Raw genomic sequence first — 57,160 nt, 5'->3', positions numbered from 1 at the left:
GCATGTCATTCAAATAACAAATTTCCAGAGTTTGACAGAACAAAATAAAAGCACGTCATGATGAATGTGTGAATGACTCAATAACCTTTAGCTATCAGTCACTTGGTATGTTTTTTTTTTTTGTTTGAGTAAATTACAAAGTAAGTAATGAAAATGCATCAGAAAGAAGAAGCAGTTTCTACAAAGCCAGTATCAATGGACTATATCCTGCTGGCAGCTTATTTATATTCTGAAAGGATGATGACCCAATTATGTAAAAATAATAATAACATTAAAATTCCATTTTACTGCATTCAGTTTTGAAAGTGACTATGGTGCCTTCTTCCCCATAATATGTTTTTTTGTATTATTTTCTGGTTTCAGTAAGATGATATAACATTTGGGTATGAAGATGCAAATTAGCAATCCAAAACTGGAAGCAAGTATAGCAAATATTTCTACAGCAACACTGAACTTCCCAGGAGAGCTAACATATGCTGGGATAAATGTAATCCACACTGCACAGAATATCAGCATGCTGAAAGTGATAAACTTGGCCTCATTGAAATTATCGGGTAGTTTTCGAGCTAAAAATGCAAAAATAAAACATAAAATAGCCAGAAGTCCTATATAACCAAGAACAGCCCAAAAGCCTACAGCTGAGCCGAGGGCACACTCTAAAGTGATTTTATCTTTGATTTCCTTAAAATTCTTAAACGGAAAAGGAGGAGAAGTTGTTAACCAGATGATACAAATATTAACTTGTATAAGAGTGAATGCTGTAACACAGAGTCTCTGCTGTGTCTGCCCAAACCATTTTTTAACATTACTACCTGGACGTGTAGCTCTGAAGGCCATTAAAACAACTATTGTTTTTCCCAGAAGACAAGAGATACAGAGGACAAAGGTGATGCCAAATGCTACATGTCGGAGCATACAGGACCAATCAGAGGGCTGACCAATGAAGGTCAGAGAACACAGGAAGCACAGAATTAAGGAGAAGAGCAGCAGGAAGCTCAGTTCAGAGTTGTTTGCCCTGACAATAGGAGTTTTCCTATACTTGAAGAAAATGAGTATCACAATAATTGTCATGCATGCCCCAAATAAAGATGCTGCAGTGAGCAGTGCTCCCATAATTTCTTCATATGACAGAAACACTGCTTCCTTCTTTATACAGGCATCTCTTCTTTCATTTGACCAAAACTCAGGTAGACATCTCACACAGGTGATAGAATCTGGAAATTAATATTGAAGCAGATGTTACACTTAATGAATACAATTTTTTATGCCTCTGCTATGATATATTCTACTGGTGTTGAATTAGAAGTGCATAAACAACATTATTATTGAATGGCTGCCACACTGTTTTGTGATCAAATGACGATTTAAAGATATAACTTCTAGAGCATTCATCAGAGTTTATGAATGTGGTATACTTGTCCTTTGCATTTTAGAAGCAATGTGCAAATAATTCTAAATATTTAGTAGCAAGCACAAAGGCAGAAAGATACACAATTTTACATAATACATCCTGTTACAACAGTGGTTCCCAAAGTTTTTTTTGCTAGGCACCCCCCTTTGTTTTACAAGAAAATTCTTTTTTTTAAAAATTCATACCGCAATGACACTGCGGTATTTCTTAGGCATGTCCCCCACTTAGGGAACCTCTGTGTTACAAGATCAAACATGTATCTCTCTTTCTAATAATACATAGTTTTCTATGGCAGCACTTTTTATTACAGCTCGGCATTTGTAAGTAATACCACTCAATTACTGGTGGTAGTTTCTGTGTAATAAGCAGAAACAGAAATACAAAATGCAAAACTGCCTTTCTGTTTAATAACATATTAGAAAGTCTTTAGAATCTTTTTCTTCAATTGATCTTTCTTAGTTAACTTCAGTAATTAATTCCTCCAAACCATCAACATGTCTTCCTGACTGCATTCATACAAGACTGCACAAAGAAGTCCTGCTATTAATTAATGTGTCAATCTTAAATATGATCAACCTATCTCTAATAATTTGCTATGTAGGCCTTCAAGCTTATGGAACGCCAGGACTGCCATAATGAATTAATTAAATACACCATTAAATAATTAATTAAATGTGTCAATAATTAATTAAAATTGGAATTAATTAATTAATTAAATAGTTATGACACATGTAATTAATTAATTATTGACACATTTAATTAATTATTTATGTATTTCACATTTTAATTAATTATTGACACATTTAATTAATTAATTATTGACACATTTAATTAATTATTTATGTATTTCGCATTTTAATTAATTATTGACACATTTAATTAATTATTTAATGATATATTTATTTATTTCATTTTGGCAGTCCTGGTGCCTGGCTCTCATCATGAAATAATTTTATCTGTCAGCCTCACCCATCAAACTCAGGGGGCGGGGTTAACGCTGCCCATGCAGCTTCTCTAACATTTGATTGGTTGCCGTGCAAAGTAAGTCAAAACAGGTCGATCCTAGATAATCGATTGCTTGTGTAGACTTGGGGCAGCCAGGTATCCCAGAATGCAGATCAAATCACAGGCAGCAATGGTGGTGGAGTAGTTTTAAAATACCCCGTTTTTCTGTCACCAGCTACACTTTTAACAGTGTTTTAGCCGCGAATGTCGCGCCATACGTCTGGTCAGGTTGTCAACATAGAACATGTTTGCAAAAGTGCTCAGATGTTTTCAGAGATTTTACTAGCTCTGCTAACAATTTGCATGCAGAGTGCACCCAGGGGGTTACGTTAACCGGTTTGTTTACATATTCCACTCTCCGTGTTCCACATGTTGCATTCGCAGATTCTCATTTTCACCGAACGATTGTCTCTTTCCGCCTGGTCTTGTGTCTCTGTGCTTCTGTAACATAAAGAACGAGCTGACATTTTTCTCACGAAACCAGCGATCAGCTCAACAGACCCTCAGTTTACCTGCATGCATCCCCCTCCTCACCTGTCAGCTGTTTAACACCTGCTGCTAAGGAAGAGTACCCAGCCACTGGTACAGATACGTGGACGACACCTGGGTCAAAATCAAGACACAAGAAGTGGAATCCTTCACTGCGCACATTAACGTTGTGGATAAAAACATCAAGTTCACCAGGGAAGACACAAAGGGCAATTGTTTGCCTTTCCTGGACTGTGCTGTGCACATTGAAGAGAACCGCAAACTCAACATCGAAGTTTACCGGAAGCCCACACACACGGACCAGTACCTCCTCTTTGACTCCCATCACCCTTTGGAACACAAACTTGGAGTAATTAGGACCCTACACCACCGGGCAGAACATGTTCCCTCTAAGCCTGAAGGAAAAAAGAAGGAACACACACATGTAAAGGAAGCACTCCAAACGTGCGGCTATCCTAAATGGGCGTTCTTAAAGTCAGCAAAGAGGCACAGAAAAGAAGACCAGACACCAGCGAGGGAGGATAAGAAGGACAGACGCAACAACATTGTCATCCCCTATGTAGCCGGTGTATCAGAGAAACTCAGGAGAGTTTTCTCCAAGCATGACATCCCAGTATATTTCAGACCCAGCAACACGCTCAGACAAAAACTGGTTCACCCGAAAGACAAAACGCCAAAACACAAACTTAACAATGTGGTGTATGCTGTACAGTGCAGCGAGGAATGCTCAGACCTCTACATTGGAGAGACCAAACAGCCACTTCACAAGTGCATGGCACAACACAGAAGAGCCACCTCCACAGGACAAGACTCAGCAGTCCATCTGCATCTTAAGGATAAAGGACACTCTTTCGAGGATGCCAATGTTCACATTTTGGACAGGGAGGACAGATGGTTTGAAAGAGGAGTGAAAGAAGCCATCTATGTCCACTGTGAGCGACCATCTTTGAACAGAGGCGGGGGTTTACGACACCAACTCTCTGCCATCTATAATCCAGTTTTGAGATCCCTTCCCAGACGCCTTAACGCCCACTCACATCCTGGGCCATCTGCCCTCAGGAATTCGCATGATAAGGTGGGGCCAGGTTTCACAATGAACACACCCGAAACTCTGGCTGATTGGGACCCACACCCAGTTACACACCTTGGCTCAGGCGATTAGAGGATCATCAGGGGGTCCTTTTGTCCCTCTGTGGGGGGTTTCTCCCACTAGGTTTATATCTGGGACTCTCCACCATTTGACCCTTAGAACTGAAGAAGCTTCTCGGATGAGAGGTGAAACGTCTTCAAGCAACTTAAAGAAGTCCAGACGCTTTTCTTTGCAAGCTCCTTTGACTACGATGACCTGGATGACTGAGAACCTTCACAGACATTTTTCCTTACAGAGCACTTTATAGGCGAGCCAGCTTTATCAGCGGCTGATGTCCAATCACACAGCTTTGAAACCTCAGCTGAGTTTTAGCTCTCAGTGGTTAAACGCTGGACTTCATTCACTCAGGTTCTGTCTGTCGGGTCACGTTTACTTCGCTGTTTTATTTACAACTGAGCAAATCGGTTTGGCTGGGGTTAGAGTTATGTTTCATAACTGCATAGTTTCACAGACGTTTAATGGTTCACTGGCACATGTGTTAGACTGAACTATCATCTAAATATCATCTGATTTTTAATAGTTATTCAACTGTATTCTAAGCACCAGCTGTCTGTTAGAATGTGATTTTTTTTCTCTCTCTGTTGGCAGAGATATAAAAATGCGCAGGAAAATCTGACATGCATGGCGAACTTCACCGACGATATTTAGGGAGTAATAAAAACACATCAAACATAAATAAACCATTTGCCTGTCCCCATTATTGAGAGCATTTTCTCTTCTTATGTCAACACTCTCTCTCTTTTTTTTTTTTTTTTTGGCTTTTTCGGTCATGTTATGTTTACCTGTCAAAGGCTTGTTACAAACTATGAAACACATCGTGCAGACTTCTGGATGTTAGAAGAAAACTAATACTGCTCATGAAGGAGACTAAAGGCAGGAAGGTGTCCTTTAAAACTAAACATGTTAATAGGACCTCCCTATTTATATCATAGTTTATGATATAGCACGTGTATTTCAGTAATAGCCTGCTGATTTCAGTGTAGTGGTGAACAGTCACACAGCTGACATAGGCGTTATCTGTGATACTCCTTAACTATAATTTATCCAAGTTAACTTCAGTTAACCATTCAGACAGTTCTTTTGCAATGAAAAACATAAACACCCATGCTGCCGGTAGGTTTTCTCAGTGCCAGCTGTTAACATTATAGCTGCTTATGCAGTAACCATGGTAACCACGGACTCTGAGCGGCTGGATCGACGGAGGTCAGACAACAATTTTACATGTATGATCTTAAAACAGGACACAGCCACTATACGTGCTTGCCTCACATTTGTTTATATCTAATCTTCCTTTTCAAACATTTAAACAGCAGCGAGTCTGCAGCTGAGGGAATACAAACTCAAATTGTCGGAACAGGTTTGCTCGTTTCTTGGATTCATTTGGTGATTTATTAAATCTATAACTGTTATTCTAATCTGCTGCTGAGTCTCTTGCACTTTTCTTTATGCTGTATATTTTCACGTCTCTGGAATAGTTGGCAGTTAGATAGTCAGCTGGGAAACTTTGTGTTAACTCATGGAGCTGAGGATATCGTGGATATGCTGACCTCGCTCCGTGGTGTACAGGGCCGTTTACCCTCATGATTAATATTCACAATAAAAATATTAGCCGAACATCATGAAGTCTGTATGTGTTTCATAGCGTCGAACAACCTTTGTACAGTTAAAGCCAGCAGTTACTACATGACAGAAACACCAACGTTATCTCTTTTATGCGTTTATACACAGGTCACGCTGATTACTGAACAAAAACCCAAAGATCAGATGTTAAACAGATTTATTTGCTCTCTCTCCTCCTTAAACATTTTTTTAATGTTAGTTATAATTCAGAATTGGCGACTGAAACACGTAGGACACATAAGAACTTCAGGAAATAAAACACCGATAAATATAACCTCAGTAAAAGAAGTCAGCGGGGGTTACTACAGCTGTGTACTGGGGCCTGCGCTTTGTCGGTGGGATTGCTTGCGAGGCGAGCGGGTCTATCCCACGCTTTGCCGTGAGACTGGGCAGACATCTCCGACATCATCGAAGCACTTTTGCAAAGAGGCTGTATCTTGACAAACCGACCAAACACATGAAGATTAAACCACTACATTCTCGGCTAAAAAAATATTAAAACGGTATTTGGTGACACACAAACAGGGTTTTTCAAAGTTCAGTTCTGTTAGCTTCCACGTGCCGGTTGTTGTGTGCTAGAAACAATGGCCACCAGGCCAAAGCAATGGTTTTGACTCGATCAGCGTTAACCCCGCCCCCTGAGTTTGATGGGTGAGGCTGACAGATAAAATTTTTTCATGATGAGAGCCAGGCGCCAGGACTGCCAAAATGAAATAAATAAATATATCATTAAATAATTAATTAAATGTGTCAATAATTAATTAAATGTGTCAATAATTAATTAAAATGTGAAATACATAAATAATTAATTAAATGTGTCAATAATTAATTAATTACATGTGTCAATAATTAATTAAAATGTGAAATACATAAATAATTAATTAAATGTGTCAATAATTAATTAATTACATGTGTCATATCTTTATTTAATTAATTAATTCCAATTTAATATCCCCTTGGCTTGCTGCCGGTATGTTGGGGTTTTTCCCGGTGGATGAGAGGGTTTGTTCCCTGCGCCTGTAACCCGTTCCCCGACACAGGGGAACGGGTCCTGACCGCTTATGCGCCGAGTGGCAGTTCAGAGTACCCAGCATTCTTAGAGTCCCTGGGGGGGGGGGGAGAGTTCTGTTGTCCTGCTGGGAGACTTCAATGCTCATGTGAGTAACGACAGCGAGACCTGGAGGGGTGTGATTGGGAGGAACGGCCTCCCTGATCTGAACCCGAGCAATGTTTTGTTATTGGATTTCTGTGCAAATCACAGTTTGGCCATAACGAACACCTGGTTCGAACATAAGAGTGTCCATAAGTGCACGTGGCACCAGGACGCTCTAGGCCGTAGGTTGATGATCGATTTTGTAATCGTATCACCACACCTGTGACCATATGTTCTGGACACTTGGGTAAAGAGAGGGGCTGAGCTGTCAACTGATCACCACCTGGTGGTGAGTTGGATCAGGTGGCGGGGGAGGACGCTGGACAGACCCGGTGCACCTAAACGCGTAGTGAGGGTGTGCTGGGAACGTCTAGCAGAGGCCCCAGTCTGCGAGATCTCCGGCAGAGCTTCAACAGCATTCCGAGGGAGACTGGGGACATTGAGTCCAAATGGACCATGTTCAGCGTCCCCATTGCCGAAGCTGCTGCATTGAGCTGCGGCCGCAAGGTGGTTAGTGCCTACCGTGGTGTAATCCCCAAACCAAATGGTGGACACCAGAGGTGAAGGGAGCCACCAGGCTGAAGAAGGAGTCCTATCGGGCTTGGTTAGCCTGTGGGACTCCGGAGGCAGCCGACAGGTATCGACAGGCCAAGCGGAATGTGGCTTGGGCAGTGGCTGAAGCAAAAACTCGGGTGTGGGGGGAGTTCGGAGAGGCCATGGAAAAAGACTTTCGGACTGCCTCGAAGAGATTCTGGCAAACCGTCAGGCGTCTCGGGAGGGGAAAGTGGTGCTCTACCTACACTGTGTATAGTGCTGGCGGAGTGCTGCTGACGTCGACTGAGAAAATTGTTAGGCGGTGGAAGGAATACTTTGAGGACCTCCTTAATCCCACTGACATGTCTTCTGAGGAGGAAGCAGAGTCTGGGGATGAGGGGAATGACTCGCCAATTTCCGGGGGCGAGGTCACTGAGGCAGTTAAACAACTCCTTGGTGGCAGAGCCCCTGGTGTTGATGAGGTCCGCCCCGAGTTCCTGAAGGCTCTGGATGTTGTAGGGCTGTCCCGGTTGACATGCCTCTACAATGTTGCGTGGAGATCAGGGGCAGTACCCCTGGACTGGCAGACCGGGGTGGTGGTCCACATCTTTAAGTAGGGAGACCGGAGGGTGTGTTCCAACTACAGGGGGATCACACTCCTCAGCCTCCCTGGGAAAGTCTATGCCAGGGTGCTGGAAAGGAGAGTTCGTCCGCTAGTCGAACCTCAGATACAGGAGGAACAATGCGGTTTTCGTCCTGGTCGCGGAACACTGGACCAGCTCTTTATCCTCTCAAGGATACTTGAGGGTGCATGGGAGTTTGCCCAACCAGTCTACATGTGTTTTGTGGACTTGGAGAAGGCATTCGACTGTGTCCCTTGGGGTGTCCTGTGGAAGGTGTTGCGGGAGTATGGGGTGTCTGGCCCATTGCTACGGGCCATTCGATCCATATACAACCGTTGCAAGAGCTTGGATCGCATTGCCGGCAATAAGTCGGACTCGTTCCCGGTGGGTGATGGGCTCCGCCAGGGCTGCCCTTTGTCACCGGTTCTGTTCATAATTTTTATGGACAGGATTTCTAGGCGCAGCCAAGTGGCGGAGGGCTTTCACTTTGGTGGCCTCAGAATCTCATCTCTGCTTTTTGCGGATGATGTGGTTCTGTTGGCTTCATTGGGTGGGGGCCTCCAGCTCGCACTGGAACGGTTCGCAGCCGAGTGTGAAGCAGCAATAATGAGGATCAGCACGTCCAAATCTGAGGCCATGGTTCTCAGCCGGAAAAGGATCGGGGATGAGTTCCTGCCCCAAGTGGAGGAGTTCAAGTATCTCGGGGTCTTGTTCGCGAGTGATGGGAGAAGGGAGCCGGAGATTGACAGACGGATTGGGGCTGCAGCTGCAGTAATGCGGACGCTGCACCGGTCCGTCGTGGTGAAGAGGGAGCTGAGTATAAAAGCGAAGCTCTCAATTTACCGGTCGATCTACGTCCCTACCCTCACCTATCGAGCTGTGGGTAGTGACCGAAAGAACAAGATCGCGGATATAAGTGGCAGAAATGAGCTTCCTCCGAAGGGTGGCTGGCCTCTCCCTTAGAGATAGGGTGAGAAGTTCGGCCATCCGGGAGGGGCTCAGAGTAGAGCCGCTGCTGCTCAACATCGAAAGGAGCCAGCTGAGGTGGTTCGGGCATCTGACAAGGATGCCTCATGGGCGCCTCCTAGGTGAGGTGTTCCGGGCATGTCCCACCGGGAGGAGGCCCCAGGACAGACCCAGGACACGCTGGAGAGATTATATCTCTTGGCTGGCCTGGGAACGCCTTGGTGTTCCCCCGGATAAGCTGGAGGAGGTGGCTGGGGAGAGGGAGGTCTGGGCCTCTCTGCTTAGGCTGCTGCCCCCGCGACCCGGCCTCGGATAAAGCGGATGAAGATGGATGGATGGATAATTAAAAATAGAATGGGAGGGAGAGTATTCAGTTTTCAGGCCCCTGAAACCACCTTCTATAGAACCAGCTTCCAGTTTGGATTCAGGAGACAGACACTATCTCTACTCTTAAGATTAGGCTTAAAACTTTCCTTTTTGCATATAGTTAGGGCTGCATCTCGTGACCTTGAGTCCTCCCTTACCTATGCTGAAATAGGTGTAGGCTGCTTGGGGATTCCAATGATGCATTGAGTAGTTCTTCTTCAGTTACCTTTCTCACTCCCTATGTGTTAATAGACCTCTCTACATTGAATCATACTTGTTATTAATCTCAGGCTCTTCTCCACAGCTTATCTTTTATCCTGTCTTCCTTCTCTCACCCCAACCGCCCCTCCCTGAGCCTGGTTCTTCCAGAGGTTTCTTCCTGTTAAAAAGGTGGTTTTCCTTCCCACTGTCACCAAAGTGCTTGTTCATAGGGGGCCATGTGATTGTTGGGGTTTTTCTCTGTATGCATTGTTCTAGGGCCTACCTTATAATGTAAAGTGGCTTGAGATTACTATTGTTTTGATTTGGCATTGAATTGAATTGAAAAACGCAAAAGGTGTTTCCTGGTAGTCATTACTATTCTTTAAGTGTGATTATTAATATGTTATTAGATAGAAACAGGCAGTTTTGCATTTTGCAGCTCTGTTTCCTGATTATTACACAAACACTCAAACAGTAATTGAGTGCTAATAAATTAGAAAGTACCATATTATTACATTCTTGTTTCTGCCTTGTTACCCTACTATTTCCACTTTTTTACCAAGCTGTAGTTCCACATTATTACCCCTAGATTTTGGGACTTACTATCCATTTACATAAATGTCAGCATTTTATTATTATATTATGCTACCATGATATTACTTCGATATTAAGTGGTTATCACTTTATAAGTGAGCTGTAATAACAAATGCAAACATATATACTATTCTGTGGCAATGTGTTAAATATTTTTAAATATTTCAATCAGGCAATCTAGATGGAGATTATCTCTGCATAAAAACATTCATCAAAATGCTTAAATAGTTCTCGTATGGCGTTCCTACATACATAACTTTGCTTTGTAATGCACCAAAGTTAGAATGAAATATCACCGCACCTGTAACGTTGCTGATTTCTCCCTCTGCACATCTTATACAGTCATAGCAGCAAACAGGCCTTCCTTTCTGGAGTACCTTGTGTGTTCCTGGGGGACATTTCTCATTGCAAACTGACACAGGCACCTGAATGATCAAGAACATTTAACCGTGTATAGACACTGAGAAAAAATTGTGTCTATGGTGTTCTATGTCAAACGATTTCTTAATTTTGAAGCATTAAAACCAAAATAAACAATTTAAGTACATATACATACAATAAAAAAGGAATTGTATGATAGCTTACCTGCTTTGAGTTTCTTGCCCAAATTAAAGACTTGTTTTGCAGTTTTAGCTGTTTCTCTGTAGTTAATGATATATCATAAAGACCAACTATGACAAACTCCACAACGCCGTTTTCTCTTGGCTGCCAGTTTATAATGTCATACTTTGCTGCTGGATCTCCATTCTCATTAAAGTAAACTTCATCTCCTTCCTTAGTTGTGAAATGGATCTTTCGTATGTGTTGCAGAACCTAAGAAGTATGTCATAATTCAATTCATAGCATGACAAAGATATTACACACCTACTGACTGAAAAATATGCAAGAATCAATTTTTAATTAAAAATCTTAATGTGAACACTGTCATGTAAATTAGCAAAAAGCTCACCATAAATGGATCTAGCTGCACATTTTTGTTACATGTTTTATTACAGCTGAGGATATTGTGAAGTGCATGGGCCACTGCATACACTCCTTTGTAGACATTGTTAAAGATAGGCATGAGAGACATGTCAATGAAGTTATTTTGAACTCCAGTCATATCTTCATGTCCAGTACACTCTCTCTGAATGTCTGCTGATGACTTCAACTCCTTGAATTTACAACTAAATGTTGTCTCCCAGAACTCAGTAAACAATTCATTATTAGATGGATTAATTGGCTTCTTATTCAGTATGAACTCTCTCAGGCCAGTGACATGTGCTTTGGGAATGGAAACACCAATGGCACCATCCAGTATGTGATGCATATCCATTTCTGCTGTTTGTGAATCAAATATCCAAGACTCACTGCCTACCCACTGGTACCCAGATAAGTTATGGTATGAAAACTCATGTAGAAGCACATTAAAATCTGCGCGGGCAAGGAATGCAACAATCACCCTGGAGGTTGAAGCCTTTATAATTTCAATTATCTTTTGTATTTTCACATATGGATCTGTCCTAAAAAAAGATACAGAATACTCCAGACAGATGCCCAGCTGCTGTGCAGTTTCTGTGAATGTGGCCATGCCATTATTTCCATAATCATTATTGGATCTGATAGCTCCAACCCAAGTCCATCCAAAATACTTGACCAAATGGGCCAGGGCTCTGCTCTGGTAGTAGTCACTGGGTATTGTTCTGAGGAAGGATGGGTACTTGGTTTTGTCACTGAGACAAGCACATGTGGCAAAGTGACTAATCTAGAATTAAAAATAAAAAAATATAAATGAAAAAGACACAGAATGAAAAAAGATGAAACTGTTAAAAATAAAACGTTCAAATATAATGCAAAATTACAAAAAGAACAATTCTACTCGGTACTTGTACATAAGATGCACCAGGCAAATATATATAATACCCACCACTGGAATAAAAAAAGGTCCAATGACAGTAGCTACTGCTACGGTTGTAGAAGAAGATGTTGTTCCTATAATGGCCTGCACATGTGCAGGTCTGGTACATGATGTCTTGGATGGTACAGACACATTTTCATTACCATTAGCCAAAGCTAATGTAACTCCTACACTTCTGGCAACAGATCCACAATTATCATAGATTTTATAACCCACAGAGAGTCCTGACAGTAGGTCTGTACTGTTATTAATCTCCTCAATGGCAAAAAGCATAGCCTGGGCAAACTGCAAATCTCTGAAATTTAAACTTAATTGAGACAATTATGATTAATTTGCATTGCATTGTGTTTCTTAAAGCAGACATAAATAATCTGGATAAATCTCAAAATATAAAAAAAAGCATTTCAAATTAAAGCATTCAATGGAAGGAAATGAAATAACTGAGAAAATCAAAATACATTTTACTCCTCTTTTGATAGCCAACAGATTCCTTAAATGTAAATTGATTTGTATTGTGTCATTTACCTGATACATTGTAGTGGCAGAGGTTGGTTCATGTAGGAATCTCTTCTGTCTTTCCAGCTTGTGTGAAAAGAAAAGATAGCACCCAATATAATATCCCCATTCTTAGACAGCAGTGGGTTCTCAGGATCTCCTCGCTGCCTGCACACTGGCTCCTCAGCATGAGAGAGAGATGCCACCAACAACAGATGCAGAAATGCCCATCCATGCTCTGGCAATCTCTGTGTCGATGTCATTTCTTGAGCTAAACTCTTAGTAGCATTAAAGCACCACAATGTAGATGAAGGTATTTATACCTTTTGGTGCAGCAAAAGAAAAAATAGAATAGAGACAGATCATTCCCATTTGATGTACAGGTTCAGCAAACGGAGGGACTCGCCCAAATTTGCAATTTAATGTTGGTTCATATACAGAAAATAACGATACACTGTTAGCCTTTGCAGTAATTTCCATAGCTTAGTACTGCAAAATCAACAGTAAAAAACTCTAAAGGATGTTTGCAGTTTAGTACTGTAATTTGCATGTAATTGTGGGAAAATTCCATGAGATTACATTATTTTTACGGTAACTCACCGTACCCATGGAAACAGCTGTAAAATACAGCAAATGTAACAATTGGTGATGTTACTGAGATTACTATTACACCATCCGGATTTCTGTTGTTTTCTACTGTAGATCTAAGAGTAATTACTTAAATCCTCATTCAGAGTGTATTACTATAAAATGCGATTCACTGTGAAAGTAGTATAACATATAAACTACAATATACAGCGTAATTTTTAACTGAAGGAGTAAGTTACAGCCACACTAAAATTTAATTCCTTGAACTGAATGGAACCTCATATATTAATAAATGTATTTGTTTATTCAAACAATGTGAAACATTATTAATACTGTAAGGTTAGTATTGTGATAGAGTCGAGTATATTTAATTATACTCTTGTAGACATTATGACATTATGCTAGTACATTTATGGTGAACAAAAAGTACATCTAAAAGTTAATTTCAAGAATACTGTTATGTACTAAAACGGGGGCCAATATAATCCCAAGAAGCATTATTAGTATACGTACACTGTAAACCCCAACAGTCTACCTGACTTAGAAAGTTTGTGGATATAACAATTAAAATTCCTCACAAAGTTGAAACAACTTAAAACTTTTCTGTTCGGTTAACGATTCAAACAGTTATAATTGTACATGGCTTAGAAGTTAAGAGTAAATACTGCTTTCTTAATTAAGATTTTTGAGTAAATGTTTTTTTCCGAGCTCCGCATGTGGACGTCATGACGTCATGACGTCTTCTCTCTAACCTGAACGACGTTGACAGAAAATTCTGTTCAATATGGCTGCCCTTCTCGAGCGACTGGAGAACACATTTGGAGAAACTTGTAAGTAAAACGGAATCTTCGTTATGTTTATTTTTTCCGTAAAAAAGCAAGTATATTAATATGTTGCAGCCAATAACTTGTTTTCGAATGCGCTGTTGTGTTAAAAAGCACAGACCCAGGTGGTGAATAGTTGTTCGCGGTTGTTCGCGCTCTTTTTCAAACATAGATTATGTTGTCAGTTTTACAGTTTTAACCGATTAAAACACAACGCAAGAAAGTTGGCGTTTTTACAACAACAGCCTCATTGTTCGGCAGGTTTTTGTTTTTTTTTTTCTTCTCATTAGCATCATTCAAAAGTGACTTAGCTAGCAGTGGCAACTTCTATCTAAAACAATTTAAATATAGCAAGGTGTTGTATATTTAGTGTGCTGATAAGGTTTTCAATATTTTTATTTTTTCTTCCAAGGCTGAAGGCCAAAGACAAAAAGACAGAAGAAAAAAAAATTCAGACTGCAATTAATTTCAGGTGGAGACAGTAAACACAGGTGAGTTGAAAGATCTATTGAAGAAACCATTCATTAAGTCCCTTAAGGTGAAGATTTCATATATTGATAATGATAAAATTAACACAAATTAAAAGTTTCACTGATAAACACACAATTTTTCCTTGCTTTGAACCCCATGTTCTATATAGATCACAGCTCTGATCTGGAGAACACTATTTTAAAATACTGTGTAGGGTTTTTGTCAAATGATTAAGAAACATACTCTCTGTCACAAGAGACAGAAAGGTTGTATCTTAAAAGAAAAGTCTCCAAAATTTAGTAGAGTCTGATGTCATGCAGTTTCATAAACATGTATTCTCCCCAAAGAATGACACCTGAAAACTTTGCGTTAAATGAACTTTTCTTTTCCCTTTTTAGGAGGCGCCTGATATCAACGTGAAACGCACTGCAGTACTTCGTGCCCTTCCTGTATACCTGCGGGAGGAGGACCCAGAATTCTTTTAGACATGTAATGTAAGTGTATTTTTGCATTACTTAAATTCTGCCAGTAAGATAAAATGCTATGGATTTTTTTAAATACAATTTAATACCCTAGCAGCTAACAAATTGTACAAACAAAATACCCTCTCTGTAGAAAACCCACACACACACAGGTCAGGAGCAGGGCACAGGCGTATCACAGCACTATGGCTATGCTGCAGGTGGCCCAAAAACCAGGCTGAAGTCAAGATTTAGTTTCTTTTTGAGATAAAGTCATGAAATAAAAAATTACTTTTTTTTTTAGAAAAATAATAAAAATACAAATTATGTAATGCAAGAAGCTAACACGTTAATGTACATTTTTCAAAAAAAGTAGAGTACCCTAACTCGTTACAAAGTAACCCACTACACTGCTGAATGTTTTGCTAGATTACAGGTCATGCTTGTCACATTCTCTCAAACCAACCTTACTTATTTAATTGGGGCGATCGTGGCTCAAGAGTTGGGAGTTCGCCTTGTAATCAGAAGGTTGCCGGTTCGAGCCCTGGCTCCGACAGTCTCGGTCGTTGTGTCCTTGGGCAAGACACTTCACCCGTTGCCTACTGGTGGTGGTCAGAGGGCCCGCTGGTGCCAGTGTCCGGCAGCCTCGCCTCTGTCAGTGCGCCCCAGGGTGGCTGTGGCTACAATGTAGCTGCCATCACCAGTGTGTGAATGGGTGTGAATGTCTGGATGACTGAATGTGTAAAGCGCTATACAAATACAGGCCATTTACCATTGATACTGTGTCTATTCCAGGCGGACGCATTGGATGAGTCGACCCTCATTGACCCTCCAGTTGCCCTTCTCACAGTGGTTACCGACGGCGCTTCCCAGTCCAGTCCATTTTACTTCCTCAAGCATGGCTGTTTTGGTGAAAGGCGACTAGGTGATGCGTGATATTCCCAGATTTGCAAATGCATTTGCTTTATTGTTTGGCTTGATCTATGCTCTGCATTTAGACTACCCCAGGAAGCTGGTTCACACATTTGCCTTAGTCCAAAATATCTTCATGGGGCTTGATGACGGCAAACCCCTGAAACCCCTGCCTACACGCTGTTAAGGAATATAAGGCAATGTTTGTCAGGACACGCACTCTGTTACTGAGCACTTTGTTTGAAGCACTTTAAGCACTTTAAGTTTACTACAGGCTTTGGGTGGATTTAACTCCATCAGTTTACCTAATTTTCCTATACTTGACTGCCTTATCTGGTTATTTGGAAGCTGATCGTCTTTGTACCCATTTTAAAAAATTGTTTTTCATTTCTATTTAAAAAAAAGTGATTAATATTTGACTTTTTGTTTTGCATTTTTGTGTATTTTGAGAAAGATGCAATTAGGACTGATGTCGTCCTTTGTGAGTTTATAAAAAGATAAATGTTCTACACAGAATTTATAATGCTCACTTTATGGTGCCGATGTCCATGTTAGTTGTTTTATAAAAACATTTGTGATGTTTTTAAATTTTCATGAAAAAATGTTAAATAAACAAAATGTAAAGTAACTGAATTTCCGTACTTTTTTTTTTTTTTTTAGTAGTCTACACTCACAACATAAATATCTTTTAATTAATAATCAGATAATTTGAGTTTAGGTTGTAATATAATTGCATTGTGTTGCATCAAAATAATAAACTACAAGAAACACAAAAATATTGAAATTAAAGTATACAGTCTTTGAGTAAAGCTCAATTAATAAAATATAAAATATAATTTAAAATTTTTAGGTTAACAATAAATACAAATTTTGAGTACCCCATACTTAGAAGATATGAGTTTTTGTACTTAAATCTTTTGAGGTAATCAGTTTCCACAAAAGTTTTAAGTTCAGTCAACTTGTTCGGGTTTACAGTGTACTAGGTAAGGTATACTTGGGAAATATAATTGAAGTATACTTATTTTTTGTATGGCCAGCAACAAAAACTAATGGCTACATTTAGAGTAATGTTTAAAAATGACTTCATTTAGCAGGGTGTTCCTTTGTTCTCTTCTTATTCTTTCTTATACTGGACCTTCATTTGGTTTGTATAAGGTGGTACTTTTTAAGACACCTCTGCCTAACTACAGTGAACTAACCTAATAATATGCTCTGGTCATCATTTTACTCAAGTTAAGGTGTCACATCCATGAAACTTACACCACTAACCAGCATCAGTCCTACAACTTCACTCTCAAAATTAATAAATTCTGGGACAAGCAGAAACTGTATTTTTAGCGGTGCATTTTGTGGCAGGCCAGACTGCTATTAAATGCACTCTCCTAAACAAATAATTCCTTTGTAGCACCACTTCGTCTTGGTTCAGAAGAGATGTCCTGGATATACGTGATAATGTAACACGGGTGTTTATGTTTGTTCATGTTTAGCGTGTTGGGTTGTGTTTTTAAAGCGATTGTTACGTTTTTGAAGCTTTGTAATGCGACAGGTGCGATAGCCGACACCACACCTTCACCTGACGTACAACGTGACGTATGACGCACACGTCGGGTATTCACTTTCAAAACAACAATGGGGATAGAAAATATTGCTCGAGGTGGTTAATGCTCCTTTCGCTGGTTGCCAACCACCATTAAATAACAACAAGAGGAAAATATTGATCTGTTTCTCAAGTTTTGCACGTTTAAGTCGCAATTCAGACTCAAACAAAGCTGCAAAGCAGGAGAACAACATAACCATCAACTATTGATGGTTAACATGTGCAACTTAGAAGTAGTCAGAGTTAACTGGATGTTCAATCGGGTTAAATGCAAGGTTGATTGGATTATATCTGAAGATCGTATGCTATTCGTGATAACTCTGCTAGACTCCAAATTGCTCGTCCACTTTTTCCCTAAAACGGACTGACATGGAACACATTAAAGTTGGATTGACACCAGCTAATCAGTCTGAAGGTAAGTGTTTTTTTCTCTTATTCGAGAGAAGTCAGAAATGCGTTCTTAGTACTGTTTGTTTTGACTTTCAAGCTACCCTACCAGGATATTTTCAGTCAAATGCTAAGAAAAAATGTCAATATCTATGAATGTGGAGACTCAAGAGACTAGTTAGGTAATAGTTGCCAATGGATTTATGAGACTTGATAGAAACTTGGACGTTTGCAACAGGTGAATCGGTGAACTACCGAGGTTGCGCCCAAATGCTTAAAGCTGTTAGCTGGTCAGTGTTTTCAGGTGTGCTTGTACTACCTGTACGGTGCGGGGTGCTGACTAAGTCATGTTAAACCCATTAAAGAGTCGAGCTCAAATATCTTTTCATTTTTGTGCACTGCTCTCTTGTCGGCACACATTTTCTGTTTATTGAAGCCTTTTGTGAATAATTTTGATCATGTAAAAACTGGGAATTGGTCCCTATTGACAATACTCTTACTTTTTGCATTGCATATGTCATTTAGGAAAGGTAATTGGTCACTGAACTTTTTGCAACTATGTGTATTTCGAAATTTTGTGGCATCAGTGCACGCAAATATATATTGTTCAGTTTGCATGTTAAAAGCCACAAACATGTAGCTAACTATAGGCTTTCTTGTGGAACTGAGAACTGCCCTGCCACTTTCAGAACATTTTCTGCCTTCATTCACATATGCCTAGGAATCACAGAACAAGAAGGGAGACCACTAAGGAGGAGTTTTATATGTTCACTGGTGACCTCGGCTGTCAAGTTCCTGGATGTGGGTATGCTGCACAAAACTTCACAGCTCTTTGTGCCCCTCTCAGATTTCATATCAAAGATGGGGGAGAAAGTATTATGTCCATTTGAAGGTTGCTCTAAATACTTCAGTGTCCGAACATCATTTTCCAGCCATATTTCTCGAAAACATAAGTAGACAGTTCAGCAGTCAAGGCAACAAGAAATTGGAGGATTTGCCATAATACAAGGAGAGGACACAGTTAATCTATTAGAAGACAGTTGACTTTGTGTCATTTAAAAATGCAGGCTAAAATGCTCTTGCCAACCAGCACTATACAGAGCATCATAGAGGATTTTCAGGATCTTTGCAGCTGTAACAAAAGTAGACACTGAATCTAACACCATCTCTCTTTTTTTTAGATGGCAGACCAAAGAATTTGAATGACACCATTACTCTGGAGCTTGGGAATGATTTCCACTCCAACTGTCCCATGCAATCACAAGAGGAGACAGAGGTCATCCAGAGGACAGAAGTATGGTTAGAAATTGTTGTGGAGGCCATGCAAGTTAACTGCAGAAACCCTAAACGTGCATCTTGTGAAGAGGTTGCTAAGATCATTATAAACAGATACCCTCAAACATTTGCAGATTTTACTGAAAAGGGAGAAAGACTGGGTTGTGGATATTATTCACTACTAAGAAGCATCAAATCTAGAGTTCAACATGTTAATCGAGATAATACAACACATAGACTTCGTCAAACAAAGAGAACCAGGAATGAGGAAGACTGCAGTCCCAACAGTAATGCAACCTCACATAAAAAAGTTAGATGCCTTGCAGATAGCTATGGCTGTATAAATTGGCAGCCAGTTGAACTTCCTCAGGTGGAAACGCCAGCTTCTTTAGAGGAAAAGAAACACATCTTGTTAACAATTTTTAATTCAGAAGGACCTGGAGCTGTGGAGAGACCTGATGTGGATGACTTCATGTGCATCACATATATTTCTCAGCGGCAGCTTATCAACAGTTGTCCCTCACTGTCAGTAGTTGAAATTCAGGAGCAGTGGCCATTCTTGTTTACTCGGAAAGGTCTTTCGAACCACTTTTACAAACTCACAGGCATCGATGTCAGTGAGTGCTTAGGTCAGGCCCTCGTAACCAAAGGCAGAAGGATTGTTAACTATTTCTCCACCCAGAAGCTCAAATGGAACCTTGGTATAAGGACACTCATCCAGCAGATAGAAAGTGAGGGAGTTTTGACCAACAACAAGGTTGGCACAGCAGCCATACTTCTCATGATGAAGTATTACAAGGAAGATGAAGACTCCCTCTTTGTCTTAGCAAATGTAAGCTTTTTTCATACAGCTCTACAGGGAGTGCAGAATTATTAGGCAAGTTGTATTTTTGAGGAATAATTTTATTATTGAACAACAACCATGTTCTCAATGAACCCAAAAAACCCATTAATATCAAAGCTGAATGTTTTTGGAAGTAGTTTTTAGTTTGTTTTTAGTTTTAGCTATTTTAGGGGGATATCTGTGTGTGCAGGTGACTATTACTGTGCATAATTATTAGGCAACTTAACAAAAAACAAATATATACCCATTTCAATTATTTATTTTTACCAGTGACACCAATATAACATCTCCACATTCACAAATATACATTTCTGACATTCAAAAACAAAAAACAAAAAACAAAAAAATCAGCGACCAATATAGCCACCTTTCTTTGCAAGGACACTCAAAAGCCTGCCATCCATGGATTCTGTCAGTGTTTTGATCTGTTCACCATCAACATTGCGTGCAGCAGCAACCACAGCCTCCCAGACACTGTTCAGAGAGGTGTACTGTTTTCCCTCCTTGTAAATCTCACATTTGATGATGGACCACAGGTTCTCAATGGGGTTCAGATCAGGTGAACAAGGAGGCCATGTCATTAGTTTTTCTTCTTTTATACCCTTTCTTGCCAGCCACGCTGTGGAGTACTTGGACGCGTGTGATGGAGCATTGTCCTGCATGAAAATCATGTTTTTCTTGAAGGATGCAGACTTCTTCCTGTACCACTGCTTGAAGAAGGTGTCTTCCAGAAACTGGCAGTGGGACTGGGAGTTGAGCTTGACTCCATCCTCAACCCGAAAAGGCCCCACAAGCTCATCTTTGATGATACCAGCCCAAACCAGTACTCCACCTCCACCTTGCTGGCGTCTGAGTCGGACTGGAGCTCTCTGCCCTAAACCAATCCAGCCACGGGCCTAATCCATCTGGCCCATCAAGACTCACTCTCATTTCATCAGTCCATAAAACCTTAGAAAAACCAGTCTTGAGATATTTCTTGGCCCAGTCTTGACGTTTCAGCTTGTGTGTCTTGTGCAGTAGTGGTCGTCTTTCAGCCTTTCTTACCTTGGCCATGTCTCTGAGTATTGCACACCTTGTGCTTTTGGGCACTCCAGTGATGTTGCAGCTCTGAAATATGGCCAAACTGGTGGCAAGTGGCATCTTGGCAGCTGCACGCTTGACTTTTCTCAGTTCATGGGCAGTTATTTTGCACCTTGGTTTTTCCACACGCTTCTTGCGACCCTGTTGACTATTTTGAATGAAACGCTTGATTGTTCGATGATCACGCTTCAGAAGCTTTGCAATTTTGAGACTGCTGCATCCCTCTGCAAGATATCTCACTATTTTTGACTTTTCTGAGCCTGTCAAGTCCTTCTTTTGACCCATTTTTGTCACGGTCTGCAGAGGCAGGTCGTGCGGTGGTGTGTGTAATGGACCCAGGAGCGTACACAAGTGAGTAGACGGGAGTGAGTTTAACAGAAAGCGAGCCTTTAATATGACTGAAGACCAGGAATACAAACACAGCAGGGATAGCGTGGCTAAACTATAACTAAACTGGGAAAACTAATACTGTGACAAACTAAGAGAACTCTGAGACGAAGATGATCACAAAAGACTGATCGTGAAAACATGGGGGTGAGAACACAGACGACGCGACACAGACTGTACGAAACACAGAGACTAAATACACATGAGGGAAGATCAGGGGAAGTGGATGCACACGGGGAACACAGGTGACACTGATAATCATAACAAGACACGGCAGGAGTGAACGTAACACTGATGGGAGATGGGCAAAGTAAAGCAGGAAGTACACAGAGGTTCAAACAGGAGAAGAGAGAGCACGGGGAGAACGCAGACATAACGGGCTGGGGAAAACATAGAATAAAGCACAAAGAGAGACGAGGGCTCATAAATACACAGAGGGGCACACAGGGGGTAAGAGTCACGAAGGGAAAACACATAAGGAACAACGTAACAGATCAACCCAGGAAGCATGGCCTAAATAAAGAACAAAATACAAAAATACATGAAAACTAAGAATACTGGGCCCACATGGCCCAGGACCATGACAATTTTGCCAAAGGAATGGAAGTTGTCTAATAATTATACACACCTGATATAGGGTGTTGATGTCATTAGACCACACCCCTTCTCATTACAGAGTTGCACATCACCTAATATGCTTAATTGGTAGTAGGCTTTCGAGCCTATACAGCTTGGAGTAAGACAACATGCATGAAGAGGATGTGGACAAACTACTCATTTGCCTAATAATTCTGCACTCCCTGTATGTTTAATGCTGTTGCTTGCTGTCCTGTTATATTTTTTTTATTTGTTACATAAAATGTCTTGGTCCTTTTTCTGGCAGGAAACATCTACCAGGATGTCCCTTGAAGCAGAGAGCAACCTGCCCATCACCCCAAGGCTGATTATGCTTGGTAAGAAGTCATTTATGAAATAGAGCTGATTAGACCATATTAGAATTTCTGTTTGGCACAGGAGCTTTTCGTGGACACAGGTATCCAGTGTCTGTTTTGTTAGCTCAAATTTCTGTAATTTCCTTTATAAACCAAGGTTGTTGGACAAGTGTCTCAGTGAATCCAGCAAAGTAACAATATCAAATTTCACAATACATATTACTGATCAACGTAGTAGTCTAGCTACACCAACAGCAGAAATACTGAAGTCAATACTGTAAAGTTTAACAGCAGCACAAACTATGAACTCCAAAATAACCATAGAGTTGATTCATCTCTGGTAATTTAACTGGGCTGACTGTTTGTTAGGTGTGTTTAATGTGCAGAATAATTCCCAATTATGTACAATTATAATATGTTAAAATGGACTTATGTACATAAGGCCATTAATAATTAACAGTACGTAGCTATTTGCTTTATGACTATCTAGATAGTGTGAAGAAGTGAAGTATTACAATTATTTTATGTTGCATAATGACAACATGTTGCCCCTATACATTTAAGGACAAAGTTCAATGACCGCCACCTGCTGGATGGTGAGTGCAGAGGGGCGTGTAATTGTTGAGCTGGACAAAGAGAACACCTTTGCTGATGCAATGTCAGTCTCTGACATTGATGTATTCAACCTGGAATACCAGGAGTCAGCGTGTGCAAGTTTTTTGTAAGGATAAACCCTGAAGAGGGAACAAAATGTACCTCCAAGGTTGGGACAAGCAGAAAGACTGGGACCACTGTGAAGCGAAAGGTTGTTTACATTAACCCTCATGTCACAACTTTCCTCCAGCGGCTTACTGAATTTGAGTGGAGAACTTCAAATTAGGTAACTGTTGCCATTTTTAGTGAATTTCTTGTATAATTTAAGTGACCAATGTGTTGTTACCTGTGTCTCCACAGATGATCCATGGCCCATGCTTTCTGGACATTTACACAAGACGAACAACAATGAAGACAAGCTCTCTTGCCATCTTGCAAGACGCTGTCTCTGTCCAATAGGTTTTTTGAGTGCAACAGTTTTGATTTTTTTCCCTTCTTTTACCTGTTTGTTAAAAATTATTTCAGCTACTTACACTTTAATTGTCACATGTATTGGCTCACCCTACAAATCAATGAACTCAGTCCACAAAGCAAGATCAGGGTTCAGTGCAGGTCAGTCAAGTTCCTTCACACCACACACGCTCATCCATGTCGTGGACCCTGTTTTGTGCAATGATTTGGTGGTGTGAGCCAGTATTTTGGACAAAGTGTATATAAAGGCAGAAGTGTGGGGCTTGATATTATATTCATTACAATTCACTTTATTTGTATGGTGCCAACAAAATGAATGCCAAGGCACTTCAAAACCCTACAAAATATAACTAAGAAAACCCAACACTTGAGCATATGTTGTCTGCCATGATATGGATATGACATAATATCGTTATTGTTTGTACAACCATCTGAGAAAATAATGTATTACATGGTTTAGTAAAAACAAGTGCTTCCTCAATGAAAATGTTTTCAGTTCTTTTTAGTTTTTGATTTTGGAAATGTGTATTTCAGCAGGGAAAAATCAGTGATAATAAATAAAGTGGTGTAAAGCACATGAATTATATTTTGTGTGTGTGTATCTATCTATCTATCTATCTATCTATCTATCTATCTATCTATCTATCTATCTATCCATCCATCCATCCATCCATCCATCCATCCATCCATCCATCCATCCAATTTTTTTTTGGAACCCTCCAGTCTCTTACAGTATGTTACTGTTAACTGAAATTTCGGTAAAATTACGACCTGTTAAACGGTAAATGACCGCCTGTTGGGACACGGTATCCTCTAGCAGAGATGAATATTTTTGGTACTGATGATGCGTGATAACGGTAAGTTACTGGTTAATAAATTGCAGTTTATTACCTTGCAGCGGGCTTACAGTGGCATACCGTGAATAAACAGTAGTATACCAATTTTTTAATCACAGTATGATGTTACTTTGTTGACGTAATTTACGACATAACGACATAACGGTATCTCACTGGCGTCACTGTTGCCAGTGAGATACCGTAAAAAAGGCTACGGCGTGTTACCATAATTTGTCCAAGAGTATTATACCACACCAGCAAAAAACTGTATCATCCTGCAGAGCATTAAGCTACCGTAACACAGCACAGTGAGGCCAGTATGTTACCGTAAAGTGGCGATGAAAAGTCTAACAGTGTATACAAAGGCCCATTTAAATATAAATTAACAATGGAAAGAACAATTCACTACAAATAATGTACTAAAAAAATCTTTTTCCTATACAGTACTTTTATACTCTTAGAACTTTATACAAGTTACAGTCATCCATTCACTTACACTTTCACATCTGTGATGCATAGATGTGATATTAAGATCTGTCATCAGTCTGATACTAATTCAGTCTGAAGTTAATAGGAAATGGTAAGGAAAATTTACACCATTGAACCCTACTCTAAAAACATGTCATGGACTTAACAATGTCTTTGAAGTATGGTTTAAGAAAGTGTTTAAAGATTTTACAGCATGTGTAGCGCCATCTTGTATCAGTACAGAACTTGATATCACTGGGTTGGTTGGTTGGTGTTACATTTTTTGCTTGGTGTACTGAAATAGGGCAATCCACCTGTGGCCCTAATGCTTGGGTTTGTAGACCCACTTTGCAAATGACAGTTGTGTGGATAAGTGCGTCTTTGCGCCAGCTGCAGATGAAGAGGTAACAGAGAACAAAGGCAACAGCAAATAATCAGCAGTTTAGAGATATTTCAAACATCTGACACCAAAAGATTTATTTGTTTATTTACTGTAACTTGTGTTTACACTAAAAACTCATCTTTTAAAGTACCACATATTATATTTTGTTTTAAATCCTATACAAAGGAAGAGCTTTACTGTTATTGCTTTTACTGATATAGTAAGAGATTTTTTTTTCATCCATCCATCCATTCGCTTATCCTTTTCAGGGTCGCGGGGGGCGCTGGAGCCTATCCCAGCTGTCATAGGGCAAGAGGCGGGGTACACCCTGGACAGGTCGCCAGTCTGTCGCAGGGCCAACACACAGGGACAGACAACCATTTGCACTCTCATTCACTCGCACATTCACAATTTGGATTTTCCAATTAACCTATCCCCTCAAGCTGCATGTCTTTGGACGGTGGGAGGAAGCCGGAGTACCCGGAGGGAACCCACGCAAACACGGGGAGAACATGCAAACTCCACACAGAAAGACCCCGGCCTGATGTTGGAATTGAACTCAGGACCTTCTTGCTGTGCGGCAACAGTGCTAACCACCGTGCCACCGTGCTGCCCCAGATTTTTTTTTACTTTCCTTATTTCATTTGCCATATATATGTGTAGCTGCTCTTTGAGAACCATGCATTAAACACATACATGCACAAAGCAAAACAATTGATGGAGTTGCATTGTGGTGCGCACAAAAATTTGATAATGGCAATGGAAACCTCTTGAAAATGAAAATGAACAGGTTATAGAAGAACAGGTACTCTTACTGATTTTATCTGCAGTGGCATGTAATTCAAATTTCAAACTTCCAGGGTTTGACATAAAATAAAGACAAAATAAAGGCATGCCATGATAAATGATGATATATGATTGACTCAATAACCTCTAGCTATCAGTGCCTTGGTATGCTTTTTTTTTTACCTAGTTGCAAACTAAGTAATGAAAATGCATCAGGAAGGAGAAGGAGCTTATTCATATTCTGACAGGATGGTGACAAACTAATTTGGGAAAAATAATAAGAGTAAAATACCATTTTACTAAATTCAATTTTCAAAGTGAATTTGGTACCTTCTTCCCCATCATATTCCTTTTTGTATTTTTCTCTGGCTTCAGTAAGATTATATAACATTTGGGTATGAAGATGCAAATTAGCAGTCCAAAACTAGATGCAAGTATAGCAAATATTTCTACAGCAACACTGAACTTCCCAGGGGAGCTAACGTATGCTGGGATAAATGTAATCCATACTGCACAGAATATCAGCATGCTGAAAGTGATAAACTTGGCCTCATTGAAATTATCGGGTAGTTTTCGTGCTAAAAATGCAAAAATAAAACATAAAATAGCCAGAAGTCCTATATAACCAAGAACAGCCCAAAAGCCTACAGCTGAGCCAAGGGCACACTCTAAGATGATTTTATCTTTGAATTGTAACAAATTCTTAGATGGAAAAGGAGGAAAAGTTGTTAACCAGATGATACAAATGACAACTTGTATAAGAGTGAATGCTGTAACACAGAGTCTCTGCTGTGTCTGCCCAAACCATTTTTTAACATTACTACCTGGACGTGTAGCTCTGAAAGCCATTAAAACAACTATTGTTTTTCCCAGAAGACAAGAGATACAGAGGACAAAGGTGATGCCAAATGCTACATGTCGGAGCATACAGGACCAATCAGAGGGCTGACCAATGAAGGTCAGAGAACACAGGAAGCACAGAATTAAGGAGAAGAGCAGCAGGAAGCTCAATTCAGAGTTGTTTGCCCTCACTATAGGAGATTTCCTATACTTGAAGAAAATGAGTATCACACCAATTGTCATGCATGCCCCAAATAAAGATGCTGCAGTGAGCAGTGCTCCCATAATTTCTTCATATGACAGAAACACTGCTTCCTTCTTGATACAGGAATCTCTTCTTTCATTTGACCAAAACTCAGGTAGACATCTCACACAGGTGACAGAATCTGGAAATTAATATTGATGCAGATGTTACAAGTTGTTAAATTTAATGAGCACAATTTCATATGTGTTTGCATTTAAAACATCCATGAAACATCCTACTGATGCTGTACAATTACAAGGTGATAAACAATATGTTTATTAAGTTAAGCACACAGGTATACTGGTTTGTGATCAAGTAAGGATTAACAGATGTGATGTCTAGAGAGGAGACGGCATGCATCCCACTTTGGATGGAGCAGCTCTCATTTCTAGAAGTCTTGCCAAATGTATTAAATCCCCCCAAAACCTGACTATCCAGAGTTGGGACCCAGAAGCAGAGTTGCAGTCTTACACGCCTCTTTGCAGCTTCTCTCCTCCCATTATTCCCCAAAACCCCATCTCCTCAGAGACAGTGTCAGCTCCCAAACAGACAAAAAAACAAACTAAAAACCGGCAAAAAACAACTTAAACATAAAAAATCGCAAAAAAGGGACAATAAAATAATGCGCTTCTACAACAAAGAGTAAAACAGTAAAATGTGGATTATTAAATATTAGGTCTCTCTCTTCCAAGTCTTTTAGTCTGTTCGTACATTAATTAATAATTGATTAACAAATTGATTTACTCTGCCTTACAGAAACCTGGTTACAGCAGAATAATTACGTTAGTTTAAATGAATCAACACCCCTGAGCCATAGTAACTATCAGGGCTGAGGGGTCGGTGTGGCAGCAGTTTTCCACATCAACTTATTAATCAACCAAAGACCAAGACAGACTTTTAATTCATTTGAAAGCCTGATGCTTAGCCTTGTTCAAAACTCAAAAAACAGTCTTATTTGTTATTATCTTCCACCTGGGCCTTATACAGAGTTTCTGTCTAATTTCTCAGACTTTTTATCTGATTTACTGGTCAGATCAAATAAAATAATTATTGCTGGTGATTTTAACATCCATGTAAATGCTAAATATGACAGACTCAACACAACATGTCTGAAACTAGCACCACTGAATGAACAATGGGCTGGGAGGTCCATTCCTTGATCATTAATATGCAAATTCTCATGACCATTGATCAATCAATCAAATTTATTTATATAGCACATTTAAAGTCCGAAGTACACCAAAGTGCTTTCCAGTAAAACCATGATACAGGTAAAATCACAATATGAAATATAAATTACAGATATAAAATATAAAATAATTACATAATCTAAATGCAGAGCCAGATGTAAATTATCCTAATTAGCCTCGAATGCCAGGTTAACACCAGGCTAAGCAAAGAAACCCTCCCTCTCCTCAGCCACCTCCTTCAGCTTGTCCGGGAAAACACCACGGTGTTCCCAGGCCAGCTGAGAGATATAATCTCTCCAGCGAGTCCTGGGTCTGCCCCGGGGTCTCCTCCCAGTGGGACATGACCGTAACACCTCATCCAGGAGGTGCCCAGGAGGCATCCTTATCAGATGCATGAACCATCTCAACTGGCTCCTTTCAATGTGGAGGAGCAGCGGCTTTACTCTGAGCCCCTCCCAGATGGCTGAACTTCTCACCCTCTCTAAGGGAGAGGCAAGGGAGAGCAATCTCGTTCTTTCAGTCGCTACCCACAGCTCATGACCATAGGGTGAGGGTAGGGACGTAGATCGACCGGTAAATTGAGAGCTTCCCTTTTACGCTCAGCTCTCTCTGCTTCCTTCTCCCGTGACTCATGAAGAAGACCCCGAGATACTTAAACTCCTCCACTTGGGGCAGGAACTCTTTTTCAGCCTTTTCCAGGTCCATGGCCTCAGATTTGGAGGTACTGATTTTCATTCCTACCGCTTCACACTTGGCTGCAAACCATTCCAGCACGAGCTGAAGGCCATCACCTGATGAAGCCAACAGAACCACATCATCCACAAAAAGCAAAGATGAGATTCTGAGACCACTCAAATAAAAGCCTTCCGACACTTGGCTACGCCTAGAAATTCTGTCTATAAAAATTACAAACAGAACCTGCGACAAAAGCAGCCCTGGCGGAGCCCATCACCCATCTGAAATGAGACCAACTTTTTGCCGGCTATGTGAACCAATCTCTTGCAACAGTTGAATAAGGATTGAATGGCATGTAGCCATGGGAGAGATACCCCATACTCTGTTAACATCTCCCACAGGACACTCCGAGGGACATGGTCGAATGCCTTCTCCAAATACACAAAACACACGTGGACTGGTTGGGCAAACTCCCATGCACCCTCAAGTATCCTCGAGTGGATAAAGAGTTGGTCCAGTGTTCCATGACAAAACCGCACTGTTCCTCCTGTATCTGAGGTCCAGCTAACGGATGGACTCTTCTTTCCAGCACCCTGGCATAGACTTTCCCAGGGAAGCTGAGGAGTATGATCCCCCTGTAATTGGAACACACCCTCTGGTGGGAACCACCATCCGGTCTGCCATTCCAGAGGTAACGCACAACATTGAAGAGGTGTGTCAGCCAAGACAGCCTTAAAAAATCCAGAGCATTCAGGAACTCAGGGCAATTTTCTCAGTCGAAGTTAGCAGCGCTACACCCGCACTATGCACAGTGCAGGTAGAGTACCACTTTCCCCTTCTGAGTTGCCTGACGGTTTGCCAAAATCTCTTTGAGGCAGTCCAATATCCGTGCAGTGACGAGTCCCGAGCCATGTTCTGCTTGGCCTGTCCGTACCTATCAGCTGCCTCTGAAGTCCCACAGGCTAACCAAGCCTGATAGGACTCCTCCTTCAGCCTGGTGGCTCCTTCATCTCTGGTGTCCACGATTTGGTTCAGGGGTTACCAGCATGACATTCACCAACCACCTTGCAGCACAGTGCAGTGATTTTGGTAATGGAGGTGCTGAATATGGTCTATTTGGACTCAATGTCCACAGATTCCCTCAGAATGCTGTTGAAGCTCTGCCGGAGGTGTGCATTGAAGATCTTGTGGACTGGGGCCTCTGCCAGGCGTTCCCAGTGCACACCCACTATATGTTTAGGTCTGTCCAGCATCCTCCACCTGATCCAACTCACTACCAGGTGGTGATCAGTTGACAGCTCAGCCCGTCTCTTTACCTGAGTGTCCAGAACATATGGCCGCAGGTCTGATAATACGATTATAAAATCAATCATCGACTTCCAGCCTAGAGCATTCTGGTGCCACGTGCACTTATGAACACTTATGTTCGAACATGGTGTTTGTTATGGTCAAACTGGGGTTTGCACAGAAGTCCGCGGTTAGGTCTAGAGAAGCTTTTCCTCCCAGTTATGCCCCCCGAGTCTCACTGTCATTGCCCACATGAGCATTGAAACCCCCACCCCAAGAGGGACTCCAAAGGGCTGGGTACTTTGAACTGCCACTTGGCACATAAGCATAGATGACGGTCAGGACCCATTCCACGACCTGAAGGCGCAGGAGTAAACCCTCTTGTCCACCGGGAGAAACCCCAATGTACAGGCAGCAAGCCAAGGTGATACTATGGATACCCACCCCAGCCTGCTGCCTCTCACCAGGGGCAGCTCCAGACTGAGAAACTCTCCAGGTCCGCCAGAGCCTCCGCTCCTGGCCGCCACCCAGCACCCAACCCCTACCCCATCTCCTGCAGGTGGTGGCCTGCAGGACGGTGGACCCATGTCCCCTTTTTGGGCTGTGCCTGGCAGGCCCCATGGGCTAAGGCCCATTAACCAGACACCCTTGGGCACCCTCACCGGGCCTTGCTCCTGGGCAGGGCCCCGGTAACCCTATCCCGGGCAGGGTTAACTGTTCCCTTGATGTTCTACTCATAGGGGTTTTCTGAATCACTCTTTGGTCCCTCACCCAGGACCAATTTGCCATGGGAGACCCTACTAGGGGATACAAGCCCCCGGACAACATAGCCCCTGGGGTCCCTGGGACACATAAACCCTCCACCACGACAAATACAATTGTAACCATTGGAGAAAAAAAATTTACTCATAATCATCTCAAAGATTGTAACATTATCTACAGCTACTTTCAGTACCACTGGTACTTATTTTGAGTATTTTTCTCCAATTGATCTTTCTGAGTTAACTTCAGTAATTACTTCCCATTTGCACATAGAAGCCCTACCATTAATAATGCATCAGTCTTAAATATGATCAACCTATCTCTAATAATCAGCTATGTACCACAGGCCTTCAATCTGCCAATAGTTAAACCATTACTTGGAAAGACATCTCTTGACCCTGCTGGCCAATCTCCTACCTTTGTTTCTTTTCAAAAATTCTTGAATGAGTAGTTATCAAACAGCTAACTGATCATCTACAGAGGAATGGCTTATTTGAAGAGTTTCAGTCAGGATTCAGTGCTCATCACAGTACAGAAACAGAAAGCTTTAGTGAAGGTTACAAATTATCTTCTTATGGCCTCAGACAATGCATTCATCTCTGTGCTTGTCCGGTTAGACCTCAGTGCAATGTTTGATAATGTAGACCATAATATTCTATTACAACGATTAGAGTGTGCTGTAGACATTACAGGTACTGCATTGCAGTGGTTTGTATCATAGCTATCAAGTAAACGGAGAGTCCTCTTCACACAGTAAGGTCAATTATGGAGTTCCACATGGTTCTAATTGTGTTTACATTACACATGCTTCCCTTAGGAGGTATAATCAGAAGGCATAGCATACATTTTCACCGCTATGCAGATGACACCCAACTTTATCTATCCATGAAGCCAGATACCAATTAGTTTGACCGAAAGGAATGTCTTAAAAGACAAAGACCTGGATGACCTCTAATTTTCTACTTCTAAATTCAAATAAAACTGAGGTTATTGCACTGGCCTGAAAATCAAAGACATATGGTATCTAACCAGATTCTTGTTCTGGATGGCATTACCTTAGCCTCCAGTAACACTGTGAGGAAACTTGAAGTCAAATATTAAACAAATATGTAGGACTGCTTTTTACCATTTGCTCAATATCTCTAAAATTAGAAATATCCTATCTCAGAGTGACACTAAAAAACTAGTGCATGCATTTAGTACATCTACGCTGGAGTATTTTTAATTGGTTTGTCATTAGGATGTCCTAAAAACTCCCTGAAAAGCCTCCACGTAATCCAAAATACTGCAGCAAGATTATGGACAGGAACTAGAAAGAGAGTGTACTGTATATTTCTCCAATATTGGCTTCCCTTCCCTGTTAAATCCAGAATTGAATTTAAAATCGGGCTTCTCATTTTTAAGCTCTTGAATACTCAGGTCGCATCTTATCTTAATAACCATATCACCCTATTAGAGCACTTCACTCTTGGACTGCAAGCTTACTTGTGGTTTCTGGAGTATTTAAAAGTAGAATGGGAGCCAGAGCCTTTGGTTTTCAGGCTTCTTTTTCTACTTTTGAACCAGCTTTCAGCAACAACAACAGCCTCAAGGCAACAGTTGTTGCAATTTAGAGCTGTATGACTAAAATTGAATTAAATTAAATTGAGCATCCATCAGTGTTTGTGATTGTGGCATACTTTTTATTTAAATTTTACAAGGAGTTATAATAGATTTTCTATACTTTCCAGATATTATTCCAAATATTATTTAGTGTTTAATATTTAGCCTCAGTGGTGTTATCAGATAGAGAAAAACATTTATTGAGTATTAATCACCATTAATTGTATTAACTCTAAGTTTAGAACAAAGGATTGTGGTAAATATTAAACACTGACTATAACTGAGAGGCTAACATAAGAGTTACTTTACAGAAAAAAAGCAGACTATGTATAATCATGGTTTTGTAAGGCATTAAAATATATTGTAATGGACTGGATTACAAGTTAATCCAATTGTTGTGTTATTACTGTTTTCAGAATTGCCACACAGTTTTGGCAGATATGCTCCACACCTGCAAAGAAGTAATTTACTGAGTATCCTTGAAGGTGTAATAGTCTAAAACAGGAGTCTCAAACTCAAATGAGCCACGGGCCACTGCTGGCACCACCATCTCATTGGAGGGCCACTTTCATGTTCAAGTAGTACAAAAAACCCAAACAAACCAGAAAACACCCACTAATATTTCCTAAAATGTTGTATTTTGTTTGTTTGTTTTAAATTTCAAATATTGTATAACAAGACAAAACTGCAAACATGAAAGGAATTCTTTTTCTCACTCTTAACTGAAGCCTTTCATTGAACTACCAAATAAACAAATTGGTACGCTCTTTCTGGCCAAACACGTGACAGCACTTCTGCTATAATTTTGTTCATATTTAACAAAATAAAAATGCAGACGTAAGTGTACACATTAGTTTTTGACTCTCATTGAACTGGCACAGCCAATCCTTCCACGTGTGTGTACTCTCTTGCTACCTCAGCCAGGTCAACGGCTCCATACCGTAGTAAAGAGACCTCTGGCTAATATGTCGGGTTCTTTGTTGGGCTCATAGCCAGGAACTAGCTTTACTGTCTGGGTCAACTTTGCTAGTGAGAGACAGAGAGAGGTGTTGAAAGGCTGCTCCAACTGAACTCTATTGTTTCGGAGGAAAACACGAACACAGCGTACAGTCTAGTCTTAACAGCTTACTTACAACTGGGCTCGTCAAGCATTCTTTTTGGCTGGAGTGGTTGTTATTATATTTACATGCTTCCATCTCCTGTTTCTGGTCGGTGAGAACTCATACTTTTTGACTCCCCTTTTTCTCCCTCGCTCACACTCACACACATAACGGAGAGGCAGTCCCACACTATCTCCCTAAAGCACAGACTACACTGGCTACATTCTTAAAGGGCAATACCTGTAACACTCTGCTCACATTGCCTTCATATTAAATTATGTTTTGAATAATAATTAAAAAAAAATTCTTCACATCAATATGCAGTCCGCAAGTAGAGGGGCCGCAAGTTTGAGAACCCTGGTCTAGAGGCTGTTAAGCCTGTCAATTATATCAGCTACCTATGACAGAGAGTCTGTAGAACAACATGTGTTACTGTTCCAAATAAACTCAGAAACAGAATAACCGACTGTCTCTGTCTTCTGTTGGAGAGACACTACAATATAAATAAAAAGACCTGATGAAATTTGGCACAGACTATATCTTTATATTTCTATTTTGACTTGTAAGTTGTGCATGTTATTGCGGGTCTCTGTGTGTAAAATTTATTATTATTTCTATTATTATTATTAGCAACAACAAGACTAAATACAACGTCTTGAATAAACCTGTTCTTTTTTTCCATGTAAACTTTTATCTAATTCTTTTTATCAATTCTACTTCATGACCGAGACATGGATAAGCAGCAGAAAATGAATGGATGATTTCTTCTTCATCATATTGGTTACTAGTTTCATGTATTTTAAATTATGAGTATATATGTGAAAAAATGCACATATAGTTCTATGCAGCTCTGTAAAAATCCAAAACCGTCAACTGAAACAATGCCCAACATAAATCTGTCTCCTTACTGTTGAAATGTTATGATTCTGTGACTATTAGTTAAATAGTTTTACTTAGTTTGAGAAGGAAATCGAAATTACGGAGCCCCGCAGGGGACATGGGAGGGATCTCGCAAAAGTTTTAGCCGCATTCTTCCCGCTAGCTCGAAGCTAACGGGAGGTCGAGACCTACTACAGCCGGGAGGAACACCGCTTTCCCGGCACATCGTGCCTCGACCTCCCGGTCGGCTTCGAGCCGGCATCCGAAGAATGCGGCTAAAACTTTTGCGAGATCCCGAGTTTCTTTTGCGAGATCTCGCAAAACTTTTGCGAGATCCCGAGTTAGTTTTGCGAGATCTCGCAAAAGTCCGTCTTAATTTTTTTTTCTCCCATGTCCCCTGCAGGGCTCCGTACTAAATGCATATTATGTCTGCATAAAAACAAACATCACGATTATTAAATAGTTCTCGTATGACCGTCCTACATGGCTAACTTTGCTTTGTAATGCACCAAAGTTAAAATGAAATGTCACCACACCTGTAACATTGCTGATCTGTCCCTCTGCACATCTTATACAGTCATAGCAGCAAACAGGCCTTCCTTTCTGGAGAACCTTGCGTGTTCCTGGGGGACATTTCTCACTGCAAACTGACACAGGAACCTGCATGATCAAGAAAATTAAACTGCATATGGACTTTAAGAAAAAAATGAAGTTCTCTGTCAAACAATTTCTTAATTTTGAAAGATCAAAACCAAAATACTGTAAAACAAATTAAATACATATTTATAAATTGAAAAAAATAAAACAAAAAACCCCAAAGTTGTATGAATGTGTACCTGCTTTGTGTTTCTTGCCCAAATTAAAGCCTTGTTTTGCAAATTTAGCTGTTTTTCTGGAGCCAATGATGTATCATAAAGACCAACTGTGACAAACTCCACAACGCCGTTTTCTCTTGGCTGCCAGTTTATAATTTCATACTTTGCTGCTGGATCTCCATTCTCATTAAAGTAAACCTCATCTCTTTCCTTTGTTGTGATGTGAATCTTTCGTATGTGTTGCAAAACCTAAGATAACATGCCAAAACTCAGTTACTTGCAATAGAGATATCTTGGACACCTAATGGTCAAAGATTATGAAAGACAAAATATTTTTTTAATTATGACAACAATGTTCGTGCTAATGTGATTTAATCTTTTAAGTTGGTGTAAAGCTCACCGTGAATGGATCTAGCTGCACATTTTTGTTACATGTTTTATTACAGCTGAGGATATTGTGAAGTGCATGTGCCACTGCATACACTGCTTTATATACATTATTAAAGATAGGCATGAGAGACATATCAGTGAAGCTGTTTTGAACTCCGTTCAGATCTTCATGTCCAGTACACTCTCTCTGAATGTCTGCTGATGATTTCAACTCCTTGAACTTACAACTAAATAGTGTCTCCCAGAACTCAATAAAGAGTTCATTATTAGATGAATTCAGTGGCTTAACATCCAGTATGAACTCTCTCAGGCCAGTGACATGTGCTTTAGGAATGGAAAGACCTATGGCACCATCCAGTATGTGATGTATATCCATTTTTGCTGTTTGTGAATCAAATATCCACGACTCAGTGCCTACCCACTGGTACCCAGACAAGTTATGGTATGAAAACTCATGTAGCAGCACATCCAGATCCACATGGGAAAGGAATGCAACAATTACCTTGGAGGTTGAAGCCTTTATAATTTCAATTATCTTTTGTATTTTCACATATGGATCTGTCCTAAAAAAAGATACAGAATACTCCAGACAGATGCCCAGCTGCTGTGCAGTTTCTGTGAAGGTGGCCATGCCATTATTTCCATAATCATTATTGGTTCGAATAGCTCCAACCCAAGTCCATCCAAAATGCTTGACCAAATGTGCCAGGGCTCTGCTCTGGTAGTAGTCACTGGGTATTGTTCTGAGGAAGGATGGGTACTTAGTTTTGTCACTGAGACAAGCACATGTGGCAAAGTGACTGATCTAAGAGAATAAAAATATTTTTTAAACATTATATATATCTTTATATATATATAAAATGTATAAAGAAAGAAGCCTACCCACCACTGGCAGAACAAATGGTCCAATAACAGTAGCTACTGCAATGGATGGAGAAGAAGAGGTCTCTCCTATTATCGCCTGCACATGTGCAGGTCTGGTACATGGTGCCTTCGGGGGTACAGACACAATTTCATTTCCATTAGCCAAAGCCAGTGTGACACCTACACTTCTGGCCACAGATCCACAAGTATCATAGATTTTATAGCCCACAGAGATTCCTGGCAGTAGGTCTGTACTGTTATTAATCTCCTCAATTGCAAAAAGCATAGTCTGTGCAAATTGGAAATCTCTGAAATTTAAACTTGAGACATTTACAAATAATTGGAATTGCATCACATTTTCCCTTAAAACTTGGAAAAAACATTTCAAAGGATGTTTAAAGCCAAGAATTGATGAATTTCTTAAATGACTGTATTAAATTCATTTCTTATCATTTACCTGGTACATTGTAGTGGCATTGGTTTGTGTGTGTAGTTGTCCATTCTGTCTTCCCAGCTGCTGTGAAAAGAGAACATCCCCCCTAATATAAAATCCCCATCTTTTGATAGGACTGGGTTCCCAGAATCACCTCTCTGCGTGCACACTGGGTCCTCAGCTTGAGAAAAAGAAGCCATCAATAATAATTGGAGAAGTGCCCACCCCTGCTCTGGCCATCTGTGTGAGGATGCCAAGTCTAGAGCTAAACCACTTAATGCCATTATAAATGCCTTCGTGTAAATGAAAGACTTGCACTGATATTTATACCTTCTGGTGCAACCTAAGATGTAATAACAGAAGAGAGATGATGCATTCTCAGGTTGAGGAAGAGGAGGAACATGTCCAATTATACAATTTTATGGAGGTTACTTTTTGTAAAAGAAGGAAATGCAGTTTAGGTGTGTAGGTATGTAATATGTAGTTATAATACAAAAAGTGATTCACTATAAATAAATATGCACTGAAAAATTATGAAATTATAGTGGCTTCTTCCTACAGTAAGTGACAAAAAAGTTGTTATTATTACTTTCTTAGAAAACACATACTTATTTATTAATTCAATTAAAATAATTGAGCTGCCTACTTTATTTACTTCACTTTATATTGTATTTTCAGGCTGCTCTGAGAGCTTTGTGTAAGTCACATTCACCTATTCACACACCTACATTCATATTAGTGATGCAATATTATATATCAATCTTAAAACAACTGTATTTCTCACAGTTGGGCAACTGATGGGTCAGATCGATTCAGTTTGATGTTTTTCTGTGTTTTCTACAATAAAGATTACCAGCAGTCTACCAGTTGCTAGAAGGGGAGAAGCTAATACTAAAAAATCGACAGTTTGGAGGTATTTCAGGCTGTCAGTATCAACAATTTCACTTTTTCTTTATAGTAATTTGTGTTTACAGTGGTTCCCTCTCCAACTGCAACAACTAGCTACCAATTTGATTTTCTTCACTTCACCCGTCTTTTGTCTGTGTGAGGAAGTAAAATCACAATGAAACTGAGAAGAGAAAGAGTATAAATTTAGCAATAAAGACTCACACTCTTAGTTGCAATGAAACACTTAAAAATAAAAATTACAAAAATGTAATTTTAACGATTGCTTTCTTAAAAAAAAATTTCTAATCTACTTGTGTTCATAAAGTGTAACAGCAACTGCAATATTTTATATCATTACAAAACAGCATAGTACCTTATTCCACATCTTAGTTGTATTTCACACATAATGATAAAATAACACTGTTAATAACATTTAACCAGAGAGAAAAAAATATAATTCTTGTGTTTAATCCAGGCTAACTTTCTAAAGCACCAAATTCTGCTGCATCCATTTTTCTGTTTTCTCTTTTCTTCTTTCTTTTCCAACAATGCCTAGCACCCTCTTTTGGTCATTTGGAAAATTGTGGTCTTACACCTACCCTACCCTACCTACCTACCTACTAGCGTAATTTAATACGTTATAATAATATACAACATAATGTTTTATAGTATTTCTGGTTACACAATGAAAATTGTTTACATAGTCACATTACTAAAAATTTTTTTAACACATACTGTTTTGAATGTGAATAAATCATAAAGCAACAATCTGTTACATTTAAAAAAAATTAATAAATAAAAGAAAAAAAAGCATCAAAGGACTTGAAAGTGTGCATAAGACAACTAAACTGCGTGCTGACAGAATTATTTCCATGGTAATGAAAAACTGAAGACAACACAACATCTAACCAAATTAAGAAAGCTATCGAGTAGGTTGGTGCATTATTATTAGTGTCTAGGAACGGGACTTAAGAACAGATTCCCAGAAGTCCAGTTCCTTGGAACTGTTAAGTCTGCTTGTCTCTCGATCCCGTTTATTGATTCCACTTGTACTTCTGCTACAGTGAGCTAATTTGAGTTTCTGCTCCAGAGAAGGAAACTAGCGGCACAGTCTACAGTATGGATATGTACATTACTTTTATTTTTATCATACAAAAAGATGAGAGCACAACAGTAATGTGCAAACATTTTCAGAAAAAAAAACAATACAATTTTGACTCTTTGCTAGCACCTGCACAGTGAGCATCATGTTGAATATTATTACACAGGAAAAAAACAACTACAGGGAGTGCAGAATTATTAGGCAAATGAGTATTTTGTCCACATCATCCTCTTCATGCATGTTGTCTTACTCCAAGCTGTATAGGCTCGAAAGCCTACTACCAATTAAGCATATTAGGTGATGTGCATGTCTGTAATGAGAAGGGGTGTGGTCTAATGACATCAACACCCTATATCAGGTGTGCATAATTATTAGACAACTTCCATTCCTTTGGCAAAATGGGTCAAAAGAAGGACTTGACAGGCACAGAAAAGTCAAAAATAGTGAGATATCTTGCAGAGGGATGCAGCAGTGTCAGAATTGCAAAGCTTCTGAAGCGTGATCATCGAACAATCAAGCGTTTCATTCAAAATAGTCAACAGGGTCGCAAGAAACGTGTGGAAAAATCAAGGCGCAAAATAACTGCCCATGAACTGAGAAAAGTCAAGCGTGCAGCTGCCAAGATGCCACTTGCCACCAGTTTGGCCATATTTCAGAGCTGCAACATCACTGGAGTGCCCAAAAGCACAAGGTGTGCAATACTCAGAGACATGGCCAAGGTAAGAAAGGCTGAAAGACAACCACCACTGAACAAGACACACAACCTGAAACGTCAAGACTGGGCCAAGAAATATCTCAACACTGGTTTTTCTAAGGTTTTATGGACTGATAAAATGAGAGTGAGTCTTGATGGGCCAGATGGATGGGCCCGTGGCTGGATTGGTAAAGGGCAGAGAGCTCCAGTCCGACTCAGACGCCAGCAAGGTGGAGGTGGAGTACTGGTTTGGGCTGGTATCATCAAAGATGAGCTTGTGGGGCCTTTTCGGGTTGAGGATGGAGTCAAGCTCAACTCCCAGTCCCACTGCCAGTTTCTGGAAGACACCTTCTTCAAGCAGTGGTACAGGAAGAAGTCTGCATCCTTCAAGAAAAACATGATTTCCATGCAGGACAATGCTCCATCACACGCGTCCAAGTACTCCACAGCGTGGCTGGCAAGAAAGGGTATAAAAGAAGAAAAACTAATGACATGGCCACCTTGTTCACCTGATCTGAACCCCATTGAGAACCTGTGGTCCATCATCAAATGTGAGATTTACAAGGAGGGAAAACAGTACACCTCTCTGAACAGTGTCTGGGAGGCTGTGGTTGCAGTTTTCAAAAATACCCATGTAGGTGCAGACGTAGCGTAAAAGAGTTAGTAGTTTATTTTCTTACTACCTGTAGATTACTTGTATTTGCTTATTTGTTTACTAAATGTTTGAGGTGTGAAATAAACCACAATTGAGCAAAATATGCGTGTGTGTGGTTGGAGGATGTGCGTGTGCGTGCGAGGGGGGCGCGAACATTTTTCTGTAAAACAAAGGGGGGCCCAGCGAAAAAAGTTTGGGAACCCCTGGCCTAACCTAACATATGAAACAGGAAAAGGCCGCCGTGTAATCTCTTTATTTCAAAAAAGCATGTGTATTCTGAATACCACCTTTTTAAACTGTAAATGTAACAGAATACAGTTACTCATATATTGTATTTTAAATACATAACGGCGGTACATGTATTCCGTTACTCCTAATGTAAAGAGTCACTTTGACCATGAGCACCATAGCAGCCATTGTGTTCCAGTCCAACACAGTGCTTTATTTTGAATCCATTACTGCTTACCCTGCACTAAACTCCATGCAACCTTTAAATAACAATCTACCTGCAGCATGTCTTACAACATGAAAAAACATAATGTCACATGTACAGACACAAAGTCCAAAACACGAGGACTTACTAATAAGGTTTAAATTTCCAATAATCAAATACCAATCAGAATGTCTCTTCTTCCTCTCCTGTCCTGTCTTTCTTATCTTACTCTATATCAAACTTTTTTCGTTAGGCCCTCCTTTCTTTTACAAGAAAAATGTTTGTTTTTTTTGAAAACGCAGCTTTTTCTGTCATGGTTTGCTGTGTGGCAGGCAGGAGAAGGACCCAAGATGCAGACTCACAGACACGGGGATAAACTCAAAAAACACAGCTTTATTGCTGGCCACGAGAAGTAATACAAAATAACCTAAAACTGGGAAAACTAAAGCATGAGCTGTACAAGGAACCGAACCACGGGGAGAATTACACACAACATGAGGGAGAACGCGACGCCGAACAGAGGGAGACTCAGACAGAAATACACAGAGGGTAAACGAGGAAAGTGGGCACACACGGGGAACACAGGTGACACTGATAATCATAACGAGACAGGGCGGGGTGAACTGAACATGACATGTACCGGCACAGAGGTTCAGACAGGAGGAGAGAGAGCACGGGGAAAACACAGACATAACGGGCTGGGGAAACATGAAACAACCACAAAGGGAGACGAGGGCTCATAAATACATAGAGGGCACACAGGGGGGAGAGAGAGCACGGGGAGAACTTAGACATAATGGGCAGGGGAAACATGGAATAAAACATAAGGAGAGACGAGGGCTCACAGATACACAGAGGGGCACACAGGGGGTAAAAGCCATGAAGGGAAAACACTTAGGGAACAACACAACAGGGCAACTCAGAAAACATGGCCTAAATAAGGAACGAAATACAAAAATACAAGGAACTAAGAATACTGGGCCCACATGGCCCAGGACCATGACATCACCCCCCCCTAAAGGGCTGGCTCCCGACAGCCCAAACCCGAAAAACAAAACAAAAACAGAAAACAACCCACCCAGGGCGGGAGGCGGGGGACCAGGACGGAGGGACCAGAACGGGAAACAAAACAAACAACAGAAAACACAGGAGCACATGACCATAGTCCAAATAAAGTTCAGGGGGCCGACCCAGAGCCCACAGGCACAAGAGTTCACGGGTCACACGGTCGGGGGGCCGACCAGGCGGGTGGCACAGGTGACAGAGCTGGTCCGGAGGCCGGCCGTGCGGAAGGCAGCGGCGGCGGCGAAGGAGACGACGGAGCAGTTCAGGGGGCCGACCGCGCCGAAGGCAGCGGCGGCGGCGAAGGAGACGACGGAGCAGTTCAGGGGGCCGGCCGCGCCGAAGGCAGCGGCGGCTCTCCAGTCTCAGGCGTGCTGGCTGTGGCCTGGTGGGCACAGGACCAGACGAGGCAGGACCAGACGGTGGCGATGCGGGGGCCAGACCAGGCGTCGCTGCAGAGGCTGGGGCCGGACCCGGCGAGGATAACGACGCGGATGAAGCTGGACCAGGCGAAGCACAGGCTGAGGCTGGGCCAGACGAGGACGAAGACTCTGAGGCTGGAGCTGCAGCAGACGAAGACTCGGAGGCTGGAGCTGCAGCAGACGAAGACTCGGAGGCTGGAGCTGCAGCAGACGAAGACTCGGAGGCTGGAGCTGCAACAGACGAAGACTCGGAGGCTGGAGCTGCAACAGACGAAGACTCGGAGGCTGGAGCTGCAGCTGACGAAGCACAGGCTGGAGCTGCAGCTGACGAAGCACAGGCTGGAGCTGCAGCTGACGAAGCACAGGCTGGAGCTGCAGCTGACGAAGCACAGGCTGGAGCTGGACCAGGAGGAGCAGAAGCAGAAGGTGGCTGGGTGGGCTCCTCGGGCCCTCCAGCTGACGTGACGCGAAGCGGTGGCGTCGCCGCAGGGTGCCAGATAGGCACACCTGGGAGTTCAACAGCAGACGCAGGACAAACAGTTATGAAGGCCCCTGGCTGGACTAGGAGCTGAGGAAACACAGGCTGCTGAGGCACAAACCCAGAGAGAGAGAGAGCAGGTAAAAAACAGTCCATAGGGCTTAACAGCTTAACACAAGAAACCATGAAGTGGACAGTGGTAGGGACCACCAGTTCTGAGCCAGCAATCATTAGGTTCCCAGAGTCTACATCAGTCCGAAGGGGCTCAGAGGTTACTAGCCCAGTCTGTGTAGTCCTAGGAGAGGTCAACATAAGCTGGTTGGACTCAACCGGTGGTAGTGTGCGGCTCAGAGGAGCTGGTTCGACCATACGGAAAACAAGGACCGCCACTCGATCCACAAAAACAAAGCTTAGATCACCAGGAGCTGACTCCTGGAAAAACAGTAGATACACAGATATGGACCTAACCATTGGCACCGTGGTAGCATGACTGTGGTGTGTTGGATGGACGTGTTTGTTGGAACCCGTACCCGCAGTGATCTGTGGCTGCAGAGTGTTAACCCTATTGAGTGGAGAGACAGATACAGGTGAAACGGTACGTGAACCATTAACTGAAGCAGGTGACGCTTCAGGCTGAGAGAGGGTGGTTATGACATTGTTCGGGGCCAAAACCCTATCTAGTGACGAGTTCATAGAGGCAGGAGAAAATGGTGTCACATAAATCCTGACCCCAGCTTCCATCTCCTGAGTGGTGGTTATGGTGCTGGAGCAAAACAGTTCAGAACCACCTGGTTTGTTATCTATGGGGAGACAGGAGACGTGTTGCGACATTACAGTGTCCTGGTCACCATGATCTGCTGTTATGTGTGCATCTTGGTAACATGCTAGGGGTTCATGACCAGTGTTCACAGTTTCTGGTTCGTGAAAAGCAAGTGTAGCTAGGCACACCGGAGCACTAGCTATGCTTTCGTTGCCTTCATTCAGTGACTGATGGAGGAGCAGGGCCGGCTCAGGAGGGAAGAGAGAAACCACAGGCAACTCAGATTTAGTTGGAACTGCAGACACGGAAAGAGACACCAAAGGAAACACCTCCCTACTGCTATTAAAACCAAAGGCGGTGGGAAACCTTGTCAGTCTGTGAATCGAGTCTGTGGTCCCTGCCGGGTTGAGTGAAGCGGGAGCGGAACTGTCTCTGGCCTGCGGCTCGGTGAACGGCTCATTGCTAGCCACCTCACCAGCTAAGTCCGTAGCCTCCTCACATGCCTTCTGCTCAGAGGTAACTTGGAGCGACTGGACAGTTTCACTCACCTCCGAGCGTCGGGCGATGCGGTGGCGACGCGAACGCCGTTTTCTTTTGGCCGTGGGCCCCGTAGACGTGGGAGATGGAGGCTCCTGAGGCGTCGCAGCGGCTGAGGAGGCGGTAGTTAGCGGAGTGGCAGGCGGAAGTCCCAGGCAACTCCGGGGGCCCCCAAGGGCTAGCCGTGTCCCGCGGAAAACCTCATCGTAGGGGGGAGCGAGCCATGGCTCCTCTCGTAGCTCTTCCTCCGGTTGCGCGCATACGGCGCGCTGCCGCTCCTCGAGGTCGGAATCCGCGCCCCCCACAGCCACCTCGTCTTGCTCAGTGGAGGGCAGAACGGGCCGTGGCGGTGCGCGACAGCGGCGGGAATGCCGTTTCCTCTTAGGGGCGGCCGTGGGCTCAGCCTGGCCTTCCATGGCGACCGGCTCCTCGCCCTCAGACCACATCCGTGCCAGGCAGGAAGCAGGAGACGAGTAGCCTGATCGCGGCGGCGAGGGGGGGTGGTCGGTCTGTGGTGGGACAGCTGACGAGAGCTCCTCCTCGGTGATAAGCCAGGGCTTCCAACGGAGCTCGTCCTCCCGATACGCCCGTAACACCTGCTGCCGCTCCTCTTCACCGAAGTCGCTGGCCTCTGGCATCTCCGTGCGCCACGTAGTGTAGACAGGCGGTGGCGGAGATGTAGAAGCCGATGAGAAGCGAACAGGCGGCGTAACGGTGGTGAGCCCCATGGTCCCGATCCTGACCGTTTCTGGTTCTTTCTGGGACAGCTGCCCCGGACGGATGCCCACGGCGGACACAAGAAAGTCCCGGATGTGGGGGCGCAGCGCGCCGAATAGCCACGGGAGCCCGGACACCATCCGCTGAAGACGGACGGCTACGGTCTCCCGGTATTCGCCTCGAGGTAGCGTCGCCCATTCCTCACAGTGGTATTCCACCGTGTAGACCAAGTCGTCCTGGAGGTCCGCGGAGGGGTTGTGAGCTGCTGGGTCCAGTTCGGGGTCGCGTTCTTCTGTCATGGTTTGCTGTGTGGCAGGCATGCAACCTTTAAATAACAATCTACCTGCAGCATGTCTTACAACATGAAAAAACATAATGTCACATGTACAGACACAAAGTCCAAAACACGAGGACTTACTAATAAGGTTTAAATTTCCAATAATCAAATACCAATCAGAATGTCTCTTCTTCCTCTCCTGTCCTGTCTTTCTTATCTTACTCTATATCAAACTTTTTTCGTTAGGCCCTCCTTTCTTTTACAAGAAAAATGTTTGTTTTTTTTGAAAACGCAGCTTTTTCTGTCATGGTTTGCTGTGTGGCAGGCAGGAGAAGGACCCAAGATGCAGACTCACAGACACGGGGATAAACTCAAAAAACACAGCTTTATTGCTGGCCACGAGAAGTAATACAAAATAACCTAAAACTGGGAAAACTAAAGCATGAGCTGTACAAGGAACCGAACCACGGGGAGAATTACACACAACATGAGGGAGAACGCGACGCCGAACAGAGGGAGACTCAGACAGAAATACACAGAGGGTAAACGAGGAAAGTGGGCACACACGGGGAACACAGGTGACACTGATAATCATAACGAGACAGGGCGGGGTGAACTGAACATGACATGTACCGGCACAGAGGTTTAGACAGGAGGAGAGAGAGCACGGGGAAAACACAGACATAACGGGCTGGGGAAACATGAAACAACCACAAAGGGAGACGAGGGCTCATAAATACATAGAGGGCACACAGGGGAGAGAGAGAGCACGGGGAGAACTTAGACATAATGGGCAGGGGAAACATGGAATAAAACATAAGGAGAGACGAGGGCTCACAGATACACAGAGGGGCACACAGGGGGTAAAAGCCATGAAGGGAAAACACTTAGGGAACAACACAACAGGGCAACTCAGAAAACATGGCCTAAATAAGGAACGAAATACAAAAATACAAGGAACTAAGAATACTGGGCCCACATGGCCCAGGACCATGACATTTTCTATGCGTTTGGGACTTTCGTCCACACATAAACGGCGTTTCGAATCACCGAAAACTGAGATTTTTTTAAAACTCCTTTTTTGCGTTTACGTGTGAACGAGGAATACAGAGTTCGTCACACAACCTCAAAGGTGTGTGCCTTTTTTCACGTCATGCTGTGCGCACGTTATTGTTTACATGAGATGAATTGCAGAATGGCAGATAGAGACAAAATATTGTTACTGTTAATCTGACTATCTTCAGGTTTTACACGCTTACATATACACACGCAGTTACTGTCCCCCCATTTAGAAAGGCAGAGGCATCATGGTGTAATTATTTTATGTGTAGTTGTTTTTTTCCTGTGTAATAATATTCAACATTGCTATCAATACATTTTTCAACATATGCCTCTCTGTGCAACATGGGCTTAAAAACGTCAACAACTGTAGGATACTGTTTAGACAGACGGGACAAATCGTGACAGGATCAGCCTGATATTATTTGTATCCCACTGTAACTTTACTGTATAAAGACTTAACATCTCCAAAATGTCAGGAGTAGTTAGTTATTACAACAAGTGATTGTGAACTAAAAACCAAGAATGTGGGATACTGTTTGTCTGTGATTTGAACAGCCCAACGCGTGCTCCCGACGCAGGGAAAACCAATTAAGCAGGGGAGACCTACCTTGGCACTTGTGCAGGTGAAGCCAAAGGGAAGGTATGCTTCACAATATTTTCTAGTCTTTGGCTTAGAATGAAGTTGGTTTGGAAACATATTCAGCTATGCTTCATCTCCTGCTTTGCGTTTGTGTGGGCGCCCCGTGCTAGCAGTGTCCAAGCAATTGTTTGTTTGTTTTTTTTCCTTTTTCATAGCGCCGCCTCCCCCCCCCCCCCCCTCCTGCAATGGCTCGGGCGGGCTTTGGAAAGCTCTGCTCTACAGTATCTCTGAGTGAAGTTACTTCTTTTTCTTTTTGCTCCCTGTGAAATAGTGGTGGTAAATTTGATTCTTTTTACTGAATCGAATTTTAATGAATCACTCACCAAAGTGAATCTGTTTTTTTGAGTCACTGAGTCAGTCGACCAGAGAGTGCAAAAAATATACATTTTCACTCAAACTTAATTTGTTTCTCTTTTCATGTAAATCCTACTGCTAAGATGAATGATTCTAAAAGAAAACAACTATTTTATAGAGCAAAAAAGAGCAAAAACATTTCTAAAATTAAGCAATTTCGTATCAAAATTGCTTAATAAACATTTATTTATTTTTATTTTAATATATTTTTATTTTTTATTTTATTAGTATTTTCCTTAAATGTGTTAAATATATATTTTCTCATCTAAATGTCCACTGAGCTGTGAGCCAGGGGGCGGTAATGTGCCTTAACAGTGGTTGCCAACCAAGAAGAAGAAGAAGCTGTGAGCCAGGAGGGAGGGGGTGAGTGATTCGTTCGCTCTATGATTCAGCACAGGAGGGAGGGGGTGAGCGAGTCCTGAGTGATTCGCTTACGATTCAACACAGGAGGGAGGGGGTTAGCGAGTGAGTGATTCATTCGCTCTATGATTCAGCACAGGAGGGAGGGGGTGAGCGAGTCCTGAGTGATTTGCTTACGCTTACGATTCAGCACAGGAGGTAGGGGGTTAGTGAGTCCTGAGTGATTAGCTTAGGCTTACGATTCAGCACAGGAAGGGAGGGGGTGAGTAGCTCAAATGTGCTGTTAGCATGTTAGCAGAGCGATGCTACTGTGAACCGAGGAGCTATTTTCTTGATGTGAGCTTGTACTCAGGGTTTTTTCTTCAAGTTCAGAGCAGAATTTTTTTTGTTATGTTACTGGATGTTGTGTTTTTCTCCACAATTTTAATTATAAGCTAGATACATTGCTGCTAACAGCAACAGGGATGAGTCAGTGAGTTAGTTGGGCTTGTGAATCATGATTCATGAGTCAGTAAAGTGATTCTCGAGTATTGAACGATTCGTTCATGATTCGCGCATCACTACTGTGAAATACAGCTGCTGTAAATTTAGCTAGCAGACACACAGTGCAACAAACAGAAATGCTCCATTTGAAATTACCTGCTACTTTTTGCTCCTCTCACTCCTATTTTGAAGCGCTAGTTGAATGCAACTGTACGTTGGCCCCTAGAGACAAAGCACGTAAAAACTCCAAAACACTTGCAAACTCCAAAACACTTGCAAACTAAAAAACACATGCAAACTCCAAAACACGTACAAACTCCAAAACACTTGCAAACTAAAAACACATGCAAACTCCAAAACACGTACAAACTCCAAAACACTTGCAAAATCCAAAACACTTGCAAACTCCAAAACACGTACAAACTCCAAAACACTTGCAAAATCCAAAACACTTGCAAACTAAAAAACACATACAAACTCCAAAACACTTGCAAAATCCAAAACACGTACAAACTCCAAAACACTTGCAAAATCCAAAAGACTTGCAAACTCCAAAACACGTACAAACTCCAAAACACTTGGAAAATCCAAAACACTTGCAAACTAAAAAACACATGCAAACTCCAAAACACGTACAAACTCCAAAACACTTGGGGTTTCTGGAATATTATGTTTTTGTTCCTGCAAACACTTTTTATGCAGTTTTTGCAAAGCTATATGTGGAAGGAAACCGTGACCTAGGACAAGCTGATGGCATAAGATGTAAGTACAACTCCTCCGGTTTCATATGCAAAAAAAATTATTGCGCTAGCTTATGTGGTTGCAGTGCTACCGCGATTTAAAAATAGTTATGCAAAACAGAGCGTGCCCGCTCCGACTGGTTTTAAAGGGTTAAGAAAAGTGTTTTGTGTAATTTGTGTAATACATTACTTTTGTAACGGTCATGGGTTGGTGACCCAGTGTTTTGTGTTATTATTAATATTTGATTTCATCATAGTTTATTATTAATAGTCTTTTTGGTTTATGGTATTGTATTTCTAGCTATCTAGTTCTTCTTTGGGGTTTCTAGTTCTTGGGTTTTGTTCCTGTGCCCCTCATGTTTAGTGTAGGCATAGTTCTGTCTTCATGTTTATTTTCTTGTTCCCCAGTTAATCCTGTCCCCGTGCTCCATGTTCCCTCTGTTCAGTGTCAAGTCCATGCCTCTGTGCCTGTCATATGTTTCCTGTTTTCTTTGACTTGTCCCAGTTGTGTTACCCATATGGAAAAGATATATATAAATCTTATAAAGTTTGTATCTGTCTTGTGTGAAACTTGTATGAAAAGCATATAAGTGTGAAAACAGATATAAGATCCCTTGAAAAATTATATAATGAAACTTGTATGTTTTGGATACTTACTAAAACAATATATGAAAGTAATGCAAAAGTGGCCACTTTCATGAGTAAATCATGTAAGCCTTATATGATTTACTCATGAAAGTGGCCACTTTCATGAGTAATCACATATAAGTTTTTACTATTTCTTTTCCGTATGGGTACCACCTGTTCCCCATCCTCTTGTTGTCCTGCTTGTGTATTTAAGTCCTGTGTTTCTTTCTGTTAGTTGTTGTGTTGTACCTTCATTGTGCTGCGTTTTCTCCTCTGTGCTTATGGTAACATTCTGGTTCTCTGTTCCTGGTTTTCTTTTCTAGTTTTCCCAGCTGTCTGATTAGAGTTTTGTGCTTTGAGTTTCTAGTTTGAGTTATCTTGTATTTCATGTTTGAGTTTTTCTAGCAAATAAAGCTGTCGCTTTGAGTTTAATTTTTGGGCCTGCATTTGGGTCCTTCCTCCTGCCTTTCACAGAGCGCACACCATGACAACTTTTTTGAGCAATGACTCTAACAACACTCACAATAAAGAGGAGAAATACCTCCACGTGGACAAACTTGTGCTATGTCTTTGATATCCTGCTTTGAGATGGTGGTGACTCTTAAAGTAGAGCCAAGTAGAGTAGGTTTGGGAAAGCTGAAGTCAGCTGAGAGTGAAGAAGTCACTTGGATGAGTGACAAAACATTTCTCCTACTGAAAACACTATGTCCAATGAACAGAATCAACTTTTTGATAGTAGATGGTAGAAGCAGTCTGCATGCCTACATGCATGGTTATATACACCTGTGATTGAAACACCTAAATTCAATAATTTCGATGAGTGAGCGTGAATACTTTTCGCAATATGACCATATTAATGTCACTGGTATATTCATATGCATTTTAAAAATACAATCTTTGTAACCGAAGGATGAAGTGAACTGTTGTTTGAATATCCAAACCATTGCTTACATATTGTTTTATTTATTTTTTTCAGAAAGATGATTATGGAGCTCCCTTTCCCATCATGTTCTTTTTTGTGTTCCTTTCTGGTTTCAGTAAGATGATATAACATTTGGGGAAAAAAATGCAAATCAGCAGTCCAAAGCTGGAGGCAAGAATAGCAAATATTTCTACAGCAACACTGAACTTCCCTGGAGAGCTGACATACGCTGGGATAAATGTGATCCACACTGCACAAAATATCAGCATGCTAAAGGTGATAAACTTGGCTTCATTAAAATTATCAGGCAGTTTCCGAGCCAGAAAAGCAAAAATAAAACATAAGAGAGACAAAAGTCCAATGTAGCCAAGCACAGCCCAATAACCTACAACAGAGCCCAAAGCACACTCTAATGTAATCTTATCTTTAAATTCTTTGAAATTCTTAAATGGAAAAGGCGGAGAAATTGTTAGCCAGATGACACATATGAATACTTGTATAAGAGTGAAACCTGTAACACAGAGTCTCTGCTGTGCAGGTCCAAACCATTTCATTACATTGCTCCCTGGACGTGAAGTCCGGAAAGCCACTAAAACAACCATTGTTTTCCCCAGAACACAAGAGATACAAAGGACAAAGGTGATGCCAAATGCTACATGTCGCAGCATGCAAGACCATTCAGAGGGCTGACCAATGAATGTCAGAGAACACAGGAAACACAATGTCAAAGAGAAGAGCAGCAGGAAGCTCAGCTCAGAATTGTTTGCCCTCACAATAGGAGTTTTCCTGTATTTGAAGAATATTAATGCCACACCAGTAGTCATGCATGTTCCAAATAAAGATGCAGCAGTCAGGAGTGCTCCCATAATTTCTTCATATGATAGAAACACTGCCTCTTTCTTAATACAGGCATCTTTTTTCTGATTTGGCCAAAACTCAGGGAGGCATCTCACACAGCTGACAGAATCTGCAAATTGATAATGAACCAGATGTTACACTTCATGAGTAGATTTTTCACTTTTCCCCAAGTGCATAATTTTCAGTGTTTACATCTACTTTATCCTATATCATTTCTACAATTACTCTAGTAAGCTACTGATGTCACACAATCATAAAGAGAAGAAGCAACATGTTTCCTGACATTTCTTCACTTTCTCATCAACATAGCAGATGATGCATTTCTTACATTGCTCCAGTTTCTACTCTGCACCTAGCCAAATATAGAGCATACAAAAATGAAAAGAGATCAACCTACAAACCCATGTTATCTGCTGAGTTGACTGTTTTGTTATATTTTTTTTATTTCTATTAACGTTGAAGATTTGGTGTCACCTGGAGTTGACTCTTGAACTGTGAAAAGACATCTGGCATAGGTCTTTTTGTCTGTTTCTTTTTTATAAGGTGTATAAGGTGTATTTTACTGGCTTTGGGGGATATGTGAATTAAACAAAAATGCAAAGCCTGCCTCACTAACTTCTAAAGTTTCTGTTAGAGCACAAAACCTGTAATGTTGCTGATCTCGCCATCTGCACATCTTATACAGTCATAGCAGCAAACAGGCCTTCCTTTCTGGAGAACCTTGCGTGTTCCTGGGGGACATTTCTCACTGCAAACTGACACAGGCACCTGTATGGATAAATGCACAATGACTACAACAAAAGTCCCTGTATCATTTGAGCTTTATTTTTCATTGCCTCAAATTCAAACCAAATTCAAACATTCAAAATTGAAATTGTAGCTTTTAATTACGGTTTTAATTATTTTCTAATACCTTACCTGCTTTGTGTTACTTTCCCAAATTAATGAGTTATTTTGCAAAGTCAGCTGTTTGTCTGGAGAAAGTGATGCATCGTAAAGACCAACTGTCACAAACTCCACAATACTGTTTTTTCTTGGCTGCCAGTTTATAATTTCATACTTTGCTGCTGGATCTCCATTCTCATCAAAGTAAACCTCATCACCTTCTTTTGTTTTGAAATAAATTTTTAGAATGCGCTGCAAAATCTAAGAAGACAAGCAGTCTGTTAATTTATTGAATCTCATTTTGTAACACAGACAGCACAACTGCTACTTTTTGTTCAAATGTAACCTCACCATGAATGGATCTAGCTGCACATTTTTGTTACATGTTTCATTACAGCTGAGGATTTTGTGAAGTGCATGGGCCACAGCATACACTCCTTTGTAGACATTGTTAAAGATAGACATAAGTGACATATCAGTGAAACTGTTTTGAACTCCAGTCATATCTTCATGTCCAGTGCACTCCCTCGGATTTTCTGCTGTTGATTTCAACTCCTTGAACTTACAACTAAATAGTGTCTCCCAGAACTCAATAAAGAGTTCATTATTAGATGAATTCAGTGATTTTACATTCAGTATAAACTCTTTCAAGCCACTGACATGTGCTTTTGGAATTGAAAGACCAATGGCACCATCTAGTATGTGATGTATATCCATTGCAGCTATTTGGGAATCAGATATCCAAGACTCACTGCCTACCCACTGGTACCCAGTTAGGCCATGGACAGACAGTTTATTTATTAGCACATCCATATCCATGTGTGAAAGAAAGGCAATGATCACCTTGGAGGTTGAAGCCTTTATAGTTTCAATGATCTTTTGAATTTTTTCATAGGGATCTGTCCTAAAAAAAGATACAGAATACTCTAGACAGATGCCCAGCTGCTGTGCAGTTTCTGTGAATGTGGCCATGCCATTATTTCCATAATCATCATTGGTTCGAATAGCTCCAACCCAAGTCCATCCAAAGTACTTGACCAAATGGGCCAGGGCTCTGCTCTGGTAGTAGTCACTTGGTATTGTTCTGAGGAAGGATGGGTACTTGGTTTTGTCACTGAGACAAGCACATGTGGCAAAGTGACTGATCTAAAAGAAAGGAAAAAGAACTCATTCACATGGAAAAACACAAAGAATGATATATATTGATAAAGTGGAACAATAAAGGCAAATGGTTTTTGTTGGGGGTTTTTTTTTTCCAGAAATTCTTACATTTCTACCAATCCTACCTACCATTGGTATATAAAATGGCCCAATTACAGTTGATATTGCCATGCAAGGAGATGAAGAAGTCTCTCCCAAAATGGTCTGCACTGATGCAGGTCTGGTACAGGGTACTCCAGACACTGCAGAAAAAATTTCATTACCATTTACTAAGGCAAGTGCAACTTTTATACCTCTGGCAATGGAGCCACAAGTATCATACATTTTATAGCCCAGAGAGACTCCTGGCAGTAGATCTGAACTGTTGTTAATCTCCTCAATGGCAAAACGCATAGCCTGGGCAAACTGGAACTCTCTGAAATTCAAACTTGATCCAAACAGTAAATAATTGATATAATATTTAGTTTCACATTGAAGAAGACACAGAACATTGTTAAATGTCACTCAGTTAAAATCAATCCGTCAGTAACACAACTGAAATACATGAATATCTAAACCAGAATGAGACAAAAGACCTGACACCTTTTTTTTTTGGAGACCACTTTTAGATATTTCAAAATTGAATAAATTTTTGCAATGTTATACCTGGTACATTGCAGTGGTAGTGGTTTCTGCATGTAGTTATCCTTTCTGTCTTTCCAGCTGCTGTGAAAAGAGAACATCCCTCCTAGTATAATATCCCCATTCTTAGACAGTTGGGGGTTCTCAGGGTCCCCTCTTCTCTTGCATATCTCCTCACTATGAGAGAAACACGCTACCAATAACAGTTGTAAAAATGCCCACCCCTGTTCTGGCCATTTCTGCGTAGATGGCATGCTGTCTGGAAAACCTAAACCACTGGGTGGCATTATATGGCACTGTATACAGTAAGACTTGTATTTATACATTTTAAAGTAGCAAAAATTAATCCCTGTGGAACAAAAAGGTGGGGTGAGAGGAGTAACTCTGTGATATACTATAGTCTTATTCAAAATATATTCTATATGTGCTTAAATCCCAAATACGTATTTGTTATCAATTTTTTAATTGACTGAGATACAGTTTAAACTACATTTTCTTTAACTTTAATTAGACTCAAGAGAATCTGATTTAGTGCTGGCTCAAAACAACAACCTGCTTTCTGATTTAGGGCTGGCTCAAAACAACAACCTGCTTTGTTATCTTATATGCAATGTTTTTCTAAACAAAGGAATATCCTGCTAGTGTTGTAGTTTAGCTTGTACTTGTCTGCTGTCTGGAGGCAGAAGGGTTGCATGTCTAATCTGCTAACAATAAATAACTTTATCAGGGTTAAATATGCGTGTTTATGCATATTTGTGTGTTTGAGCCTTGTTCAAAACATGAAGCTTGAGGTGAGAAGGACAATTAGGATGTTGTTGGCCTTCTCTCACCCTTCTGTATGATTCTTCATATATTGAGTCTGTTCTGTTCTTTAAAATAAATACAACCTGTAGCCACTTCTAACATGTTTCCTTACATATTGTAACGCACTCGATTACAAGTTAGTTGATTGTTGTGTTATTGTGTTCACATTGCCACTCACTTATGGCATAGCTGCTCCACAGTCTAGAGGCCGTTAAGCCTATCAGTCATATCAGCTAACTATGACAGAGTAGCAGAGCATGCTTGTGGCTGGCTGAGAGCATTTGGGGAGTGGGAGCATACTTGCCAACCTTGAGACCTCATAATTAGGGAGACATTCAAAAGGGCTGTTATGGGGCCATCTCACACTTCATCCATGGAAGCCATGACAGTGGGATTAAGGAGGTCCTCAAAATATTCTTTCCATCGCTTGAATATTTTCTCAGCTGAAGTCCGCAGCGCTCCACCAACACTATACACAGTGTAGGTAGAGCAATCGCTTTCCCCTCCTAAGTCGCCAGACAGTGTGCCAGAATCTCTTTGAGGCAGTCCGAAAGTCTTTTTCTGTGGCCTCTTCGAACTCCTCCCACACCCAAAATTTTGCTTCAGCCACTGCCCAAGCCGTGTTCCACTTGGCCTGTTGGTAGCTATCAGCTGCCTCCAAATTCCCACAGGCTAACCAAGCCCGTTACCATGTTCAAACACGGTGTTCCTTATGGCCAAACTGTGTTTTGCACAGAAGTCCAACAACAATCAGATCCGGTAGGCCGTTTGCGCCCCTTCAGGTCTCACTGTCATTGCCCACATGAGCATTGAAGTCTCCCAGTAGGAACACAGAGTCCCCAGGTGGAGCACCCTCTACCACCCCACCCAGGGACTCCAAGATGCTGGGTACTCTGAACCGCCACTTGGTGCATAAGTGCAGACGATGGTCAAGACCCGTTACCCGACCCGAAGGCGCAGGGAACGAACCCTCTTGTCCACTTGAAGAAAGCCCAATGTACGGACAGGAAGCCGAGGAGATACTAGGATACCCGCTCCAGTCCACCACCTCTCTCCAGGAGACTGGTTCTAGAGCCCAAGCCGTGCATTTAGGTGAGCCCGACTATATCCAGCTGGTACCTCTCAACCTCACACACTAACTCAGCCTCTGTCCCCATCAGAGAGGTAAAATTCAATTTCCCAATTGCCAGTCTTGGTATCCAGGTATCAGTCCGCCAGGGCCTCTGCTCCTGACCACCACCCAGCTCACAATGCACCCATGACCCCTACGGTGCCTCCTGCAGGACGATGGGCCCATGTCCTTTTTTTGGGCTGTGCCTGGCCAAGCCCCATGGACTAAGGCCTGGCTTGCCCTTGGGCACCCTCCCTGGGCCTGGCTTTAGGGAGGGGCCCCGGCAACCCTATCATGGGCAGGGTGAACTGTTCCCTAAGTGTTCTTCTCATAGGGGCCTTCTGAATCACTCTGTGTTTGATCTAATCCCTCACCCAGAAGACCCTAGGTGAGGGATTTCCAGGTACGTCGAGGCCTGTGTATTTTAGCTCTGTGTTTGTCTTTGCTCAGTGTCACGTCGTACAATCAGATTTTGCCTGTGTGTTCTAGTTTGTGTTTTTCCCTGGTTTGATTTCTGTTTTCTGCAGTCAGTGTTCAGTTCATGTTTTGTTTTTATCGCCAGCTATAAAGCTATGGTTTTCAGCGAGTCCTGCTTTTGGATCCTCACCTCTGCCTACCCGCACACAGAGCCCTGACAGAATGAAAAGGAAATTAACAAAACAGGCCAAGCAGATGGTCACAACACCTATGGATTTGAAGACTAAGATAAAAACATGCAGTAGCAGCAGCACTGGCATCACAACAACAGCTGAATCCACCAGGTCTTTGGGGGCCCCCTCCAAACCAGCCCACAATGGATTATCAGCAAATACCATTGCGAGGAAGATGAACTAATGATTTTATATGTTATTACAAATTACTTTTGCTACAGTGAATGAATGTCATTTCTGTTAATCATCAGCCTAATAATTAGGTCTGATCTTGTCATATTGCCTTGACCTGACTGTCTCATTAATGCTGTTGTTACTGAACATCACCAGCAAATGCTATTGTATCATTACTGAGAGAAATCATGATGTGTAAAGAATTAAAAGGTTTACACTGCATGATTGCTTTGCACATGAGTCACACCCCTGCTAAATGTTATGTTCTGAGTTCTTTGTTTTCAGAGCGTCCAACATGACCACACCACCCAACTAAATGCCAAAGGAGGGTAATTATACATGTTTACTATAATGCAACAGAGGTAGGTGAAGTGCAGCAAAGCTTTCATGGTTTAATAAAATAATAAACATTGTGAATTGGTCCAATACCAGATACCTATTTCCAAGTCTGATCTATTGTGGTTCTGTGGAGGAAAAGACTTGGATTTCCTGCTTGGATGTGGTTAGGAACCTGTACAATGGTAAGACTAGTGCTTCCAGTGACTGTAATAGGGTACTGGTCAAACCTAACTCCAATACTTTTGTGGTTAAGATGATTCCTCAATTTTAATATTGATTTCATAAAGATTGTGATACAAATTGGTGTTATTGAAGTTCTAAGATGTGTGTCTAATGAGCATGTGTTACCTAATTAAATTGTAAACGTGTTTACATTCATCCTGTTGGGGAATCCCTAATAACATGTGGACCACACTATAATATCCAATTGGCTAACTTAATCTGATGATAACATTGCAGGTCCA

The 57,160-nt window shown here is 41.5% G+C and overlaps 3 protein-coding genes, 1 long non-coding RNA gene and 1 pseudogene across 5 annotated transcripts; 2 read left to right on the top strand and 3 right to left on the bottom strand.

The window, feature by feature from the left end:
• Window positions 1–309: 309 nt before the first annotated feature.
• LOC101469984 (extracellular calcium-sensing receptor-like) lies at window positions 310–12,543 on the bottom strand. The gene is made up of 5 exons (XM_014408495.3): window positions 12,535–12,543; window positions 12,019–12,123; window positions 10,698–10,925; window positions 10,414–10,537; window positions 310–1,214 (listed from the first exon to the last, which is right to left on the bottom strand). The coding sequence occupies exons 1-5, from the start codon at window positions 12,541–12,543 to the stop codon at window positions 310–312; spliced, it is 1,371 nt and encodes a 456-aa protein (XP_014263981.3).
• Window positions 12,544–13,780: 1,237 nt separating this feature from the next.
• Window positions 13,781–15,676, top strand: LOC143412477 (uncharacterized). Its single transcript, XR_013092971.1, has 4 exons — window positions 13,781–13,922; window positions 14,329–14,407; window positions 14,786–14,881; window positions 15,644–15,676. It is a non-coding gene; the product is annotated as an uncharacterized LOC143412477 (long non-coding RNA).
• Window positions 15,677–18,200: 2,524 nt separating this feature from the next.
• On the top strand, window positions 18,201–23,142 carry LOC111500617 (uncharacterized; annotated as a pseudogene). The gene is made up of 3 exons (XR_013092970.1): window positions 18,201–19,851; window positions 22,214–22,283; window positions 22,827–23,142. The product of XR_013092970.1 is annotated as an uncharacterized LOC111500617 (transcript).
• Window positions 23,143–26,111: 2,969 nt separating this feature from the next.
• LOC101470274 (extracellular calcium-sensing receptor-like) lies at window positions 26,112–37,095 on the bottom strand. Its single transcript, XM_076892009.1, has 6 exons — window positions 36,905–37,095; window positions 36,470–36,767; window positions 35,594–36,388; window positions 35,215–35,442; window positions 34,915–35,038; window positions 26,112–27,025 (listed from the first exon to the last, which is right to left on the bottom strand). Exons 1-6 carry the CDS (start codon window positions 37,078–37,080, stop codon window positions 26,112–26,114), a joined length of 2,535 nt encoding a protein of 844 aa, XP_076748124.1. The 5' UTR covers window positions 37,081–37,095.
• A 9,749-nt stretch (window positions 37,096–46,844) lies between these two features.
• On the bottom strand, window positions 46,845–53,390 carry LOC101470567 (extracellular calcium-sensing receptor-like). The gene is made up of 6 exons (XM_014408513.2): window positions 53,127–53,390; window positions 52,188–52,982; window positions 51,870–52,097; window positions 51,596–51,719; window positions 50,847–51,060; window positions 46,845–46,863 (listed from the first exon to the last, which is right to left on the bottom strand). Exons 1-6 carry the CDS (start codon window positions 53,388–53,390, stop codon window positions 46,845–46,847), a joined length of 1,644 nt encoding a protein of 547 aa, XP_014263999.2.
• Between the last annotated feature and the right edge of the window lie 3,770 nt (window positions 53,391–57,160).

This window comes from Maylandia zebra, linkage group LG14 (assembly GCF_041146795.1).
Source record: "Maylandia zebra isolate NMK-2024a linkage group LG14, Mzebra_GT3a, whole genome shotgun sequence".
NCBI classification, from domain to species: domain Eukaryota; kingdom Metazoa; phylum Chordata; class Actinopteri; order Cichliformes; family Cichlidae; genus Maylandia; species Maylandia zebra.
The sequence above is the reverse complement of the archived record's forward strand: the minus strand, read 5'-3'. Positions and strand labels throughout refer to the sequence as shown.

What these genes read in the sequence shown, in the direction of transcription:
- LOC101470274 (XM_076892009.1), bottom strand. Translation starts at nt 37,080, where the DNA reads ATGGCTTCTTTTTCTCAAGCTGAGGACCCAGTGTGCACGCAGAGAGGT. An exon ending in GGGCAAGAAACACAAAGCAG is followed by an intron (nt 35,039 to 35,214) that starts GTACACATTCAT and finishes TTGATCATGCAG; the next exon opens with GTTCCTGTGTCAGTTTGCAG. An exon ending in ACAGATCAGCAATGTTACAG is followed by an intron (nt 27,026 to 34,914) that starts GTGTGGTGACAT and finishes ATTAATTTCCAG; the next exon opens with ATTCTGTCACCTGTGTGAGA.
- LOC101470567 (XM_014408513.2), bottom strand. Translation starts at nt 53,390, where the DNA reads ATGCGTTTTGCCATTGAGGAGATTAACAACAGTTCAGATCTACTGCCA. An exon ending in TGCAGCTAGATCCATTCATG is followed by an intron (nt 52,098 to 52,187) that starts GTGAGGTTACAT and finishes TTGTCTTCTTAG; the next exon opens with ATTTTGCAGCGCATTCTAAA. An exon ending in CGAGATCAGCAACATTACAG is followed by an intron (nt 51,061 to 51,595) that starts GTTTTGTGCTCT and finishes ATCAATTTGCAG; the next exon opens with ATTCTGTCAGCTGTGTGAGA.
- LOC101469984 (XM_014408495.3), bottom strand. An exon ending in GACCTTTTTTTATTCCAGTG is followed by an intron (nt 10,926 to 12,018) that starts GTGGGTATTATA and finishes CATACTTCTTAG; the next exon opens with GTTCTGCAACACATACGAAA. An exon ending in AGAAATCAGCAACGTTACAG is followed by an intron (nt 1,215 to 10,413) that starts GTGCGGTGATAT and finishes ATTAATTTCCAG; the next exon opens with ATTCTATCACCTGTGTGAGA.